Source organism: Oncorhynchus keta, chromosome 13 (genome assembly GCF_023373465.1).
Source record: "Oncorhynchus keta strain PuntledgeMale-10-30-2019 chromosome 13, Oket_V2, whole genome shotgun sequence".
Classification (NCBI taxonomy): domain Eukaryota; kingdom Metazoa; phylum Chordata; class Actinopteri; order Salmoniformes; family Salmonidae; genus Oncorhynchus; species Oncorhynchus keta.
Genome location: NC_068433.1, coordinates 31,528,721 through 31,591,504, shown reverse-complemented (window position 1 = coordinate 31,591,504; position 62,784 = coordinate 31,528,721). Strand labels below are relative to the sequence as shown.

Below are 62,784 nucleotides of genomic sequence, written 5' to 3'. Positions count from 1 at the left end.
TTTGCCATAAAGTTGAAAGCACAGAATCGTCTAGAATGTAATTGTATGCTGTAAGCATTAAGATTTACCTTCACTGGAACTAAGGGGCTAGCCCGAACCTTGAAAAACAACCCCAGACCATTATTCCTCCTCCACCAAACTTTGGCACTCTGCATTGGGACAGGTAGCTTTCTCCTGGTATCCGCCAAACCCAGATTTATCTGTCGGACTGCCAGATGGTGAAGCGTGATTCATCACTCCAGAGAATGTGTTTTCACAGCTCCAAAGTTCAATGGCGGCAAGCTTTACACCACTCCAGCCAACACATGGTGATCTTAGGCTTGTGTGGCTGCTCGGCCATGACAAACTGACTTGTTGGAAAGGTGGCCTCATATGGCGCTGCCACACACGCACACGCACACGCACACACGCACGCACACACACACACGCACGCACACACACACACACACACACACACACACACACACACACACACACACACACACACACACACACACACACACACACACACACACACACACACACACACACACACACACACACACACAGACGCCTTTCGTTCCAGTTCTCTGCTGCCTGTGACTGGAACGAATTGCAAAAATCGCTGAAGTTGGAGACTTTTATCTCCCTCACCAACTTCAAACATCTGCTATCTGAGCAGCTAACTGATCGCTGCAGCTGTACATAGTCTATCGGTAAATAGCCCACCCAAATTACCTACCTCATCCCCATACTGTTTATATTTATTTACTTTTCTGCTCTTTTGCACACCAGTATCTCTACCTGTACATGACCATCTGATCATTTATCACTCCAGTGTTAATCTGCAAAATTGTAATTATTCGCCTACCTCCTCATGCCTTTTGCACACAATGTATATAGACTCTTTTTTTTCTTTTTTTTCTACTGTGTTATTGACTTGTTAATTGTTTACTCCATGTGTAACTCTGTGTTGTTGTCTGTTCACACTGCTATGCGTTATCTTGCCCTGGTCACAGTTGTAAATGAGAACTTGTTCTCAACTAGCCTACCTGGTTAAATAAAGGTGAAATAAATAAAATAAAATAAAAACACACACACACACACAGCCACAAACATGCACATATTGGTTTGATGACCTGAGGGGCACTTTGGTTACAAAGGTTCACTCTGTACTACTTTGGTTAGATAGGCCTAACTGCTCATCCCAAATGACCCTGACAACCTATTGGGTAGCCTGCAGATATAGGATTTCAATTTTAGACAGTTTACTACAGCAGGAAAATAATCCTGTAGCAACACAACATTTATTATTATGTGGATTATAATTCATGGACATTTTTGTAGGGGTTTATATAGAGAGAGGAAACATCGAAGTGGAAATGACAAACTTCAAATACACTGCACGTTTTATATTTCCTGCATTGCAGGAAAGTTCTCCTGCAACAGGGTGATCAAATTAAGATCCTAGTGTAGGCTATGGGTGGACAGGGTATTCATTTAATCTGTTTGATCACTTCATAGTCCAGTGGTCACCAACTCTTGCCCAGGACTAAAGGTTGTAGGCTTTAGTTCCAGACAGATTGGAATAGAACACATTCGACTTGTTCTATTAATGCTGGCATGGATTAAATGCCTGAATTGCCTTGACCAGGATCGGGGTTGGTAAGTCGGCTACTGCTATATCCCACTCCACTGATAAAAGCATAAATCTGTATCTATCACATATGGTGTCATGAGAGACAAAATATGGGACAATATTCAGTTACTTATACTGTGACTGTGAACGACCAAGACTGACCCCCTTTCCCATTCCCCATTTCAATCAAAACCTCACTTTAATCTTGTCTAACTAGAACAAGCTGTATTTTAGGGACAGCGGAAACGAGATGACTTCCCCAAAGCTCAGAAGATAAAAGAGATTTCTGGCCCTGTGCATCCCAAATGGCACCCTACTACCTATATACTGCACTACTTCTGACTAGAGCTCTATGAGTCCTGGTCAAATGTAGTGCACATTTGGAGCTCTACCTGGGACAACTGCTGCAGTCTGCTTTCTTATCACTGTGACAGCTGTTATCCCCACTACTTCCAAGATGAGTCGCTCTTATCCGCCCTGTAACGATGGTTAATGTAATAACACCGGTTAATGTGATAACTTTTCTAAACGTATTAACCTTTAGATTTTTTTATGTAATAAAGCCGGTTAATGTAATAACTTTGCAGATAAAGCAATAAAATGTTGAAAGGGTAACATAATCATTTTTTCCACTTAAAGGGATAGTTCACCCAAATTACAAAATACATATTGTTTTCCTTACACTGTAAGTAATCTATGGACAAGGTATGACAGCAATCGATGCTTTGGTTTAGTTTCCCTGGCATGGTTTCCACATGCATATTTTTTAGCGTTTGTGGCACAAATCCCATACTAGTCATGGGACCGATTTTAGCATTTTACTCACATGTTCAAAACATCTATAAGTGACTCTGTTGAGCTTCACAATCTATTTGAGATACTTTCTGATGATTTGGACATGATGTGGACTTACACTCTTAGTTGTTAGTCTGTTTCTCATTCTGAGCATTTGAATACATTAACACATTTTTTTATTGGTTTTCAGTTTGCCGTAGATTACATTCAGTCTCTCTCTGTAGGAGAGCAACAGTAGCTTCCATGTTCCTCAGTTCTTCTACCTACCTGTCAGTCTGGCTTCTGCGGCTCCTAGTTCCATCAGAAGGTTACACATGTCTGGCTGGCAGCTACTGTTTGTCTTGGCTAGGGTAGGACTCTCTTGTACTTGGTTCTATCGTGACATGACTTCATTAATATCGAATAAACGAACCAACTGTTAACTGTTACTCGATTAAATTAAGCATTTAACAATTATCTCATTATGATTTGGGGCACCACGGAAGAAGTTGTTTAACGAGTGACCATCTCCTGAATTAAACGCAAGATGATATATACATAAGATATATCGATAACAGTAATTTATTAATCATTACCTCATATCAGTCTCATTCTGAATTTTTTTACATTTTTTTATTTTTATTTATCCGTTATTTTACCAGGTAAGTTGACTGAGAACACATTCTCATTTACAGCAACAACCTGGGGAATAGTTACAGGGGAGGGGGGGGGGGTGAATGAGCCAATTGTAAACATAGCAGACCTCTTGAATCTGCAAGATCCTGCACAAATTGATTGAATTATGTGTTTAATAACTAACTAAATAATAACAAAGAATACACATACGCACTTACATGAGACAAAGGTCCCTAGTGAACTGACAAGATATGACGGCTTATTACGCAGAGATGGAGAAGGGGGTGGGAAAAATAGAGAGATAGGGAAAAAGGGACATTTATCATATATTTGGAAACTACGCTCACAGTAACCATATATCTTGCACATGAGCTGCCGCCCGTTTGTGTAAGAAACACAATGGATTTACATGTAGATGTCTTTGTTCGTCGTCTCTCTGTTGAAACCAATCAATCCTTCTATGGGGAATGGCTCGATGGGTGTAAGGTTCTGGTTGTCTACTTGAGGTCACAATGTCCTTCTTCTTAGTTGTCCTGTCTCCAATGACTGTTTCCTCGCAGCAGCTACTTAGCTGTACAAGTAACTGTCTGAAGTGAGCTTCTCGCCTCTATTCTTCCTCGGGTAGAGAGTCAAAGTCCCAAATCACTTTACACATGCAGCTGCAGACTGGCGTTGTTTCTGGTCTGGTAGGTTTATCTTCTTCACCTCATGTAGAGATTGAGAGTTTCCAACCATTTCAACATGTGGACCACGGTCACACGTCTTCTGGCATAAAGGAATTATTCAGGGTTCAGCTCCCGACCATTTTACACACCAGCAGCAACCCAGCAATGTCTGCTGCACAGCAGAGTCCACTTGGGGGCTTAGAGTACTTATTTTATACACATGAGTGTCACACTTGCTCCGTTCGGCATCACACTTATCTGTCATGGTTTGCAGGTAGAGACGTCTTGGAGTGCGGAGCGAGAGATTCAGTGATGAGATTTCCTCCGCTTGCTTAGAAATCAATATTTCCATCTTCATCATCTGATTTCTCTCATCATTCATTTGGTCAGCGACTTCAATGAGTTCCACTGATTTGTCATCCAACTTGGCCACTGTGTTCATTAACTGATCGTCTCTGGCCTGCAGCATTTGTACTAGAACATTATTGCTTTGAGTAACGTTCATCAAAACTGCATGCATGTTATCAAGTTGCGCGCTCCTGTTTGTAGATAACTCATCAGATTTATCTAGTTTGGTGAGGGCCTCGTCGTATTTAGTTTTAGCTAAATTGAGTTGTTCCTGTGGAAAAGGATTTTGTTGAAGAGTTTGTGCTCGTTCATCGTCATACGTTTTTCCATGACTTTTAATTGTTCCGTTTTCAAACGCAGTTCCTCGGCTAGCAGAATGTTTTCCTCTTCCGCTTTTGTCATTCGTTTCCTGGTTCTCTCCAACTTTCCTTTTATATCAGCAGTTTCTTGCATGTGCTTCTGCTGTACACTGTGGTACTGGACTGATGCCAATCTCTGATGGTGACACATCAGGGCTAAACTGGAGAGAACCTATACAAGTCCTGTGCCCAATGGTTTAATTTGGAGGGCGATTGTCGCAATATCTGCTGGTTTTCCGCTCATGGCATAGTTAGGTTTGATATCGCTGCTGAGGTCAGCGATCAATCCTTTTATGAGTGAGGGTTCACTAATTAGCAGGGGAATGGGGACCACTCAATTGACAGGTGTGCCTTGTTAAAAGTACATTTGTAGAATTTCTTTCCTTCTTAATGCGTTTGAGCCAATCAGTTGTGTTGTGACAAGTTAGGGGTGGTATACAGAAGATAGCCCTATTTGGTAAAAGACCAAGTCCCTATTATGGCAAGAACAGCTCAAATAAGCAAAGAGAAACGAAAGTACATCGTTACTTTAAGACATGAAGGTCAGTCAATCATGAAAATGTCAAGAACTTTTAACATTTCTTCAAGTGTAGTCGCATAAACCATCAAGCGCTATGATGAAACTGGCTCTCATGATGACCGCCAGAGGAAAGGAAGACCCAGAGTTACCTCTGCTGCGGAGGATAAGTTCATTAGAGTTAACTGCACCTCAGATTGCATCCCAATTAAATGCTTCACAGAGGCAAGTAACTGACACATCTCAACATCAACTGTTCAGAGGAATCAGGCCTTCATGATCAAATTGCTGCAAAGAAACCTCTACTAAAGGACACCAATACGATGAAGATACTTGCTTGGGCCAAGAAACACAAACAATGGACATTAGACCAGTGGAAAGCTATCCTTTGGTCTGATGAGTCCAAATTTGAGATGTTTGGTTCCAACCGCCGTGTCTTTGTGAGACACAGAGTAGGTGAACGGATGATCCTCTGCATGAGTGGTTCCCACCGTGAAGCATTATGGAGGAGGTGTGATGGTGTGAGGGTGCTTTGCTGGTGACACTGTCAGGGATTTATTTAGAATTCAAGGCACACTTAACCAGCATGGCTACGACAGCATTGTGCAGCAATACGCCATCCCATCTGGTTTGCGCTTGGTGGGACTATAATTTGTTTTTAAACAGGACAATGACCCAACACACCTCCAGGCTGTGTAAGGACTATTTGACCAAGAAGTAGAGGGATTGAGTGCTGCATCAGATGACCTGGCGTCCACAATCACCCAACCTCAATCCAATTGAGATGGTTTGGGATGAGTTGGACTGCAGAGTGAAGGAAAAGCAGCCAACAAGTGCTCAGCATATGTGGGAACTCCTTCAAGACTGTTGGAAAAGCATTCCAGGTGAAGCTGGTTGAGAGAATGAGGAACATGGAATGCCAGAGTGTGCAAAGCTGTCATCAAGGCAAAGAGTGGCTACTTTGAAGAATCTCAAATATAAAAGATATTTTGATTTCTTTAACACTTTTTTAGTTACTACCTGATTCCATGTGTTATTTTGTCACATTATTTATTTTGTGTATGGTGTCCTAGAAACAAGGGGTGGCACAACTAACCCTTTGGCACAATTTACCCCACTTTCTTCTACTCTGAAATATATATGGTTTTAGTTTTAGTTGAATAGTAATTTAGTTAAATAGTAATACATTTTAAATTATTTATTTGTATTGTAATATTGTAGATTAAATGTGATGTGTTTTTATTCATACTTGTAGTAGGACCAATAGATATGATTGGGACTAGGAAAAATGAAGTATTTTTCCCAACTTGGTAATAAAGGATTCCTCACTTCATTTCAAATTTTGTTTTGTTTCCTGTCAGACCAGAATATTGGGTGCTTATTTTGAGTTGTGATCCTTCGCAAAGAATATGAACGCTGCAATGTGTTCAGTTGAATTTGTAGAGGATAAAAGGATGTGTTATCATTTAAAACCTCTAGAGGGACAGTTGTAGTTTGAGTCAAAGTAATCTGAGCAGCAAGGAACGTACCAACTAACCTACAGTATGCAGACGATATGTTTCTCTCTGTCACAGGAAGAGGGCGGTGTTTCTTTACAGGTATGTGGTTTGATTGAGAGTGATTGATGAAAATGTCAGACTTAGATGTTGCAGATTCAAGATGACATCTACATCGATTTAAAACTAATGTATACACAGAGTCTACAATACACTTGTGCTTTCCATGACATAGACTGTATGGGTGGTCCCAGGAATCAAACCCACTACCCATATCCTTGAGCTAACAAGGACAACAACCCTGGAGCAATTATAGTTCAGCGCCTTGCTAAATGACACATGAACAGATGTTTCACCTCAGGGATTCGAATAACGACCTTTTGACTACCGGCCCAACACCCTAACCACTAGGCTACCGTCCGCGGTTGCTAATTGTCGCAAAGACTGATAGCAAAAACAGTCAATTGGTTGTACATCTCTGCTGTGTGTTGGATTGTAAACTATTGTGTGAAAAGGAATCTTGTAGTAGCGGGAGGTAGATTTGTGTCGTAATGTTGTTCTTCCCTGCCAATGTGGCCAACAATACACACATATACATACCAACAAAGGGATTACACATTAAAGGAGTTGCTCCATGCATTTTTGGAATGAAAACGTAAGGATGTACCCATTGATTCTTGAAAAATATAACTTAGAAAATGCCTTGTGTACTTAGTTCAACTGTCATACCTCACCAGAACTCAAAGTATAAGCTTGTTTGACTCCAGTATTTGTAAACAAACACTATTATAGCCTCAAAACATGGTTAAAACTATAATTTTGATATCATGGATGGTCAGTCCTTGCATCCATAACAATAAAAGTAATAATAGATACACAATGAGTAACGATAACTTGGCTATACATACAAGGCGTACCAGTACAGAGTCAATGTGCAGGGGTACGAGGTCATTGAAGTAGCTATATACTGTACATACAGTATAACTAGGATTAAAGTGACAGATAGTAAACAGTAGCAGCAGCGTATGTGATTAGTCTAAAGGTTTGTGCAAAAAGGATTCCTCCCAAGTGGTGCAGCAGTCTAAGGCACTGCATCGCAGTACTATCTGCGTCACTACAGATCCTGGTTTGATCCCAGGCTGTGTCGCAGCTGACCAGGAGCCCCATTGGCCCAGCTTCGTCCTAGCAAATCCTGTGACGGGCCGGGTGCAATGCACACTGACGCTGTTGCCAGGTATATGGTGTTTCCTCCGACACATTGGTGTGGCTGGCTTCTGGGTTAAGCGAGCATTGTGGCAAGAAGCAGTGTGGCCTGGCTTTGGAGGATGCATGGCTCTTGACCTTCACCTCTCCCCAGTCTGTACAGGAGTTGCAGCAATGGGACAAGACTGTAACTACCAATTGGATATCATGAAAAAGGGCAAAAAAAAAAACTCAGGGTAGCTGTTTGAACTGTTTAGCAGTCATATGGCTTGGGGGTAGAAGCTGTTCAGGGTCCTGTTGGTTCTAGACTTCGTGCATTGGTGCTGCTTGCTATGTGTTAGCAGAGAGAACAGTCTATGACCTGGGTGGCTTTTTAGGGCCTTCCTCTGACAGGGCATGGTAAAGAGTTTCTGGATGGCATGGAGTTCAGCCCCAGTGATATACTGGGCCGTACGCACTACCCTCTGTAGTGGGCTGCGTTTAGATGCTCTCGAACCGCTCCTCTACAGCCCTGACGATGTGAACGGGAGTCTGTTCGGCCCCATTCAGCTCCTTTGTTTTGCTGATGTTGAGGAAGAGTTTTTTATCCTGGCACCACACTGCCAGGTCTCCCTATAGGCTGTCTCATTGTCGTTGGTGATCAGGGCTACCAAATTTGCGTCGTCAGCAAACGTAATGATGGTGGTGAAGTCGTGCAGTAGTGGGGAGAACAGGGAGTACAGGATGGGACTAAGCACGCACCCCTAAAGGAGCCCCCGTGTTGAGGGTCAGAGTGGCGGATGTGTTGTTGCCTACCCTCACCACCTGGGGGCGTCCCGTCACGAAGTCCAGGATCCAGTTGCAGAGGGAGGTGTTTAGTCCCAGGGTCCTTAGCTTAGTGATGAGCTTGGAGGGCACTATGGTGTTAAACACTGGGCTGTAGTCAATTCTCACGTAGGGGTTCCTTTTTTCCAAGTGGGAAAGGGCAGTGTGGAATGCAATAGAGATTGCGTAATATGTGGATCAGTTGGGGCAGTGTGCGAATTGCAAAACCGAGTCCCGGAATATATTGCAGTCTGCGCTCGCGAAACAGTCCTGTAGATTAGCATCCGCTTCATCGGCCCTCTTCCATATTGAGCACGTCACTGGTACTTCCTGTTTGAGTTTTCTGTTTGTCAGCAGGAATCAGAGGGATAGAGTTATAGTCAGATTTGATAAATGGAGGGCGAGGGAGAGCTTTGTATGCATCTCTGTGTGTTGAGTAAAGGTGAGCTAGAGTTTTCTCGACTCTATTTGCACCGGTGACATGCTGGTAGAAATGAGGTACGATTAGGTATGACAGATTTCAGTTTTCCAGAATTAAAATCACTGGCCACTAGGAGCGCCACCTCTAGATGAGAATTTTCTTGTATGCTTATGAACCTATACAGCTCATTGAGTGCTGTCTTAGTGCCAGCATCAGTTTGAGGTGGTAAATAGACAGCTACGAAAAATATAAATGTAAACTCTTGTAAATATTATGGTCTACAGCTTGTCATGAGGTATTCTAACTCGGGCAAGCAGAATTTTGAGACTTCCTTAAAGGAAACCTCTACCCAAAAACTATATTTTGGTATTTGTTTCATTAGTCCATTGTTGATATAGTCCCCAAAATGTTTGCTTGTCAGCAATCAAGTTTTCAAGATATGTACATTTCAAAATACAAAATGATTTCTGTGTTTAGAAAGGCACATATCTTGAAAACATGATTGCTGAAAAGCTAAAAAAAGTTTTGGACTATGTCAACAATGGACTAATTAAACAAATACCAAAAGATAGTTTTGGGGAGAGCCTGCTCTGCGGTTGCCCCATCGGGCTGGTGATCTTTTTATGAAAACAACCATCTGCAAAGAATTTGAGAACACTGACCTTTCTGGTTCCTACCATTGTTTAAGTGAAAGTTTCAAGTTTGTGGAAAGGGTTCTACAAAGGGTTCTCCCTTGGGGTCAGCCAAAGAACCCTTTTAGGGTTTAGGGTTAGGGTTGAGGCTATAGGGTTCGGGTTGAACTGGGATGTGGAGATGAAGCTAGGGTAAGGGCAATGGCTAGGGTTAGGGTTATGGATAATAAGCAAGGTTAGGGTTAGGTTTAGGGACTGAGTAATAGACGGGTTAGCTGACATCACTGAAACGATGAGCGCGATTCAACGGGGCAGAATTCTGTGAGTTATTGTGATTCTGAATGGCCAAACAGCTAGCAGCTTTGGCAAAAAGCTGCCGGGGGAATTGTAGGTGGATAATTTCAACTAGTTTTATCTTGTTCTTGATACCATGTCTTGTGTTGAGATGTTTTGACTGATGTCAACTCTGTCTGTTTTGTCCCAAAGTTGTGCACGTGTCTACAACCAACCCATCTATAAACCTCAGAATACATTTTATATAGAATCAGAACACATAGAATGGCAGTAAATGTAAAAAAGAAAGAAAGCTTGGTGCACAGGCATGCCCACGCATAGCTCTCCGGTATAGGCTAATACGTATGCTATATGGAAGTCAGACAGACAGACATACATAGGAATTAAATGGTTGTAGGACTACATGGAATGATCCGAAAGACACAAACAAACACAAACGGTCCCCTAGTCAACAAAGCGTACAGTCAACAGAATCTCAGACTGATTACGTGCCAATGACACGTTTGAGGCAAAACGTTTTGCTTTTACAAACCCAAACCCCTTTCAGGTCGGTATTTGAACTAGTGTTGGGGTTCCTATTGTATGGACTGGTTTTGTGCAGTGGTTCCCTCCCTATTTGGCCTTACCTTCCCATCTAGATCTCCTTAGCACATAGACATTACATCACAGCTCTGTCATACTATCACACACAGTCATACCGTCACATCTGATAACATACTTAGTCAGAGCATGCCATGGTATGGAAGTGGAACTGGGCATGCGACGGTGTTGGTGTTTGCCAGCATATACTCTGAGTGTACAACACATTAGGGTCACCTTCTTAATATTGAGTTGCACCCCCCTTTTCCCTTCAGAACAGTCTGGATTCTTCAAGGCATGAACTCCACAAGGTGTCAGAAGTCTTTCCACATGTTGCAGGTAGCCTAGTGGGGTGGCAGGTAGCCTAGTGGGGTGGCAGGTAGCCTAGTGGGGTGGCAGGTAGCCTAGTGGGGTGGCAGGTAGCCTAGTGGGGTGGCAGGTAGCCTAGTGCTTAGAGTAACCGAAAGATTGCAAGATCAAATACTTGAGCTGACAAGGTAAAAATCTGTTGTTCTGCCCCTGAACAAGGCAGTTAACCCACTGTTCCTAGGTTGTCATTGAAAATAAGAATTTGTTCTTAACTGACTTGCCTAGTTAAATAAAGGTTTTAAAAAAAACTAAATCTACACTGATTGAAGTGGATTTAACAAGCGTCATCAATAAGGAATCATAGCTTTAGTCTGGATTGCTATGTCATGGAAAGAGCAGGTGTTCATAATGTTTGTACACTCAGTCTATGTGCGTGCGTGGTCTCTGTTAAGTGTGTGTACACTATGATAATGTGTACGTACGTATCAGTGAGTTTGTGCGCCTGTACACACAACACAATTTATGTTGCAATAGCAGATTAAAAGTCCACATTTTTGTGTGCACATTTGTTTGTTTGTAAGCGTGTACGTACTGTATCACATGTGAGTGTACGCGACTACTGTTCAGTATGTGGATGTCACAATAGCAGATTAAAAGTCACCACAGTACCGTATTGCCATGCTAGCTGAAATAGAAGTGGAATAGTACAGTATGGGCGTGGAAAGATTTCTTAACGCTACTTACAGTGAATTACTGACACTTGCTGTGAATGCCTCTGTTGTCTGTAACAGTGTCCTTTAGTTTTTAACAGCGTTGAAATAACTTCACTTTCTTTATATTACAACACTTGCACAACTACTCACTTTCACTGATTGTCAAGGGAGTGAATCACCTGCGTATAGGAAGTGACAAATGAGAGACACAATGCATATCTTAGGTAGGTATGTACGTTACTGATGTGACATTCCAGTTCACTTCAGATAAGATGTTGATATGATCAGGTTATTTTATAATACACACATAACTAAGTTCACAATATTGCACTTTCTTTTTCTGACTCGTTAATATATGTCATTTAGCAGACCCTTTTATCCTAAGAGTGCGTACATGTTATGTATGGGTGGTCCCATACATAAACTTCTGTCATCTTCCGACAAATTAAATGTATTCATTTGGGCCATTGAAACTAAAGCCAGCATATTTTTTTTTGCTTCACCAAAACTGGTGTCTAACCCTTTGGCCACTTGATTTACAATCAAGACTGTCCTCAAAAGACTGGCCTCCACTGTGTGAGGTTGAACGCTCAATCAAACTGAGACAGATCTGAATGACACAGTTATTTACCTGGAATCATAGAATCAGCAAAAATACAATTAAAATGTTATCTGGAGTTGGATTATATTTAGGCCTAGATTGCATCTAACTTCATGATATTATTCTTATTTCCTTTTCTTTGCAATATAGTTTCCAAGCATATTTAACACGCGTGGAAGAGAAGAAATCAGATCCGTGAAAAGGGTGCAGTGACTCGACACAATCTATTGTCTGAGTGTCAGGCGTCGGTCCAACAATTGGTTCCACTCAGTACACCCTCCCCGAAAGGCAGCACATGAGGAGAGAAGCAGGTTTTCTCCATCCATTGTCCCTCCTCCCCTCGCGAAGCTGTTTTAAGTAGCGGGTGAGTGATAAAACGTATCGGCGCTCGTCGGCCATTGGCCATAAACATTACACAACAAGTTGGAAATCGCAAATTCAACAATGAGTGGTTCGGAAGGAATCAGTGGCTAACTGCAAGCGGTGCAAATGCAATCCCTAGCCTGCTTTTCAGTGGAGTGGGTGTGTGGTCTGGGTTTAAAGGGTCTCTTTACCAAGCTGAAAAGGACAAACATTCAACATTGGCAGCGTGACCATGCTCAAAACAACTGGAAACTCGGAACTGGGAAATCTCAGACTTCAGTGAGTTTCGAGACAACTGGGAACTCTGAGGGAAACGAGCTCCGCCTGGGAAAATACGTTTTAAACTGTCATCCAACTTTGAATTGCAAGTCGGGAACTCAGGCCACTTTTTAGAGCTCCGACATGAAGATCACTGACATCACATGATTCGACCTTGTTTTCCCCCCCCGAGATTCCAGTTGTCTTGAAAGCACCATAAATCCAGAGAATGCCCGACTTTGATGACAAAGCTTGAAGACAAAATTTTCCCACACAGGACCGTCGTGCCACCTTCCTGTTCAAGTGAGCACAGCACCACAAGGTGAGTCCAAAAATACCTTGTATGCTGCTTCATAAGTCATGTCATATGCCAGGGCGATACGAATGCTGTAGCTAAGAAAGTAATACTAAGTGTATGTTGTGTAGTAAGCTGTTAGTAGCCCATGTGCCTCATCCTAATAATTTGGTCCCTTTTCCCCCTCATCATTTTGCCTACTGTTCTGACTTGGTGGTGCACATGTAGCCTATATAGCCTGTTTTAGAGAAATGTAATCACCGGATATTGTAAGAGCTTTCATTGCCTGCTAATATGCCCCCTTAATTAATCCCATAGTTCTGACTTGGCATACAGGGAGAATACTGTAAAAACGGCCCATGTTCTGAATTCTGTCGCTGTATATTTAAAAAGGGCTGAACAAATAGTTATATTGACTACGTCCGTCCAAGCTCGCTTATTAATGTCTTAATCGTAATTACGGATCGCCTCTTATCGACTCGTCGTCCCCTTATATCATAGTTTGTACATCTCAATTGTCAGTAGAAACCACCTTTGTTTAACCCTCCTGTTGTGTTCGTTTCATTTTAATTAATTTTGTGTTCCCGGTCCAAAATGACCACCCTATAACTGATTATAAATCCATAATAATACATATATTATCACCTAATGTTGTGTTAGATCTTTTTATCAACTTAAATTCTTGTGAACATTACAAGTTTTGAACTTCTATTTGCTATTTATGGCCTGTAGGCCTCATTGACCTGAGCTCATACAACTTGTTTTTGAGTTTAAAAAAAGCATAATGTATGGATTATTTTGACTATAACAAATACTCAGATGGAACATATTGTGCTACTGATCACAGACTACTTTGTGTCAAAGTTTAGCAAAGACTCTCTCCTCCTCACCAGTGTCATGATCAAAGATATGACCAAGAGCCTCACATATAGTATATCGTTTGGTCATTGCGCTGCCACAGAATGAATTGTGAGCAAGGTCTCAAAAAAGATGTATATACCAGAGCTGCGAGAAAAGTTCTATATATTATTGAAACAATAATTGTTTCTGAGAATGCCAACAGGTGTGGTTCCTGTGGGGGAAAGATTCTATTGGGGAAAGGGTCCCGTGGGGGTTGCCATGGAAGCCAAGAAGGGGAGTGAGGTGTGTGTGTGTGTGCTCAAACACACGTGCATGTGGGGGTCTGGGAGAGAAAGTGTGCCTGAAATTCATTGTAGTCTCACCCATTCATTCATTTTTGACGGGGAACACCACAGGTGTACAAAAGATAAATAAAACACCCAAATGTAATGAAAATCATCTAAATGTATTTTGTGCGTTCAGATGCCCTGTGTGGACAAAGTCATGGAAGCTTATTAACTACATTTTTCAGAGAGAAAACTTGTAAATCGGTCCAATTTGAATGGAACACGGCAAGATTTTTTTTAAAGACCGTAAATGAGGCTGAATGAACTGTTTCGCTGCCAGACAAGGCTCCGCTGATAGCCAAGTGTAGCAGTGGTAAGGTGTTAGGAACTGCTGTTGAGACTCTGCTGTTGGGACAGCTTGTGGGCACTGTTTGTCACCGTTATAATGCCATTAATGTATTGTTTACTGTAGTGTTGTGTTGTGGCTTTGCTGGCATGTATCTAAAAAAAATACATGTTTTTACCCCCCCAGATTTACATGGGAAACTCGCCACTGCACAGAACCATAAATCATTTGAAAACAAATCCAATTTTGATTAACTCCCATATCTATTTTGTGAAACACAACAGTATACCATCACAGCAGCCAGATTTGTGACATGTTGCCTTTCATACTTCAACTATTTGCATATTGTTATAACACTGTACACAGCCTGTAATATAACATTTGAAATGTCTCTATTCTTTTGAAACTTTTGTGAGTGTAATAGGCTATTTACTTTTAATTATTCCACTTGGTTTGGCAATGTAAACTTGTTTCCCATGCCAATAAAGAGAGAGAGAGAGAGAGAGAGAGGGAGAGAGAGAGAGAGAGAGAGAGAGAGAGAGAGAGAGAGAGATTGATGGGCGTCTGGGTGGGGGATATTTCGGTGATGATGGTAGGCAGGGGTTAGGATAGCCTAGCCTACTACGAAGAGAGAGAGCCGAGCATGCAGGGTTTGTAGGAGGGGCCAAAACGGTAATCTCTTATATTGAAAACTCGAGCCGGTGGCTGGGAGAATTTGTATTTTATCCTGAATTTGAACAGTAGCTGCTGTAACCATCCATCCACCTCTTGCACCTGGCAATACACCTGCCGTTACCGACAACACTTGCACGAGACCTCCGGGCTTCACTAACGGTAAGAGGGAATGAATACATTTCACCGGCAGTGGCAGACATTTGGAGCACATTGGTGAGCATAGTCAAGATGATCGATCACTCACGATAACGGTATCCATCCATGATCGATCATTATGATTTTGTGATATTTGTTGTCATATTTGAAATCATATTTTATTTCCAGGCCAAATTATATTTTCAAAGAAGGCTACGTGTGATCTGGTATTCTGCATTGCCTTTCTATCATGTCTCTGTAGCCTACCTAAACCTTTTCTCATATTCCCGACCCGATTATTCCACTATCCCCATCCTATTCTTATCGGCCATTTTGTGTGGCCAAATTTAAGGAATTTGCCCGAGAGACTTAGTTACAGCGGAGGAGATGGTAATGATAAAGCAATTAAACGATGTATAAGACTACCCCGAAACTAGTCCATAGGCTACAATGCAGTTTTTATAGTCTACTGTGGGCATATAGCATTATTGGACGGTGTGTCTGTCTGTATGTACTATAGTTTAGGCAATGCGGATGAATGATGCCGATAGCCGATCTAATCGAATATGGACATGATCAAAAGATTCACCCAATCACCGTTGAGGATGCAATCCTGGCGCTGTCACCACCATCACCCTCAGCCGAATATAATACATGAATATAGTCATACGAAACAATAAAGATAACAAACATGTTTCTCAGATATCACCTTTCGGCATCACTTTTGCGATATATTTATTTGTTAGGCTCTATCCAAAGATAAGCTATGCAGTTGCAGTCAGCATTCCATGCTGAAAGCCCTTGGAAAAGGAGTCGCATACATCTAGGCATAAAGGACAGATAGATGATGTGTGTGGGCGGGTGGAAGCGGGAGATTTAGGGGGCAGGAGATGGCAAGCTACGATGAATAATTCCTTTATTCACAACATAGGCTATGTTGCATAAATCCGCATCTGCGGCCGCAATGCTATGGCACCAGTGAGGGAGCTGCTGAGCGGTGCGCGCGCCTCCGGTATGTGTATGTACAGCACGTGCTTGGATAGAGTCGTGACAGCTAGAATTCTTAGGTTCTCTATACGTTGGTGCACGTGTGGCGCAATTTAGGTTATAGGCTATTTCTCAGAATTTAGCTACAACAGCAATTCCTGTAATTCTACGTATAGGTTTAACTTAACATGTAAAGGAAATACATTATGTATAAGCACACATGCTATGCATGCATTCTAGGCTATGGTTATTTCCCAGCCTGGGACAGTTCCACCGTAGATCAAAGCCTGATCTATTTCTCCACATTCAGTCTGGGTTGGGAAACTCGCTCACATTCGGCATGAGGAGCTGTGGGAGATGGAGTGAGACTTCTAACCAACCTGCTCTTCGAACCAACGTGCCCATACAGTGCGCGTGCCGTGCGCCAAGGAGCGCGTGTGCGTGCACTCGCGTTTTTGCTCCTCTCTTCGGGAATGACGAGGGAATGCATGCATACTTTGTGATCTGATTCCACTTGGCAGTTTGGAATTCGGGAATGAAAGAGGAGAGACATGACTGTGTCCTCATGATTAGATGTATCCAGAGACAGTTGACGAGGGAGAAAGATGGGAAAGCACAACATTGAGTAGAACAGATTCAGGGCATCAAGGCCTGCAAACTGTCCAACCTTTTATAGATATACAGACAGTTCTCTCTTTCTCATCCTATTTGATTTCTGGTCTGTCTGTCTCTCGCTCTCATCCCTCGCTCTCGCTCTCATCTCTCGCTCTCTCTCTCTCTTTCACTGTCTCTCTGTGTCTCACTCTTCTCACTCTAGATAGATTTGGGATGGAGTGAAGTGAGTGAATGTCGCAGCATTTTCAAAGGACATGCCCGAAGGACTTGCTGTGCATCCCACATGGCACCCTGTTCCCTATGTAGTGCACTACTTTTGACTAGGGTCTGTAGGGTTCTGGTCAAAAGGAGGGAAATACATAAGGAAAAGGTTGCTATTTGGGGGGTTGAGCAGTTATATGTTTTCTCATGAAGTGCTGTCGTGGAAATTCAGTACTGAGAGAAACTTGGTCATTTTTTAATATTTAATTTAATATCAATTAATTATTGCAATAATGAGGCTGGTCGACCCCCCACTCTTAAGTGTTGGACTGAGTAACCTAACCCGTACACAAGTGCAGAGTCCTGTATATAGCTGACACTAAGAATGATTCATCGTGGTTGGTTCAACCACTTCATACAGACCAAGGAGCATCATAAGTCACTCTGGGTTCATCCTGCCGTTATCTGCACGGGGAAGTGGTCTATCTCGGTTACACCGACCACATCTTGTATATGTAATGCAGTCTTTAACTCATCTGTCAGCTCAAGCCATCTCTAGTGACCATACGCCCAGATTAGCTGCAGGGAACTAGAGTGGAGACCATAAAAACACAGACACTACTAGGACAGAAATGTCTTACTATTAGTTAAGTAAATAATTGTTACATATCCAACAAATGAGGTATGTATGCAATTTTCAGTGTGCAAATTACAGTGTGTGTGGGGGGGGGGGTCTCTTCCCTAAATACAACAGCAGTCAAACTTTGGGGTTCTCTAAATAATGCTAATTTAACCATTCTCCTTTTTGTTTGAAATGCAATTTACCTGGGCATGAAAATGAAAGCTTATTCTAAATGAAACGAAGACCCCCACCTATCTGTCATGGTTTAAACCATGTATTGGCTGTTTGGATGCTGGAATTATTTCGGAGTGGACGAATATGCACAGGTAGCCTGCTTTTTGAAGTGATTTGTTTGACAATCAGATGAAAACATAATGTCTGGTTGTGTTCATGCCACATTAAAAGGTCATTATTTTTTGCCTTTAAATTTCATGTCTTTTACTATCAGGCCCATGAAAAATGACACACTTAGGAGGTACCATGAAAGGTTAGAGGCCCCCCCCCCACGTACACCCTCCCCCTACCCCCCCACCCCTCTGCATCTGCTCTGCTTTTTATCCATTCACCCCTCATTCCTTCTACTGTATACACACACATGCACACACACGTGGCCACGGCACACACACACCCTATACGCTCTATACACACTCATTTTACCCCCCTCCCCCCCATCACATTCATCAACCCCTCCCGTCCCCAACCCTCCACCCTCCCGTCCCTCTTAACCCAAAAGCAATTCTGGTGAAGTTAATTTATTCAGACTCACTGGGGTGTCCTCTATACCCACACAGGACTGAGTACCGACCATGCAGTTTATAAAGGCTTAACAACACAACCACACACACACACGCACACACACACACACATATATATATATTGGGGTGGCAGGTAGCCTAGTGGTTAGAGTGTTGGGCCAGTAACCGAAAAGTTGCTAGATCAAATCCCTGAGCTGATAAGGTAAAAAAATATGCCGTTCTGCCCTGAACAAGGCAGTTAACCCACTGTTCCCCCGTAGGCTGTCATTGTAAATAAGAATTAGTTTTTAACTGACTTGCCTAGTCAAATTTAAAAAAAATAGTTGGTTGAAGTTCCTCATGTATTGCCTACACACTGATCTGAGATAATTCTGTGTTTTTCCACCCTAAGGTTAGGAGTGGGGGGGTTAGGATTGGGGGAGGTTAAGCTGATCCTAGATCTGTGTAGAATGGCTAACTCTCTTACTGGAGTGAGTGACAAATAGTGTTATGGGAAGGTAAGAGTGTTGATGAGTTCAGTGCAACAGCGTCATTGTCAGCTATTCAGTCATGTTAGTCTGTTGCTGCATTTGCTTGCTTGTGATGCAGACATTATTGTGATGCCGATCTAGGTCTTTTTCATTAGGAACAAAACGGAAGAAAACAGACTGAAACAGGTAGGGACCTGTACTTTTCCAATAAGAGATGTTAATTTAATTTTCATTGTGTGTCCTAATGATCATGGTGATGCATGCCAGGGCATTTGTCCTGTGTCACTCACATCAGTATAATGGACCTCAAGGGAAACAGACTCATGCCTTCGTCATTCACAGCTGGATAAGAATAGCATGTTTGTTTCATAAGTGTTTTCTAAGACATTTTCTTAACATAGAGATACGAAAAAGGGTAATGTTTTGGTCGCAACTCTAATTTTTCTACTATCCCATCCCAGCACATTGCATCAAACCGATGCCCGTTTTTGTGTAGGGTTATCAATTCAAATGTTATTTGTCACATGTTAGTGTGTTACTGTTTGCTTGGTCCAGCGCAGCTCTAGTATAATGTATGGCTATATTTCTGAAGCTCTAGAATTATGTGCGTCTACATTTCTGCAGTTCTAGTATGATGTACAGGTAACTGCCAAAATAAAGGAAACACTTGAGTAAATGAGGAATACAAGGTATGTTTAAAGTAGGTGCTTTCACACAGGTGTGGTTCCTGAGTTAATTAAGCAATTAAAACATCCCATCATGCATAGGGTCATGTAAGAAAATGCCCAGTTGCTCATTATTCTTCGTACAATGGCTAGAAGAAGAGATCGCAGTGGCTTTGAAAGAGGAGTGTCAAAGGAGCATAGAGGGTTTAAAAGGTGTGTGAATGTGTGTGTGTCTCAGTCACCAGGTCTCAACCCAATTGAACACTTATGGGAGATTCTGGAGTGGCGCCTGAGAAAACCACCAAATTATAGAATTTCTCGTGGAAGAAAGGTGTCGTATCCCTCCAAAAGAGTTCCAGACAAGGCGCATTGAAGCTGTTCTGACAGCTTGTGGTGGCTCAATTCCCTATTAAGACACTTTATGTTAGTGGTTCCTTTATTTTGGCAGTTACCTGTAGGTCCCTATTACTGCAGCTCTGCTAGTATGTTCTAATATGTCTATATCAGTGGTTCCCAACTTTTAAGCATGAAAAATATTTGCGATCACATTTAGTCCATTTTAACAGTGAATGTAACAAATGAAAGGCCTAATATTATTATAAACAATTTGTATTGTGAAAAATAATGTAAAATTGCTTACAATGCCATTAATACTCCAAAATATAATAGTTTTTTAATGTTTATTTTTATTTTTTAGATATAGAAAATATATGTAAAATAATTTGCAGACCAGCTGCAGTACTCCCGCGGACCATGTGTAGAAAACCACTGTTTTCTACACATACTGTACTACTCTAGTATGATCTAATACATATATATTTTCTGCGGGATGTAAATGTCTTTTTCTGCAGCTCTAGAATGATTTCCAATCCTAACCCAAGGATATTGTATGTAATTCTCCTTAATAAAACTTATATAACCAGAGAGATGGGAAGAGGAAATTAGCCTTTTGAAATTATGCAATGTAAAACTTCCATATATCAGGATAGTAAGTTTGCGATTTTGACAAAAACTATAGGATGAGAGACAGATAGAGAGAGAAAAGGAGAGAGAAATAGAGAGAGACACAGAGAGAGAGAGAGAGAGACACAGAGAGAGAGAGAAAGAGAGAGAGAGACACAGAGAGAGAGAGAGAGAGAGAGAGAGAGAGAGAGAGAGAGAGAGAGAGAGAGAGAGAGAGAGAGAGAGAGAGAGAGAGAAATAGAGAGAGACAGAGAGAGAGAGAGAGAGAGACACAGAGAGAGAGAGAGAGCAGGACATTAGAGAATGAGACATTTATATAAACATGGAGTTGTCCTGTAAAATGATGGGCTGATGAAGATGGGAGTAAAAAGGGGGGGAGTGGGAGATTTATACAAACGAGAGGAAGTAAGGTACTCATGCTTGATGATGATGCCCTCAGACAACTGTTAAAACAGGCCACATATGCCATTTTGATGACATGTGAACGTCATGTTCCATAACGTGTGTGACGTCCTCTAGCGCAAAAATCATCTAACTGATTAGAAGCTGACCATAGGCACATATCTAGGATCAGCTCAGGCAATCCCCAATCCTAACCCCAACCATCATAGGGGCAATGTCAAAAACCGACTTCAGATCAGCTGCTCTGGGAGGGAAATACTGTACAGGGGAAATACAGTGTATAAATACGTCATGGGATTTTACCACAGAGAGTTATGTAAACACACAAGCATAAGCACATGGACTAGATCCAGAGGGAGGGAGTCAGAGGAAAGAGACAAAAAGCAAGGGAGAGAGAGAGGATGAGGCTGCTGCCACGTGCGTTTGTTGTGTGCTTGTGCAAGCACGCTTGCGTGTATGTGTGTGTGTGTGTGTGTGTGTGTGTGTGTGTGTGTGTGTGTGTGTGTGTGTGTGTGTGTGTGTGTGTGTGTGTGTGTGTGTGTGTGTGTGTGTGTGTGTGTATGTGTTCGTGACAAAGAACGATAGAAAGAGATAGAGGCTACTACCCTCACGTTGCACTGCCTATTGTGACGTATTTACAGACAAAAGCGAACTGAAACCAGGGGGTTATCCTTTTACAATCACCTTGAAACGCTGCAGCAAAAACTTTCTCTAATGTAGCCTAATTCAGGAATCACGACGGATGTTCAGTATCTGCTTTGTGAAAATTAAACGTAATCTCCAGTTGTAGATTGTGTTGATGTGCTCTCCCTATTCAGATGAGAGGATGGAGAATTGTATCGTGCCGATGCAAAATGATCACGCACACACACACACACACACACACACACACACACACACACACACACACACACACACACACACACACACACACACACACACACACACACACACACACACACACGTCTCGTGTGCTCGATGACGATGGGACGTATCGACGTGGCATTTTACCTCACACGGATCGGCAGACACTGCTCGCTGAATAAATCATCCAAGATTAGAAGGGATGTGTGTGTGTGTGTGTGTGTGTGTGTGTGTGTGTGTGTGTGTGTGTGTGTGTGTGCGTGTGTGTGTGTGTGTGTGTGTGTGTGTGAAAGAGAGAGAGAGAGAGAAAGATAGAGAATCCTCAATCTTACCCCGTAAGGTCTTCGAGATAGAGAACAAGGAAGGTCATAGGTGAGTATTTGATCCAGAAATAGATGATGTGAAGAGTGTTATGTGTAATAGGTTAATTAAAGGTGTGATCTGTAATTCCGTCGTCACCTAAAGGTGTGATCTGTCGTTTCTTTGTCCCTTGTGTGGCCCACGGGATAAAATTGACAAAATCAAATGGAAATCTCAAACTCCCCCCACACACGCACACACACAGTCACACACACACAGTCACACGCACCTGAGTAATAGGATAGGTCATTGTGTTGATATTGGACTTACACTGCAATAGCGTGAAGTACTGAGGTCACACTTATTGCGTACCTCTCTTTGTTTTGGCTCTCTAAAACTCGTAATAACTTGGCCTGCAGGCCTATCGCTCCAATCCTCTGTGTTTAGTAAAAGAGTCAGGACAGTAGCGCACGTGTGTGTGATGGTGTGTCTGACAGTGTGTGTATGTGTGTATATGTGTGTGTGTGTGTGTGTGTTTGTGCACATGTACAAGAATGTGCTTGTCTGTGTGTGTGTGTGTGTGTGTGTGTGTGTGTGTGTGTGTGTGTGTGTGTGTGTGTGTGTGTGTGTGTGTGTGTGTGTGTGTGTGTGTGTGTGTGTGTGTGTTTGTGCACGTGTGTGTGTGTGTGTGTAGTCTAGAGTATCATCACTACAACACTGTGACAGCAGCACTGTATAGCCTAAATCCTCCTCTTCGCTGTCACCCTCTGTTGACATGTGATCCAGTTTAGTCAGTGTCTCTTCTGTTTCAAATGGATAGGAAGAAAGACAATATCCGGGCAAATGGATTTGACTTTATTCTATGCTTTCTTATTCTATTCTATTCTATCCTATTCCATCCTTTTCTATCCTATTCTATCCTATCATATTCCATCCTATTTTATCCTATCCTATTATATCCTATCATATTCCATCCTATTCTATCCTATCCTATTCTATTATATCCTATTCCATCCGTTTCTATCCTATTCTATCCTATCATATTCCATGCTATTCTAGCCTATCCTATTCTATTCTATCCTATTCCATCCTTTTCTATCCTATCATATTCCATCCTATTCCATCCTATCCTATTCTATCCTATCATATTCCATGCTATTCTAGCCTATCCTATTCTATTCTATCCTATCCCATCCTATTCTATCCTATTCTATTCCATTCCATTATATTGTTCTATTCCATCCAATTATATTATATGCTATTCTATCCTATCCTATTCCATCCTATTCTATTATATTCTATTCCATCCTATTATATCCCATTCAACCCTATTCTATTCTATCCTATCCTATTCTATTTCATCATATTTTATCCCATTCCACCCTATTCTGTCCTATTCTAGTATATCCTATTCTATCCTATCCTATTCCATCCTATTCTATTCCATCTTTTTCTATCCTATCCTATTCCATCATTTTCTATCCTATTATATCCTATTATATTCCATTCCATTCTATTGTCCTATTCCATCCTATTATATTCTATCATATTCTATCCTATCCTATTCCACCCTATTCTATTATATCCCATCCTATTCTATCCTATTCCATCCTATTCAATCCTATTATATTCTATTCCAACCTATTCTATTTCTTCATATTTTATCCTATTCCATCCTCTTCTGTCCTATTATATTCTATCCTATTCTATCCTATCCTATTCCATCCTATTCTATCCTATTCTATCCTATCCCATCCTATTCTATCATATTCCATTCCTTTCTATTGTCCTATTCCGTCCTATTATATTCTATCCTATTCTATCCTATCCTATCCTATTCCCTCCTTTTCTATTCTATTCTATTCCACCCTATTCTATCCTATTCCATCCTATTCTATTTCATCATATTTTATCCTATTCCATCCTATGATGTCCTATTCTATTATATCCTATTCTATCCTATCCTATTCTATCCTATTCTATTTCATACTATTCTATTCTACCCTATTCTATTCTATTCTATTCTATTCCATTCTATTGTCCTATTCCATCCTATTATATTCTATCCTATTATATCTTATCCTATTCCGTCCTATTCTATTCTATTCTATTCCATCCTATCCTATCCTATTCCATCCTATTCTATCCTATTCCATCCTATTCAATCCTATTCTATTCTATCCTATCCTATTCCATCCTATTCTATTTCATCATATTTTATCCTATTCCATCCTATTCTGTCCTTTCATACTATTCTATTCTACCCTATTCTATTCTATCCTATTCTATTCCATCCTATTCTATTTCATCATATTTTATCCTATTCCATCCTATTCTGTCCTTTCATACTATTCTATTCTACCCTATTCTATTCTATCCTATCCTATTCCATCCTATTCTATTTCATCATATTTTATCCTATTCCATCCTATTCTGTCCTTTCATACTATTCTATTCTATCCTATCTTATTCCATCCTATTCTATTTCATCATATTTTATCCTATTCCATCCTATTCTGTCCTATTCTATTATATCCTATTCTATCCTATCCTATTCTATTTCATACTATTTTATTCTACCCTATTCTATCCTATTCTATATTGTTGTGAAATTGTTAGATATTACTGTTAGATATTACTGCACTGTTAGAGCTAGAAACACAAGCATTTCACTATACCCACAATAACATCTGCTAAACATGTGTATGTGACAAATACAATTTGATTTGTTTTGATTTGACACACTGTTTCTAAGAGATGGGAAGAAAGAAGAAATGGATTCCAATCTATTTCATTTATGCATATAGGCTTACTGTATACATCATGTGGTTTGAACATACACTATATATACAAAAGTATATGGACACCCCTTCAAATAAGTGAATTCGATGATTTCAGCCACACCCGTTGCTGACAAGTGTATACAATTGAGCACATAGTCATGCAATCTCCATAGTCAAACATTGGCAGTAGAATGGCCTTACGGAAGAGCTCAGTGACTTTAAACGTGGCACCGTTATAGGATGCCACCTTTCCAACAAGTCAGTTCATCACATTTCTGCCCTGCTAGAGCTGCCCCGGTCAACTGTAAGTGCTGTTATTGTGAAGTGGAGCAACAACGGCTCAGCCACACCAGCTCACAGAACGGGACCGCCGAGTGCTGAAGCGTGTAAAAGTCGTCTGATTTTGGTTGCAATACTCACCACCGAGTTCCAAACTGCCTCTGGAAGCAACAGCCTAAGATCACTATACGCAATGCCAAGCGTTGGCTGGAGTGTTGTAACTTTCACCACCATTGGACTCTGGAGCAGTGGAAACACGTTCTCTGGAGTAATGAATCACGCTTCACCTGGCAGTCCAATGTACATATCTGGGTTTGGCGGATGCCAGGAGAACAATACCTGCCCCGAATGCATAGTTCCAACTGTAAAGATTGATGGAGGAGGAATAATAGTCTGAGGCTGTTTTTCATGGTCCGTGCTAGGCCTCTTAGTTCCAGTGAAGGGAAATCTTAACACTACAACATACAATTACATTCTAGGCGATTCTGTGCTTCCAACTTTGTGGCAACAGTTTGGGGAAGGCCCTTTCCTGTTTCAGCATGACAATGCCCCCGTGCACAAAGCAGAACTTGACTGGCTTGCGCAGAGCCCTGACCTCAACCCCATCAAACACCTTTGGGATGAATTGGAACGCCGGCCTCAAGCCAGGCCTAATCGCCCGACATCAGTGCCCAACCTCATTAATGCTGTTGTGGCGGAACGGAAGCATGTCCCCAAAGCAATGTTCCAACATCTAGTGGAAAGCCTCCCCAGAAGAGTGGAGGCTGTTGCAGTAGCAAAGGGGGGACCAACTCCATATTAATGCCCATGGTTCTGGAATGAGATCAACAAGCAGTTGTCCACATACTTTTGGTAATGTAGTGTGTCACTTGGTGCCTCTTTGTTAAGCATGTTTGCTTGCCTGCTAACCAAACGTCAGCAAGAACATCATGCAGAAACAACCTTCCTATGCACCTCTGATAGGCTTTTGTGTTTCTGTAATGGACAGGTGTCTGTTTACACTCATAGAAAAAAGGGTTCCGAAAGGGTTCTTCGGCTGTCCCCATAGGAGAACCGTTTTTGGTTCCAGGTTTGGTTCGGGTTCTGTGGAAAGGGTTCTATATTGAACCCAAAAGGGTTCTACCTAAAACCAAAAGGGTTCTAACCTGGAACCAAAAAGGGTTCTCCCATGGGGACAGCCGGAAGAACCCTCTTAGGTTCTAGATAGTACATTTTGTTGTAAGAGTGTATCTGTGTAGTAATTATCTTTCTCATGTGATATTTCATGTCACTGAGGAGGTTAACAGATAGAAAAACGAGTGAAGCGTTAACGCGGGTCGTAGACGGTGATGTGTGCGCGCGCGCGTGTATGTGGATGGGTCGATTGATTGGAAGGGCCCTGCTGAGGTGTGTATTGATGCCATGCTACAGTCATTGTGGCAGTGATTCATTGTGTGTGCAGGTTTGTGTGTGTGACACTGTCACTGCCCCCCCACCCCCCCTCATCCCCCAGTGTGTTTATGGCACTGTGCCTATGCATGCCAGTTGATGGAAAAGTACCAGTTAGAGACAGGGGAGTGTGTTAGGTCTGCTGGGGCCAGACAGTGTTTTCTCTGTCCCAGGCAGGCGGCCTCCCTCCCTCCCTTCCTTCCTCAGCCCAGACACATCTCCCATCGACAGATTATCGGAAATGTCTGGCCCTGCCTCACTGCTTCAGCTAGAAGCCTCATTCCCCCTGGGGCCAACTAACACTAGCTGTCCATGCATGCATGGGACAGAGAACACACACACAGATGGAGACAGAGATACACTCTTACACATAGAAATACACACAAAAAAGTCTGAAAATGTATGCACTCACTACTGTTTGCTACTCTTGATACGAGTGTCTGCTATAAATGACTAAAACGTAAATGTAAAATGTACACACATATTACACACGGACGGGGGAAACACACACATACATACGCATACGCACATGGACACACACACACACACACATACGGATGCATACGCACATGGACACACACACACATACAGATGCATACCCACATGGACACACACACACATTCGGATGCATACACACATGGACACACATACACATACGGATGCATACACACATGGACACACACACACATACGGATGCATACACACATGGACACACACACACATACGGATGCATACACACATGGACACACTTTAACCACTCAATAATCTCTGCACCTTTCCGGAATCCCTTTTCAACGACCTGAGCCCTCCTCCTCTCTCGCTCGTTTCGCCCCATGCTTTTCCCAAGCTCAGAAAAATGTGATTGTTTTCCGAGTGAGCCAGTGTTTTCCGAGGAATCCAGGGAAGCGGGTGAGGGGGAATTACCGAAGGGATTAGGGGGATAGGGGGTTGGCAGAGGGGGGCGCGCCACAGGGACGGATGCCAGTCGCCTCTCTCTGTGCCACATGCAAACTGTTGCCAAACTGGACAGGCAAACTGGGCTGGCGTCCTGGCGATGACCAGAAGTCACATTAGTGCTGTCTGTGTGGTTAGGGGTTGTGTTGTCTGTGTTTTTCCTGACCACTCTGGTCAAAACATTGGGATGCGGTAGTAAGTTAAGAGGTTATGGTTGTGTAGACTGCCTGACCAAGACCCTTTGAGGTTGACGTGTTTTGAAGCTACTTACTCTGTCTGACCAATGCCCATTGATGTTAAAGTTGACCCATTGATGTGAATTACAGGGATATGGTTGAATTGTTGTGAAGCATAAAGTATACAGGCATCTAGACAGTGTATGGGTGTAATAGGAATTGCCAGGACTGTAATGGGGAAATGTAAGGTCACTAAAGTTGCATATATTTGCATATATGCATATATTTATATGTGTCACGCCCTGACCTTAGTATTCTTTGTTTCTTTATTATTTTGATTAGGTCAGGGTGTGACATGGGTGATATGTGTGTTTTCTGTCTTATTCTAGGGTGTTTGTGCTGTCTAGGGTTTTTTGTAGATTTATGGGGTTGTTTTCATCGAGGTGTTTATGTTGGTCTATGGTTGCCTAGATTGGTTCTCAATTAGAGGCAGGTGTTTATCGTTGTCTCTGATTGGGAAGCATATTTAGGCAGCCATCTTCTTTGGGTATTTCGTGGGTTATTGTCTATGTTGCACGTTAGCACATTGTTTATATAGCGTCACGTTCGTCTTATTCGTTTTGTTATTTTTGTTTAAGTGTTCTTCGTGTTCTTCATTAAATAAAGAAGAATGTATTCTAACCACGCTGCGCTTTGGTCTACTCCATATGACGGATCGTGACAGAATAACCCACCAACAATGGACCAAGCAGCATGGTAACGGACAGAAGTAGCGATCAAAGAACTTCTGGACTTGGGAGGAGATTCTGGACGCCAAAGGACCCTGGGCACAGCCAGGGGAATATTGCCGTCCCAAAGCAGAGCTGGAGGCAGCGAAAGCAGAGAGGCGCCGGTATGAGGAGGCAGCACGGCGGCGCGGCTGGAAGCCTGAGTGGCAGCCCCAAAAATGTATTGGGGGAGGGCACACGGGGAGTGTGGCAAAGTCACCAGCCTTACGCATTGTGTTCCTGGTTCGCTGGCACAGCCCAGTGCGGGCTATTCCACCTCGCCGCACTGGCCTGCTACGGGGAGCATTCAATCAGGTAAGGTTGGGCAGGCTCGGTGCTCCAGATCTCCAGTGCGCCTTCTCGGTCCGGTGCCATCTCCACGCACCAGCCCTCCGGTGGCAGCCCCCCTAACCGGGCTTCCTGTGCGTCGCCAGAGCCCAATTCTCCCTGTTCCTCCTCCCCGCACTCGCCCTGAGGTGCGTGTCCTCGGCCCAGTACCACCAGTGCCGGCACCACGCACCAGGCCTACAGTGTGCCTCGTCTGTCCTGAGCCGCTAGAGTCTCCCATCTGTCCTGAGCCGCTAGAGTTTCCCATCTGTCCTGAGCCGCCAGAGTCTCCCGTCTGTCCGGGGCCGCCAGAGTCTCCCGTCTGTCCGGGGCCGCCAGAGTCTCCCGTCTGTCCGGGGCCGCCAGAGTCTCCCGTCTGTCCGGGGCCGCCAGAGTCTCCCGTCTGTCCGGGGCCGCCAGAGTCTCCCGTCTGTCCTGAGCCGCCAGAGTCTCCCGTCTGTCCTGAGCCGCCAGAGTCTCCTGTCTGTCCTGAGCCGCCAGAGTCTCCTGTCTGTCCTGAGCCGCCAGAGTCTCCCGTCTGTCCGGGGCCGCCAGAGTCTCCCGTCTGTCCGGGGCCGCCAGAGTCTCCCGTCTGTCCTGGGCCGCCAGAGTCTCCCGTCTGTCCGGGGCCGCCAGAGAGTCTCCGGGGCCGCCAGAGTCTCCCGTCTGTCCGGGGCCGCCAGAGTCTCCCGTCTGTCCTGAGCCGCCAGAGTCTCCTGTCTGTCCTGAGCCGCCAGAGTCTCCTGTCTGTCCTGAGCCGCCAGAGTCTCCCGTCTGTCCTGTCTGCCGGGGCCGCCAGAGTCTCCCGTCTGTCCTGAGCCGCCAGAGTCTCCCGTCTGTCCGGGGCCGCCAGAGTCTCCCGTCTGTCCTGAGCCGCCAGAGTCTCCCGTCTGTCCTGGGCCGCCAGAGCCAGAGTCTCCCGTCTGTCCTGAGCCGTCTGTCCTGAGCCGCCAGAGTCTCCTGTCTGTCCTGAGCCGCCAGAGTCTCCTGTCTGTCCTGAGCCGCCAGAGTCTCCCGTCTGTCCGGGGCCGCCAGAGTCTGTCTGTCCGGGGCCGCCAGAGTCTCCCGTCTGTCCTGAGCCGCCAGAGTCTCCCGTCTGTCCTGAGCCGCCAGAGTCTCCCCTGTCTTGAGCCGCCAGAGTCTCCCGTCTGTCCTGAAGCCAGCCCGTCTGTCCTGAGCCGCCAGAGTCTCCCGTCTGTCCCAGCCAGAGTCTCCCGTCTGTCCTGAGCCGTCAGAGCCGTCTGTCCTGAGCCGCCAGAGTCCTGAGCCGCCTCGCTCGTCTGTCCTGAGCCGCCAGACCCTCGTCTGTCCTGAGCCGCAGAGCCGCTTCAGTCCTGAGCCGCCAGAGCCACCCGTCTGTCCTGAGCTGCCAGTTGCCCGTCTGTCCAGAGTCTGCCCCTCAGTCAGCCAGCCAGGAGCCGCCCCAGCCAGCCAGGAGCTTCAGCCAGTGGGAGCTACCCTTCAGTCCTGAGCTACCCCTTCAGGGTTCAGTCCAGCTGCCCCCTCCAGAGCTTCAGTCCGGGAGCTGCCCCTCAGCTCAGTGGGGCCCTTTAGTAGGGTTGCCAGTCCTAGGAGGCCACAAAAGTGGACTAAGACTATGGTGGAGTGGGGTCCACGTCCAGCACCCGAGCCGCCGCCGTGAATGAGGCCCACCCGGACCCTTCCCTTTAGATTAGGTTTTGCGGCCGGAGTCCGCACCTTTGTGGGGGGGTACTGTCACGCCCTGACCTTAGTATTCTTGGTTTTCTTTATTATTCTGGTTAGGTCAGGGTGTGACATGGGTGATATGTGTGTTTTTGTCTTATTCTAGGGTGTTTGTACTGTCTATGGGTTTTTGTAGATTTACGGGGTTGTTTTCATCGAGGTGTTTATGTTGGTCTATGGTTGCCTAGATTGGTTCTCAATTAGAGGCAGGTGTTTATCGTTGTCTCTGATTGGGAACCATATTTAGGCAGGCACCTTCTTTGGGTATTTTGTGGGTTATTGTCTATGTTATGTTGCACGTTAGCACATTGTTTATATAGCGGTCACGTTCGTCTTATTAGTTTTGTTGTTTTTGTTTAAGTGTTCTTCATTTTCTTCATTAAATAAAGAAGAATGTATTCTAACCACGCTGCGCTTTGGTCTACTCCATACGACGATCGGGACAATATGGTATTATACAGGGCGCATAATATTTAGCTTATAGTGATTAACACAATGTTTAGCATATTTATATATGATGTACTACACATGATTTCCAGTGTTCAATTTGTGATACTCAAGGTGTGGGTTGACAGTCACTAGACTTCATACTGAATGTTATGGATTATGTTTATGTCTATTGATAGTGATTGACGCCAGACTGCGAATAGACCAGTGAATAATCAATGTCCTCGGTCCTTGTACCTTCAGTCTGGCGTCAATCACTTATCAACAGATATGAGACTAAGTCTTGTGACCATCATCCAGCACCTTGAGTGTCACAAACAGAACACTGGAAATCATGTGTCGTACATTGGGGTGACAGGTAGCCTAGTCGTTAGAGTGTTGGGCCTGTAAAACCAAAAGGTTGCTAGATCGAATCCCCCGCGCTGACAAGGTCAAATCTGTCGTTCTGCCCCTGAACAAGGCAGTTAAGTCACTGTTCCTAGGCCGTCGTTGTAAATAAGAATGTGTTTTTACTTGCCTACTTAAAGAAAGGTTCAATGGAAAATAAACATTTTTTTAGGTACACCCATCTAGTACAGGGTCAGCCTCCAGAACAGCCTGAATTCTAAAGGGAATGGAAATGTTGCTCAATTGGTATCAAAGGACCTAACGTGTGCCATTGACACTAGGCAGGATGGAGCCATAGACTTATGCTGCTTTTGCCAAATCCTGACTCTGCCATCAGCATGACACAACCCGTTGTGGTCATCTGCTGCAATAGCCCATCCGTGACAATGACAGACGAGTTGTGGGCTCCCAGATGCCATTCTGCACACCACTGTTGTACTGTGCCGTTATTTGCCTGTTCGTGGCCCCGCTGTTACTGTAGCTTGTACGATTCTTGCCGTTCTCCTTCGACCTCTCTCATCAACGAGCCGTTTTCGCCCAAAGGACTGCCGCTGACTGTTTTCTGTTTGTCTCTCCATTCTCGGTGAACCCTAGAAAGACACTGTCGTGCGTGAAAAGCCCAGGAGGCCGTCCATTTCTGAGATTCTGGAACCGGCGCGCCTGGCAACGACGAGGTCACTCGATTTTGCCCATTCTAACGTTCAATCTAACGATAACTGAATGCGCCTATGCCTGTCTGCCTGCTTTATATAGAAAGCCACGAGCACATGACTCACTGTCTGTAGGAGCGAACCATTTTCGTGAACGAGGTGTTGTACCTAATAAACTGACCACTGAGTGTATAAATATGCTAAACATTGTGCTATTCACACTAAACTACATTTCCCCATTAAATTGGGTATTTGTCATCTTTCTTTTTGAAGGATACTTTGTATACCTAGCAGCTTTGGAGAAATGCTGGATGTGAGTTCTGCAGCATAGTTCCCTTCTGTCGAACCTGCTGTTCTGTATTCCTCCTTAAAGGCCCAATGCAGCTATTTTTATAGCAATATCAAATTATTTCTGGGTAACAATTAAGTACCTTACTATAATAGTTTTCCATTAAAATTGTCAAAAAGAAACCTATGAACTAATTTATCACCTGATGATGTCATCAGGCAAGCCGAAACTCCACCCATGCAAAACCTGCGGATTACAAGGTCATGTGTAGATTGTATTTTCAACCAGCAACAATCAGGAAATAACACAGATAAAAATGTGTCACTCTTTTACAGTGTAAGTTTCATAAGCTGTTGTACAATATGATACAAAACAGAATTTTGACTGCACTGGCCCTTTAAGATGGGATGTTATTTATCTATTTATCTCTAGAGTATATACTGTAGCTTTACTTTACTGGAGTTAAATCAGATCACATTCTCAATTACAGCAACGGATGTGCTTCCTGTCCATTTGCTTTATAGGCCTGCTCCTGGTCCCTAATCAGATTTTTGCACTCTCTCGCCCTTTCTCTTTCTCCCTCTTCCTGATCTCTATTGATCTCTCTACCTCACTCCCTCCTCTCATTCTCTTTATATCAATCTATATCCCTCTAATCTCTTCTCTCTCACTCCTTCACTATTTCTACCCGATCTCTTCATTTATCTATTCCTCTCTCTCTTATTTGACCTCTTCCACCCTTCTCTCTCACTCTCCTACTCACCTCCATCTTCTTCTTCTTCTCTTCCTCTCTACTTTCTCCAATATTCTTTCCTCTCCTCCATTCCCCCTTTCTCACTCCCTTCTTCTGGCCTTCCTCCCTCTCTGTCCCATCTCTCCCCCTCCATCCCTTCTTCCTGTCTCCAGCTGTAAAGATGAAGATTGAGAACAGCCTGCCCCGCCCCCAGCTCCCCGAGACCCCTCCCCAGACGGGCCTCCAGTTCACCGTAGCGACAGAAGAGGACTTTGAAGAGATCATGGCGATGAGCCAGGACATCTATGGAGGGCTGGACTACCTGCCGACCCGCTACACCGCCTGGCTGTCCGAGTCCAACCGCACCGTCATACTGGCCCGCAAGCAGGGCAAAGTGGTGAGAAAAGGTTATAAAGTGTGTCATAAACATGTTGTAGCATGTTTACAAAGATGTGTTATTAAGGTGTTGTAAGAGTGTGAGGAACGCTACCAGGCCTGGCAACAGGAGACCAACTGTACCGTTGTACTGGAGTGCAAAGAGGGAAAAGTGGGGAGAAATAAGGGTAATATAAACATGTTATAGCTTGTTTTTAAGGGGGTTATTAAGCTGTAAAAAGGGCTGTATTAGGAACTACCAGTACCTGCCCATGCACTACACTGCCTGGCTGTTCGAGACCAACCACACTGTCATACTAATGCTTTGCAAACAAGCAGGGCAAAGTGGTGTGAGGAGTTACAAGAGTCTTCAAGGGTGATACCAGAGAAATAGAATCCATGTTAGAGTCCTAAAGGAACCCTGGAGATTAGGAGTGGCCTACTTTGGAACCATTGAGAGTTACAGTTGAAGTCAGACGTTTACATACACTTAGGTTGGAGTCATTAAAACTGGTTTTTCAACCACTCCATAAAAGTTATTTTTAACAAACTATAGTTTTGGCAAGTCAGTTAGGACATCTACTGGGTGCATGACACAAGTCATTTTTCCAACAATTGTTTACAGACAGATTATTTCACTTATAATTCACTGTATCACAATTCCAGTGGGTCAGAGGTTTACATACACTAAGTTGACTGTGCCTTTAAACAGCTTGGAAAATTCCAGAAAATTATGTAATGGCTGTAGAAGCTTCTGATAGCTAATTGACATCATTTGAGTCAATTGGAGGTGTACCTGTGGATGTATTTCAAGGCCTACCTTCAAACTTAGTGCCTCTTTTCTTGACATCATGGGAAAATCAAAAGAAATCAGCCAAGACCTCAGAAAAGAATTGTAGACCTCCACAAGTCTGGTTCATCCTTGGAAGCAATTTTCAAACGCCTGAAGGTACCACGTTCATCTGTACAAATAACAGTACGCAAGTATAAACACCCTTTGACCACGCAGCCATCATACCGCTCAGGAAGGAGACGCGTTCTGTCTCCTAGAGATGAACGTACTTTGGTGCGAAAAGTGCAAATCGATCCCAGAACAACAGCAAAGGACCTTGTGAAGATGCTGGAGGAAACAGGTACAAAAGTATTTATATCCACAGTAAAACGAGTCCTATATCGACATAATCTGAAAGGCCGCTCCGCAAGGAAGAAGCCACTGCTCCAAAATGTCGTCTGGTCTGATGAAACAAAAATAGAACTGTTTGGCCATAATGACCATCGTTATGTTTGGAGGAAAAAGGGGGAGGCTTGTAAGACGAAGAGAACCATCCCAACCGTGAAGCACGGGGGTGTCAGCATCATGTTGTGGGGGTGCTTTGCTGCAGGAGGGACCGGTGCAATTCACAAAATAGATGGCATCATGAGGTAGGAAAATTATTTGGATATATTGAAGCAACATCTCAATACATCAGTCAGGAAGTTAAAGCTTGGTCACAAATGGGTCTTCCAAATGGACAATGACCCCAAGCATACTTCCAAAGTTGTGGCAAAATGGCTTAAGGACAACAAAGTCAAGGTATTGGGAGTGGCCATCACAAAGCCCTTACCTCAATCAATGTATTTGGCTAAGGTGTATGTAAACTTCAGACTTCAAATGTATATTACCTAGAAATAACACGAGAATTACAGATAATGTTCACACAATGTGTATCTCTACAGCTGTTCATAATCTCCCTACGTCTTTCGCTACCCCTCTCCTTTCTTCCCCATCCCCTTCTCCTCCCCACCAGATTGCCCTGGAGTCCGTGTGTGTGATAGATGACGGTGACACCATGCTGGTGGAGGGGTTACGTGTGGCCCCGCAGGAGAGGGGGAAGGGCGTGGCAGGGGTGCTTCTGAGGTTCTGCTCACAGCTGGTCAAGTCCAAGTGGCCTGAGGTGAAGGTGACCAGGCTGACCCGCGACGACCAGCTGGGGCCCAAGGACTTTCAGAAGTACCGCCTCATCACCAAACAGGTAGGTATTGGTTAATTGGTTCATTTGTTGCTTGCCTGATTGGCTAATTGATTGATTCGTATTGTTAAGCCTTCCAAATTTCCTTCCAGTTATTTCTAGTCGTCCTATTTCTGACGAGAAACCATTATAACTCTAGTCCACTTGTGTCAGGAAATCATGTTCTACAGAAATGACACATTCCCCTTTCACAACAGTCTATTAACCAACCACACAACCTTCTCTTTACCCTATGTCTCTTCACCACCGCCTCTCTCCGAAAGGGCATCCTGCTAGTTCGCTTCAATGCCGAAGACCTCAAGCTCCGGCTCTCCGAACTGGGGCTGCATGTGACCCTCCCTCCCTCCTCTGAGGGTACCTCCCAGGGTTCTGACAACCCCCTGGTTCCCCCGGTCCTTCTGGACCTCAATGAGGCCCACCAGATGTTCCTCAACTCTGGCTTGATGTCCAACGTGCTCCCTAACGCTACCATCGTCCAGGACTGGCAGCCGTTCAAGCCCCTACCCAGCAACATGGCCATTCTTCTGAAGAAGGTAAAATATTATATCATAATGAGAACCTCTGTGGAAATAAGTTGATTGACTTTATCGTGTTTGGGGTTGCAAAATTCCTGTAACTTTCCCCAAATTCCCAGAAATCTCGGTTGGAAGACTCTCGGAATCAGGGGAAAATAAGCATCTGTAAAACTTGGGAAAGTTACTCTAATTTTGAAACCCAAAAGTTGTAAAAATCCTTGATTATTTTCAATGTATTGCTCTACTCCCATGGCTGAAGCAACTCTATACGTATTTCACATTTCTCAAATAAAATGAATTCATTCATTCAAGGACATCGACTGGATGGTGGACGACCGCGACGTCCCCGCCGTGGCCAGCCTCTGCACCCACCCCTTCCGGGTGCCTGGAGGTCCTTACCGAGTTGGTGACGACACGTACTACCTCAACATCGACGTGTTCGGTAAGGACATAGGCCTGGTGCTCCAGCAGTTCCTGAGTCACCTCCGGCGCCACACAGCCACCCTGAAGGGCTACGTCATGTGTCAGATGTTTCTGGATCCCCCCATGTGGAAACCCATGGTCGAATTCTGTCGCCAGACACTGAAGGTGGAGCTGGTTAAGGAATACACAGAGCAGTGCGTGGTCGAGTCGGATGTCATGTAGCTGGCAGAAGAGGAAGGAGGAAGAGGAAGAGGAGAAACAATATGAAGGAAAAAACGGGAATAGTGGACAAATTCAGAAAATGTTTCAGAGACCCAATGAATGAACAAACCACATTCTCTTTAGAAAATGAAATGGGAAAGTTCCCAAAGAAACTTCGGAACGATTAGCAACAACCTCCCTAAGCAAGTCTATAGTGAAACAACTTAGAAGCCGCATTAGATTTGCAATATATTTGATATTAACACTACCGCTAACAAAAATATTTTTGGGAAAAAAGGCAGTTATTCAAAATACATTTTGACAAATTAGTTTCAATTAATTTCTCAGTCTTTTACCATTCAGTCATCACAAAAATCTAACTCTTAACAACAGGAGTAACTTCATGCTAACGTTACTCCTTCAATAAAATAGAAAATGCAAGCTAGTTTATGGTATGTTATGCCGTTTAATCCTTTTTTTTTGTAAATATAAAGTATAAATATGTACACATTCTGAATTGCAAATAAGTCTGCACAACTCTTGAGGCACTTTATTAAACCATATGAGCTGTTGTGCTAAAGTGCGAGTGATGAAGTGAGGAAGAGAGGAGTTGGTTTACTTTTAGAGATGACTGAATTTAACTGATTTCGAACGCATCACTCCCATCCATAGTCATGGTAGAAATCCTTTTGGACTTATTCTATCTAACACCAAATCCCCAAATACTGTCGAACAAACAACAGCCCTTCAGTGAATCTTACAGAGCATTTGCACGCTTATAATTCACACTAAATGGCTGAAAATGAACAGCTAGAAACACACTTAGCTCATAACGCTGAAACCTGGCCAGTTAACTTTTAAAACAATTTAGTTGTCTTCGTAGTTTTTTTTTAACAGTCACTCAGTTTTGTTTTTTTAAGCACTTAACCATATTGCTAATTTATAGCTACTTTTCCAAGCGTACTTGAATGCGTCAGTAGTACGTAAAGAGGTAATATATTAACAGCAGAAGCTTTCTGGAGGCTGTCGTATAACAATGTGCAATCTAAGCTAACTCTATAGTAGATTGCTAACAATGTGAAAAAAAGGTAGATGTACTATACTCAAACAATTGAACTAATATAGTTGAGATTGACTTAGCATTAACAACATTGTTCGGTAGCTAGAGACATATTTCAATGGTAAACGTCGCCATCACAAATATTATCTGACAGCCTTTGTCAAGGTTCAATTCTAGTCCCTCGTGGTTGTTGAAAACATCAACATAGATACTACAGTCACGCTAAGACACTTCATATCCACTCTACGAAGCTGCGTAGCCACCCTAAGAAGCTTCATAAGCTTTGGTACACGGTAAGAGCTCAGCAAAGCAAATGGGACACAGTTTACTCTCAAAGGCCTCATAACCACTCTACAAAGCTTCATAGCCACTCTACTAAGCTTTATAAGCTTTTGGCTCTTTGCTCTTGAACGTTCCCTTTAAGAAGTGATGCTTTTGACATGACGTAGCACTGAACGAGCCTACATTGCAACCCCCAAATTGAGACTGAAGCCATCTAAAACCACTACAGAAGAGAGACTGGCCATTCTATGGACTCTCCAACCTGCCCTCGTTGTAAAAGGGACCTTGTCGTAAGGGATGAATTGGACGGAGGAAGAGAATATCTTTTTTTATTTGTTTGGTACACTGACCCTTGTCTGGACACCCCATCTGTCATCCTCCTGTCTTTCCGAGACGAAAGGTTAAACACACTCACACATGATGAACTGAAGGATTGGACTGGATCGATATCGGACGATGGATGGACAAGATGCCTGGAGAAAGTGGAATGAAGAATGAAGCAAATGTCATAGCGGATTCCATATTCGTCAAAGCAAAACAGAAACAACGAAACAATGCTTTGTCAAGGCTGATGATGATTTTCTCAGTTCTTTTGAGAAGCACTTTCTATTTTTTTTCCACCCATTGAAGAAGCAAATCTGGACTGCCCCCCCCTTTTTTGCTGCAGCTAGTCGTGAGGAAGAGGAAGATAAAGATTTTTAGCAACCCGAATCCAGTGGTGAAGAGTAGTACACAAGCAATCCCACATAGATGTATTTTTTAACAAGATTGGCATTCACATTCTAGCCCATTTACATCTACCCAATGCATACACTCCACCCCCACCCGTCTCTAAAGTCTTACCCCTACCCCACATATGAAACCCCACATGAAACCCCCCCCCAGACAAATAATTTCTGAGAAATTCTCCATGATATGGGAAGGTAGAGCTTTTCCTCACAATCAAGAACAACCCCTCTCTCATTCTCTCGTTCTTCATGAATAGATTCAAGACCAATTAAAAGCCACCGAGTTTAAACCATCATTATGTAGATTATCGTCAACTCTTGGCTGGTCAAAGGTAAGGGGCCCTGGTTGTCCTGTCATATCCATGCTGGCCATCTGGTGTATGTAAATGGTCTTGGAGAGCCTTGCTTTCCTGCTGCTAGTGTGTGAACAGAGGACCAGATGATGAGGGTTTTTACTATTCATGAAACTTAAGCAAAACGTTATTAACCTAATATAAACATTACTTGGCTTCTTGTTCATAAAACCTATTCAGAAAACCGACGAGTTACTTGTGGCTCCGTAGGATACACAAGTGAGTAATAGTTTTTAGTTGGTGTTGGACGTTCGTGAGTAGAGATCCGTGTATTTACGGGAAAGCCATTGAGATGGGAGAGGAGGAGCTAATTTGTCTCTCTGATAAGACGGAAGAGTATATCCCTGTTTGACATTTGAAAACGATCCTCTTTTCCCTCCAGTCCAGTTCCATACCCCATATCTGTCTTTTTGTCTGCCTGTCGGTCTGTCTGCACAACTGGCAAATGGGAAGCAGTTCTACTGTTCCTTCCAGGTCTCCGTAACAACGGAGCTCCCTGGTCTCCGTAACAACGGAGCTCTCCGTTCTTAAAAGCATCCGAAGTGACAGTGAGGAGTGGGATATAGCTATCTTATAGTAACACAGTGTCATGGTAGTGGGACGCCGGTGGACGTTGCGTGGTCTCAGATAGACCGTGTTGTATTGTATACCCATAATACCTTGCAAAGTCCACAGACCCACGAATCCAATGATTTTCCAAGACCATATGGCTAAATTGGATACCACAGCACGGCCCAAGGATACGACAGGGAGGATGTATTTGGTTGGAGGGTGAACACGCTTGGTAAACGTACTATATCTGATATGATACGCACGCACACACACACACACACACACACACACACACACACACATACACGCATCAAATCCACACAAAAGGAAATTGCAACCTTCCCAAAAAAACTACCCCTCATCCCCATCACGCCCATGCAATCTATTGCCCAGATGCCCACTTACCCCCGCAACAACATGCCCTAATCTATGTTGTATCTACTACCACAGAGACAAGGTTGTTGTCATACAAACTGCCTCAGTGCCCAACATACCCACCCAGGAAAGACTGTCTATACCCATGGTCTCCATCTTCACTTAGACTATACAAACGGTTGTCTGGTGAATTGGTGGTTTGTCTGTGTCGTCTAGTATATTGATATATATTTGACCTACAGATATGTGCACAGTATTTCAGAGGGATGTTGGATTCAGTAGGTATATTTTGTCTTGGGACTTATTTGATTATTTGTAAAGGTATGTTGGGTTGTGTGTTTGAGGGAAATCTGGAAGGACAAAGTTTGGTAGAGATCCAAAGAGATTGGATTGGTTCTAGACTGCGTCACAATGAATTTGTCTCCCATCAGATAATTCAGATTGATCAAAAGACTCTACAGCAGATAATCCACGCTGATCTATCCTTGTACTCAGAGATATTCTCTCGAGAAGTACAAGTCATCCACTGTTCTGAAACATTCTAAACAAACTCTCCTCCCTCCCTTGTCCCCCAGAGCACACAAACACAGCAAAGAGAATGAATGGTGGTTAACCAACAGCCTTAGGGTTTCCTAAAGCACTGTGTAGTAGTATGTGACATGCACTTTACATGTGAAAGCTACTGTATGGATATGTACTAAACTAAGAAGAGGGTACTTCATACTCTAACCATCCCTGATAGCGCTGATTTGATTCGGGTTTTTTTTTAAATACAGCGAGTTTACTGTTACTGTGCTACCATTGAGTCGGATCTCGGTCTAATGATGGTAAAGTAAGCATTTTGTTCAGCCCGATTCATTCGCCCTCTGCCGCTGTGATTCTGTTGGGGAGGGCAGCAGGGCAGCGAATGAAACGGGGGTCTGTTCAAAATGATTGATGGAGTGTTGGGAATGGAATGGAAAGATGAACGGGAACACTCGATAGTGTTCTAATGTTTTCTGTCTCGCTGTCGTCAACTGCGATGTTAATCAGCCATGGTTACAATCGCCACGGTTACGCAACTCAGAGCAAAGATAAGATCTCCGTTGTGAATGAATTCTTTCTCGTTATGAATCTGATTAGATGCTTAATTGGTTGATTAAATATAATAGTCATACATACTCATTATTGATCACATTTGATGTACAAACAGTGCTTTGATTTACAATTCTGGTGACTGTTGATGGCTGGTTATCATCTTGCTGTGGGTTTGTGTTCTCCAATTGTACAAATTGTTAATTTTGTCTGAGATTCTTTAGTTTGTAAAAATGATTTTATCTTCTACTAATTATTTCCTCTTATCTAACCAGTATTCTTCCACCATCCCATTTTTTTCCATTTTAATTCCTCACCCATGTTCACCTTGTTCTTAAAACCACTCAACATTTAATCTCTTTAAATCTAGATATGGTCATTTTGAATGCAGAGATGGTTGTTATTAAAAGCCTGAGCTGTCATGAAGTAGATAGAGCAGAGACTTGTTACAGTTGTTAGCATTTTGTCTGATAGGGAAGCATGAAAGGTGCCTTGGGATGTGTTTCAAACACAGGGAAGATGTATTGTCTCGAACCTGTATTGGTAACATTGCTTGTTCCCAGATCTGTAGGTGTTTCAGCCATCTCCTCTGTCTATGACAGTCAGAGAAAGTTGATTAAAACATACTGATCTGGGACCAGTCTAGTGGCTAGTGGTAGCTATGCTTGGTGGTGGAGAAGGAGAGAGTAAAGGGCGTTTAGGAAATGGCTTTTCACTTCTTCTTTTTTCTTGGCCTGGTCGCAAAGACAGACGAGGGAAGGAGAGATGGGGGGAGGTCATAGAGGATATGGGGTTGAGGGAAGGAGAGGTCAGGGAGAGCAGGAGGAGAAGGAGGGATGGTGTGGGGGTTGTGGAAGAGGAGATTAGAGTAGAGTAACAGGAGTCGCTCTCTCTCTCTTTATTATTGCATTACCACTTTGGTAATTAAAGGGCGTAAGAGGTTGGAAAAACCAGGGGCGGATGGTTACTGTAGGAACTGTAGACTCTACTGTACTCCAGGCACCCTGAAAACATTCCGTGAAGCTTTGTAGCCACACTAAGGTGCTTTATAACCACTCTATGAAGTTCCATACTGTGGAGTCTAAACTTTTACCCACATGTTTGTGGGTAAAAGTTCAGGCAAAAACGTGTGGGGGGGGTGAGACAGAGATAGCAACAGAGAGGAAGAGGTGAATGACAACTGAGGACGAGGCCAGTCAAACTATTTATACATACATACTACGATTGACATGTATCCACACTATGTGTCCTTGTAGACACTTCAGCAGGGCTCTCCAACCCTGTTCCTGAAGAGCTATCCTCATGTAGGTTTTCGCTCCAACCCCAGTTGTAACTAACCTGATTCGGCTTATCAGCCAGTGATTAGAATCAGGTGCGCTATTTTAGGGTTGGGAGTGAAAACCCACAGGACGGTAGCTCTCCAGGAACAGGGGTACAGCCTGTGTCTCATTGGCAGTGCTGTGAGTGATAGGTTCTCTTTTCTGGTCACCAGTTATTTCGACTGGGTTACATTTTTCACACAACCAGTGTTGTGTTCACATCTGCTATCCAGGGCAACTAGAGAACCAGGAAGTCAAGTGAAAGCGCTATGCTGTTCTGTATGCAGGGTGAGGCTGTGTCCGGAATGACACTCTATTCCCTACATAGCGCACTAGTTTTGACCAGAGCCCTTATCAAAAGTAGTGCACTATATAGGGCAAGGATGGGCAACTGGTGCCGCCCCCTTTTGATGGCCCTCGGATCAATTCAGTTGGGATCTTAACTTACTGTTGCAAGTTAGAATAGTAGAATACACAAGGTTCTCTGCTCTGCTGGTCAGTATTTATCTCCGCTCATACACAAGTAATAAAGGGCTAGTGTACTAATTTGATGGAGAAAATGTATTTTAATATATAAAAATTTAAATTTGATTTTTCATGGGGTGTTGAAGTACTCTCAGCACCCCTACTTCCCGCAGCTATGCAAACATTTCTCTCCACCCCATGGCAAAATGTGTAGAATTGCAAAAAAGTACTTCTAAAAAATTCTAAAATGTTCTCTCAGATGTCAAGAGGGGGGCTGCTAAAATAATTTGCTGCCAATGTGGTGGGGCGTACGCACATATGGATACGCAGACCCACGAGTAACTGTGGTCCCTCATGACGTGTTCCGTTTTTTTGTGTCCCCAACCCCATCAAAGTTGCCTATCCCTGATATAGGGAATAGGGTGCCGTTTCAGACACACGGTCAGGCTTTCCTTTCAAGACTAAAATACATTTAATCCCCTATGGGGAGGTAAGAACCAGCAAGGTTTGTATTTATATATATATAGACTAACTCCACATGGAGATGGAGTTGAAGGCCCATCGCCTGCTGATGGCAGGATAAATGATACAGTAAGGGGCCCTAAACACACACACACACACACTTTACATGCGTCGACGTGAACACAGGCAGGAATGTCTATTCCTCTCCTGAACTGCTTACTGCTTACCCAGCGACACTGAAGAGGCTCCGCGACAGTTAGCTAGAGTTTCAGACAGACTTTCTCCCCGTGTGCATGCCTGCGTGTGTGTGCGTAATCTGTCGATGTGTCGCAGTGTCTGGTTGCACGGGGAGAGAGACAGAGACCCTTTTCAGTCAAATAGGGCAATGGTCTCTTTACCGAACCACCTGATCCGCTACTGTCTCAGCGGGTTGTGAATGGAAAGACTCCTCCTCCGTCCTAATTGGCACCCTATTCCCTCTGTAGTACACTACTTTTGACCAGGGCCCCCATAGGGCTCTGATCAAAAGTAGTGCACTATGTAGGGAATATGGTTCCATTTAGGACAATGGCTCTGTAAAGAGAGAACAGGAGAAGGGGAATAAGAGGAGAAGGGGGAGAGGTTAGAAAGAGAGAGAGTTTTTCAGATGCTTGTCGTGGGTTTTGGAGAGAGCCAGACGGATACCTACTGTCTACTTTTATGGCTGTTGGAAGCCGCTGCTGGTGGATGTGGTTTTGGTTCCAATGCGTGAAGCTCTGGATGTTGGAATGGACTCTGTGTCGAGGGTATAATGACAGGATAATAGTCATTAATGGGTAAATTATAGCTAGGCTTGGAATGGATTCAGACAGTGCTGCCATTGATATCGAGTAGCCAGGAGTAGCGTCGTTGTACACAGACATGCACATGTAATACACACATGTAACATATGTAATACACACATGTAACATATGTAATACACACATGTAACATATGTAATACACACATGTAACATGTAATACACACATGTAACATATGTAATACACACATGTAACATATGTAATACACACATGTAACATATGTAATACACACATGTAACATATGTAATACACACATGTAACATATGTAATACGCACATGTAACATATGTAATACACACATGTAACATATGTAATACACACATGTAACATATGTAATACGCACATGTAACATATGTAATACACACATGTAACATATGTAATACACACATGTAACATATGTAATACACACATGTAACATATGTAATACACACATGTAACATATGTAATACGCACACAAGCACATACTGTAACATGTCAAATTGATCATAATCCCATTTTTCTATATTTTCTAAATGGATGAAAGCACCTGCCCATAATGTGTGTTTGATCATCGCCCTGTCCTGGGAAAGTGTTTTTTACATTTGTTTTGTTTTCCTTCGTTTTTTTTCATCCCCTTCTTCTTTACGTTTATTCCTCTTCCTCTGAACCCTGAAAGAGTCTTACATCCCCTCATTCAACTCAAGGTTCATTTAAGACAAATCTTCACCTCAGTCAAAGACAGAAATGCAGGCGTAGGTTAGTGTCAAAATGCTGTCCGCGCCTGTGAAAAGTAATTAAGACGAGAAGCACAAATGAAAGCTTAATGTTTTGCGAATGATAAATTCAACTGAAACTGTCATTCAGACAAAACACTTTCCACTGAAACCACAAGCAGAACTAAAGAGGTTTCAAGTCTTTTCCTCTTAATTTCCTTTCCGAGGGGGAGATAAAAGAAAATGATATAAAGTGACTACTTGACCATACTGCCCCATGCCAATGTCTCTTCGAACTGTGAACAACTACTGTATTGTGCTTTTGTGCATTTATATGTTATGACTGTTGATGGAAAATACTGTAAGGAACATGGGAGTGGAAGAAACCCTAGGAATAGAAACATGGCGGCCGTTACCATTGATTTGAATGGGGATGGCCATTCTAGGTATTCTATCTCTATGGGTGAAACGCAACTGGACCCTCTACCCCATTTATCTGTGACCATGCATATAGCCTCTGTGTTGTGATAACTAATCGTGCGAACCGTGCTATGTGCATGTTATCCAACCCAAAGTAGCACTGACTGTCTTGCACATGAAATACAGTATGTACCCTTGTTGCATACAATTGTAAATAGCCTAAAAATCTATCTATCAGAGAGGAAGTCTGAATATGGACTTTTAGAAGAAGACAAGACACACCATATTGTAATTTTGTATGTTTGAACAGTTTAAAAGAGGTTTTAGATGCTATATGCACTTTAAGATGAAAACAAACACGAAAACAGTTTCCGGTTGCGTATCCATACCCAAGTTCTGGAAAAAATGTTAAGTGGGATTGATTTTTCTGTAACACCAGACCGGGGTGGGGGGGGTTTCTGTGTAACACCAGACATGGTCATTCAGTGGGGTTTCATTCAAGTCACTTCAAAGGTCTCAGAGCTTCCTGATCAAATGGTCCACCACCACATTCATTCCTCAGGTAATCTTGAGTGAATACTCTTACTTACTCCCTTTCCTTCTTTCTTTCTTAATTACATCCAAAGATGTAAAGCAAAGAAACAGCATACTATGATATTATTCTCCCTATTAAGTGGAATAATCCCACCCGAATACTGGTTGTGTTCTGGGTCCAAATGTCAGTTAAAGTCAAACCAAAGTCTTCTCAGATGGTGTCCCAAGCAACAACAACACAGCCCCATCTGTCAAACTATACTATTGTTATAACGTCACAATCAGAATTGATTATCTATAATATTAAGGTTGAAACACAGCTTCTCTGTATGACCTACTGTAAAAAATCGAAAGGAAAAAACATCACCGTAAATGTACATGTACAGAAATTGAATGATGGCAATTACTGCTGTGCCTGAAAGTGACTCAACAATCTCCTTTATTAGAAATAATAAGAGATATTTGGAGATTTCAAGATTAGATGTATCTGGAGACGCCTTTAAAGTGAACAAATAGACAGCTTTGGTCAAAGACATGGCCATTGCTGTTCATGATTGTTTTTGTGCTTCAACATCAAAAAAAATTAAAAGCGGCAAAATATTCACACGTACCTTGACAAACGTTCCCTTTAGGGGGTCCATCTAAATGACCAATGTCTGAATGAACATACAAATACATATGTTATGTAGACTTGGGCTACATGGAAGTGCCAAGACCTTGACCCCTGCTCGGAACCACCAAGGTCATAAGGTCAAAGGTCATAGAGCAAAGGTTAAGGTGCTGGAGTTTTCATATAGCCCTTTTTTCCCTTGATATGGCTGCAGCTGTCGAGTTTCACCTAGAGTCTCACGATTATATACGGACGCAGAGTATAGTGTGGAATATATTGTGCGTTGAAGCCTATATGCCACTGCCTCAACAGTTATAACAGGTTATAACCTGCAATCAGGTTATACTGATCAATTCATGCTAGTATTATAGTATCCTGAGTGATAAAAGTCAGGATATACTGTACATTTATTAGTCTAATAACTTTACAGTTTAAAGTCGTTTTAGTGAGACTTCTTATTGGATTTACAGCTGTGTGTCTGCCGAGGGGTACATACAATAATCAAGCCAAGTTGGTTATTTGAAAAAAATGTATTCCTTTATTTTCTCTTTTTTTTCTCTTATTAATAGTTTTTTTTTGTACCCAAACTTTCCCTGCTTATTCTCAAGCGGTGATTTGGAGAAGAAAAAAAAACAGATTGAAAAAAAAAACGATTTAGTTTATTTATTTATTATTATTATTGATTATTATTATTCCGTTTTCAGAAGAGAAAACCATTTGTGAGACTGACAGATGCAAAACTATTTTAAATACAATAATTTAAAAAAAAAAAACAACTTTACAATCGACAAAGAGGTTTAATTGAGCGTGTTGTTTTTATCCACCTCGAATGCAAAATGTGTGAATGTTGGGGAGTGACGAGGGGTTTGGCACAGAAACGTGGCTAGGTTTACACTGAGCAAAATGACGAAGTTCAAACATACAAGATACATACTTGAGAAACCTCATAGGACAATACTTAAGATATGCATTTTGACTTTGTCTATGGCAGTATGTTTCTGTATTGACCAAGTGATTGAGTTATGCATTCTTTTAACACGTTATTCTTTACTAAGGAGGGAAGCTAGTATTATTTGGGGGGCGAGTATACGCTTAGATTATGGGACACAGAGGTAGAAGTTAAAGTTTCATGACTTTACACACACACACACACACACACACACTCACTCACAAAAGGATTTTTCGGTGTAAACCTAGCCATATACTTAAATGTAATACAATATATAATCTGTATAATCTTAAAGTGATGGCTACAAAAGGGGAAGTAGTATTGACTGGTAACATTTCTTTCCTTTTTAATTTCTTTTGCTTGCGTTTATATAATATTGTTGTAGTAGTAGTAATCTGTGAAGAAAATTGTGTATTTCAACATACCTCCCTTTCTCTCCATTGTTAGGATAGGTAGTTTAACCAAGGACGTTTTAACATCTACAAACATATAAACCTTATTACATGTATAATGCAACAGTAGATATTGTGACATTGTTAAAGACAGAACAGCAGTAAAACACAGAGACGTTGTGTAACTGTAGAAACATTGTGAAGCCATTCTAACATTGTGATGATAATAGCAAACTGAAGTCCGGGCTGCTTATGTGTGTAGTAGTATTTGAGTAATATTTGAGTAGTATTTGAGTAGTATTTGAGTAGTATATCTGTAGTGGTATTTTGTTTCTTATAGGATAAAAGCGAACAATGCAAGACTAACAGGGAACAGAACAGAAATGTTCGAAATGTTCGAGAATGAAACACAGCACTACAGACTCTGACGTTTTCAGAAGTTCTTTGTTGATTGTTTCTTTATGATTTTTTTGTTCCTTAGTCCCCCCTCAACTTTCTCTGTTTTGATATTTGCCTTTGTTGGGTGTTGTTAGGTTTTAAAAAAAAGAAAAGAAACACGAAAAGGAGAAAAAAAGAGAAAACAACAAGTGCATGCCAGAATGTTAGGCTCTTTCTATATATTAAAAGAGCTCACTTTTTTTGTGTTAGACTTATAGATATTTACAAGGACAAAAAAAAAAGAAAAGAAAAACAAGAACAATAAAGGTGGGGTGGTGAGATGTGTGTGTTTTACAGGGGCACAGACAACAAACAAACAAAACGCCACGACAATGTGAGAGTGTAACACAAGTGTTATTATGCACCACAATGTACAAACACACACAAACATAAAGAAATCAAAACAGATAGCATACCCACTGAACATAGATCACACAAAAAGACACGTGTGTAGGCTTCGGGCTACATTTACCATTTTCTTTCTTCCTTTCTTTCACACACACTCTCAGACATACAACACACACAGTAGAATGTAGTGGGGGTCCAAAAAAAAAGATCAACGTTAAGTTGACATTTTGGTGAAAACATTTGTAAGCATGGTCTGAAATGGTGATGCCGGACAAGGCTTGACGGGTTCTCAAATGTACTGTATTTATATTTCAGTGGTATAGAGAGAGAGAGAGAGAGAGAGAGAGAGAGAGAGAGAGAGAGAGAGAGAGAGAGAGAGAGAGAGAGAGAGAGAGAGAGAGAGAGAGAGAGAGAGAGAGAGAGAGAGAGAGAGAGGGAGAGAGAGAGAGAGAGAGAGAGAGAGAGAGGGAGAGAGAGAGGGAGAGAGAGAGAGAGAGAGAGAGATTGATGGGCGGCTGGGTGGGGGATATTTCGGTGATGATTGGAATGCATGGAAGACCAATCTGATTTAAATTGTCCATAAAAATGGCATCCATTAGAAGGAGTTCTGGGTCACACACACATATACACACACACACACATACACACACATACATACACACACACTTTTGGGTTATGGCCTTGGCCCCAACACTGGGTTTGATGGAGCCATTACTAAACAACACAACAAGCAGTGGCATATACACCTCAGGGACACATTCTGTTGGAACTCAATGTTTAATGCAAAATGCAAAAATAAGACTTGGTCAATACACAACAATACAATGGCATAAAGGACAAGCTGGACCTTATCTCAACGGTTATAACACGTTATAAAAGGTTACATAGAGGTTACATGATTATTCACGTCATTATGTAACGGTTATAACACGTTATAAAAGGTTATATGGAGGTTACATGATTATTCACGTCATTATGTAACGGTTATAACACGTTATAAAAGGTTATATGGAGGTTACATGATTTTTCATGTCATTATATTTTTCAATACTCAACAATATAAATGACACACTTAACATAGAGGTCAAAAGGATGGCTATATAGAGGTTATAAAAGGTTACCAGATTTTCCATGTCATTATGGTTTGAAATGACACACTAGCCCACTAAATATCAGGGTTTTATAAGTCAAGGTTGTTGTTTCTCTGTGGGTTGTAAAGTATTTGCCGGGAAAAAATTGACAGTAGCCTACTTTGGGTAGATCGTTGGAATACAACAGTAAATCAGTGTGGGAGTACGTGGCTGTGTGTGTGTGTGTTGTGCTCTCTGCGACCAAGAAAATAAACAAATAACCCCTCCACCCTCCCCCACTCAAAAAACAAAGCACAGAGATAATCTAGTTTTGTGGGTAGAAAGAGGACTGCATTTGGTCCTCTGTTTTTTTAATATTTTCAGGTGCCCAGTGTGTGGGTGTGTGTGCATGCGTGCGTGCGGGAGCTCTTACCAATGCGTCTGTGACACGACTCATGGATTTCTTTCTCTCTCTCTCTCTCTCTCTCTCTCCCATATCTATTCCTCTCTGTCTGTTTTATATTTAAAACACACCAACCCATCAAAAGCTATCTGCTGTATAATACCTTTAAATAACACAGGACCCGTTGAATAACGGGAGCACTTGAACAACTTTAACTGCAAATGGTAATAGAAATGTATAAGATTCCAATGGTGTCTATGGTCTCTCATCTGCTATGACATGGTTGTGGGTTAATTTTAGGGGGGGGACAACAACAAATGGCTGTAAATGACAACCTGCAATAGCCAGATCACACTCCCTGGAGAGGGAGATGGAGAACGAGTGAAAGAAAGGGAGGAATAGCGGCGGAGAAATTGGGTGGAAAAAAGCTAGAAACAAGAAGAGAGGGAGCCAAAATTGCTTTTAAGAAAAAACATCACACAGTAGAGTTTAGGGCTAACCACCAGATTAGGGCTTAGGGCTAGATTCAATTCGGATCTCGGAAGAGACGCGCTATGGCGTGAGACTGCATTTACTTGAAACGCTGCGTGCCGTATGTTGGCTCAATCGGAAATGACCTCATTTCAATCGCGCTAGAACGCAGATTTTCCTCGATCCGGGTTGAATCTAGCCCTATGGTTAATTTTGGGCAACAAATAGGAACAGAGAACAGGAAACAGAAAGAGAGAGGCTTTTATTACGGTTGGGGATAAACACCACTTGGGTTTATTTCTGGTAGCAACAAATGGTGTCCATGTTTGACAGGTGGGGTTAGACGGGGATGATCCACCAGTGCCAGCTGACCCCACCTGCTCCATGACCCCACATGGTGGCCCCCTCACTGGGAGAGACAGATAGACAGCACCCTCCCACAACCCTGAACCTAAACCCAACCACCTCTACCAGGGTGCGGCTAACACTCACACTGGGGACAGACAGATGGACAAATGGATCCGTTTGGTATGTGTATGGAAGGGGTGGAGGGGTTGATATTTGTTGGGTTGGGTGTGTTGTTTTCTGCCCGCAATTAGCAACGGCCATTCAGTATTCCTTTTGAGGTTTTAATTGGGCCAGACCACACAGGAGACACTGATAGGCACAAACAAACACACACACACACACACACATAGATAGACTCAGAGCTGCACTCAGACTGGGAAGAGAATCAAGGACAATTTGGGGCCCTACAGAGGGGGAACGTGGTTGACCAGGGGTGGTTAAGACAGGGAAGAGTTGTACATATTTTCCAATTGATTTAGTGGAGCGTTATTTTAGAACGCTTTAGAAAAATACTCCTTTTGAGTCTTCAAGCTACCTTGCTCTTTTATTCGTTTTTTTTTATTGATTTAGCATAGACGTGTCTTTCTTCAAGATACATAGCAACCAGTCTACCTACCGTACAGTGTTCTAACCCCTGGCCATAGCAACACCACACAGACGGTTACTCTTACAGAATTACACTCAATGAATATCTGAGGTGACGATCTCATCACTTTACAAGGTGGCAGGTCCAGTAACATGTACTGTTAACACACACACACACACGCGCAGTCTTGTATAACTAACCTTCTGGGGACACACAATTCAGTCCCATTCAAAATCCTATTTTCCCGAACCCCTAACCTTAACCCTTACCCCAAAACCTAACCTTAATCCTAACCCTATAAGGTCCTTACCCTAAACCTAATTCTAACCTTAACCCTAAACTCCCCAGAAATAGCATTTGACCCCAGTTGGTCAAAAAAGTTGGTACCGTTTATTTACTTTTCTTCTGGTCCCCACAAGTATAGTTAAACACATCCACACACGTACAGTTAACAACAACAGTTTTCACTTTGAGCTGCATTTTGTGTACGAGATATCCTATAGGCTACAGATAACGTTCATTTATGTGTAATGTACTGTAGGTACACAGTAGTCACATGCACTGTGGGTGGGACTCAACACAGACGAACACAAGTATGACCACGAATGCTCTGCAATGGGATGAGTGTTGTTCTATGCCGCTGTATATATCCATGATCAGGATATTGTCTCATATGACGTACTTCTTTCCATGCATTAAACTGTAGCGCATATAGGGTTTATAAATAGTAGCAGGATATGGTGTTTATGCACACACACACACACACACACACACACACACACACACTCTGATCATTATTATTTCAATTTTGCAGATCAATTTAGGACATAGTATGAATACCTCATAACCAGAGTCAATAACTCGTTGAAATGGTCTACCAACAATATGACATTTCATTTAGATCTAATTCATGTATCATAGACGTTGTATTTTTCCATCCAGGGCCATATTGAAGCTCTGCTCTGCACAGACAGTAACACATCATGTGTATGCAAAGACACACACACACACACACAGCCGTACACACCGAGTGAGTAATGTGTCACGTGAATTTTACAGCCCTCGAGCTGCTGCAAACACCGGATGGCATCGAACGCACAATAATCCCACCATGGCACTGACACCCCAAGGTTGAATGCCACTGTGTGTGTATATAATGCCAGTGGACCAGACAATAACCCAGTGGAATTTTCCTCTCCTCCTCTCCCTCCCCCTCTACGCCCCCGCTCCTATACACCCCCACCCAATTGCACTGTGGGGGAGGAGTGGAATTCTGATTGGACAGAGTTGGGGCAACTGTGGGAGGGGAGTTGTGTGTGTGCGCGCGTGCATGTAGTTTGTGGTGTATGTGTGTGCACGAGGCACGCTGGCACAGTTATCCCAGCTGGCAGTGTCTCTCTGAGCCCCTGGGCATCCATGCCAAGCTCATGGCTCAGCATCAGAGAAGAGGAGCGGAAAAGGAGGATGGGATGGAGGATACTGTCGGACTACAGGCTGATGTAACAAACGGCCCCGCAGCGCATCGAGCCTCCCCTCTCCTCATCCCCCGATACACACACACACATATATCTCTTTAATCATTATGAGCAGACTGTAGGCGAGGCAGATAGAACATATAGGGAGGGACAAGGGATTACACCAACCTACATAGTCTTTACTAAGTGGTGACATATCTATATAGAATATCTATGTATTAGATATTAGTGGCGAATTACTTCCTAAGACCTGCAGGTATACAATGTATATATCCCAATCTGTGTCTGTCTGGTCCTTCTTTGTAATCTTAGCGATAACTACAAAACTAAATAAACACATATATAAGTTCCTGCAACAAGATAGTTTATAATACACATGGTCATGCTGTGCCAACTGAGGTCACAGTGTAGTGTGTGTGTGTGTGCATGTGTGCCTGCATGACTATGTGCGTGTATGCATGCGTTACTAAGTGCCTGTGTGTGAGTGTATCACTGCTCCACTACTTCAATGTGAGAACCATGTGTGTTTGTACAGCACTGCAGAGGACTCTTCCCCACAGTCGTGAAGCTGAATGTGTGTGCGTGCGTGTGTCATGACGCTGAAACTGAAGTCTCTTCAAGCATAATATTCCCTCCTAGACCGGAGGATAGAACCAGGATGGACAGATGGGGGAGGGGGGAGGGGAATAGAGGGTGGGACAGAGATGGAGATACGAGAGAGATGGAAGGAAGGAGGAAGGGATGTAGACAGAGAGAAGAGGAAGTGGGAGAGGGAACCAGACAGATGGAGAGGGAGGATTAAATAGAACCTGGAACATTTTGGGTGATCATCAACACTAAGTAGTAATAATAGAAGTGAGATGAATATATGTACTCCAAGGGCAGTCACCTAGAACAGATCAAAGTGTTTAGAAGGGGAATTATTATGCAATAAGGAGAATAAGATTTAGGGCTTTACCCTTGTCTTGCGTGCTTATGTGTGTATGTGATTGATTTTATTTGATTAGGATCCCCATTGGCCAACGCCAATGGCGACAGCTAGTCTTACTGGGGTCCGACACATAACAAAGAAAGACATTACAGGAAGAAAAAAAAGTTTACAATTTACATACATTTAAAAACATGAACATGTAGTGTGTGTTTGCACCTATCAGTTACAGATCCATGTCAGTACATGCACACAACAAGTAGGTCACGTGGGGGAGAGGCATTGTGCCATTTGTTTTTGAAACCAGGTTTGCTGTTCACTTGAGCTATATGAGATAGAAAGGAGTTCCGTGCAATCTTGGCTCTGTAAAATGCTGAACATTTCCTTGAATTTTTTCTGGACTTGGGGACTGTGAAAAGACCCCTGGTGGCATGTCTGTTGGGGTAAGTGTGTGTCAGTGCTGTGTTTATGTTGACTATGCAAACCACAAGAAGTGATGCAGTCAGTCTTTCCCCAACTCTTAGCCAAGAGGGACTGGCATGCATATTATTGAACAAATAAAATACAATTCTAAATCATTTTAAGATGTTAAGCAAAATGCTTATGTTCCTGGAGAACAGTCCATTAATACCTACCAATACACAACAATACAGGAAAATCCAAAAAAGGAATTAAGAAATATAGAAATACTAGAACGAGCAATGTCAGAGTCCAGAATATAAAAAGTGTATTCAGAAAGTATTCAGACCCCTTCCCTTTTTCCACATTTTGTTACGCTACAGCCTAATTTTAAAATGGATTACATTGTTTTCCCCCCTCATCAATCTACACACAATACTCCATAATGACAAGGTAATAACAGGTTTTTAAAAAACAGAAATACCTTATTTACATAAGTATTCACAACCTTTGCTATGAGACTCGAAATAGAGCTCCGGTGCATCCTGTTTCCATTGATCATCCTTGAGATGTTTCTACAACTTGATTGGAGTCCACCTGTGGTAAATTCAATTAATTGGACATCATTTTGAAAGGCACACACCTGTCTATTGTCATGCCGTTGCCTTGTTGGCGGAGGTTTATGACCCCCATAAATACCTTTCCCCCTTTTCTCTCCACTCTACAGAATGGACTCTTGGAAAGCCCTTAGATAGAGTATGTTAACATAAAAAGGTTGGGGAAAATAATAATATTTCTGTAATCCAACCAGTTGGTACTTAAAGAATATGATATCAGATCAGTTGGTGTCTAGGACATTATATCTGATGATAGGACAACATAAATTGTTTCTTGGAAAATCTACACATTTTAGTTATCAGATTCACTTGGAATTGTGCAATTTAAATGTTTAAATATGAAACTATTTGTGAAAAGATTAAATGTAATTTTAACTTCTATATGAGAGAATTGTTTTCATAAAGTAAACTATGCTCACTCAGTGGCCACGCCCAAGTGAACAGACCTTGGTTGAGAACTATGAAACACGCCCTTCTCTCCCCCACTGCAAAAGCCTGTTGACAGGAGTCAACCCTTAGTTCCCGATGACATGAAGACTGGTTTCCATGCATTTAAAAAGGCTAATTTCAACTACAACCTAACGAAATTAACATTTAGTTCCCGTTGACGTAAGGACTGGTGTCCATATGTTTAAAAGGGCTAATTTCAACATGGAGGTGACGATCACCACGCTGGAATGGTGAATTTTGACTAGACCAGCCAGAATAAGGCACGAGCTGAGTATGGCAACTTGGTATGAACTTTGAACTTTCCTAGACGTCGAGTTATCAACAGCAGCTGTAAACGTACGTGGCCTAGGAAAGGACAAACAATCTCCTGAGAAGATAGGGTACTACAACATATCCGCCATACAACACTACGACCAGACAGATTCTACAAAGTACAAGGACGATCTCTGCTGGGCAAACCAGTCTTCCATCTTCGACCCATCTATCAAAGCGCAGCTCAGGTTAAATATATATCTTGCATTTTCCTTTTCCGAATTGGCGGTTATTAGAATGCATAAGATTCTGTATTTACATTAGCAAAGCTTTTCAAGGTCCGATAGGGTACCAATCTCCTTTGTACCTCAGTCTTCCCACTCTACCATTCAAACCCAACACCCTTTCTTTGTGTAACCAGCCGTCATATTGGTTTCGTCCGCTAGGGACTTTTTATTTTATGACTTGATTAGTAATCAATGTATGATCCATCCTGTGTATATGTAATTCTGTGTGATTAATTAGGTATTCAGGAAATACAATTTTTAGAAAATGTTGTATTGCTGATTCAACTTGCTAGCCAGGGTTCGTGAAGATAACCAAGACTTTTACGACGTTCAGATGAAACTGAATAAGGTGACAATTAATAATTGACTGCTATTGATATAACAGATCTTCAGATCTTTAAGAGTTTATTCGGAAGACAGCCGATCTATGAACACTCTTCCGTGGTGCCCCAGGTTACTAACGAGTGAATTGTTGCATGGTTTAATTCAATCATGTAATCAATCAAACGTCAGGTAATCAGTTTGATAAAATAGCTTGTCACATAATTTAATCAGTCACAGACACGACACTATATAAGGTCCCACAGATGGCAGTGCATGTCAGAGCAAAAACCAAGCTATGAGGTCGACGGAATTGTCCGTAGAGGTGTGAGACAGAATTGTGTTGAGGCACAGATCAGGGGGAAGAGTACCAAAACATTTCTGCAGCATTGAAGGTCCCAAAGGACACAGTGGCCTCCATCATTCTTAAATGGAAGACATTTGGAACAAACAAGACTCTTCCTAGAGCTGGCTGCCAGGCCAAACTGAGCAATCGGTGGAGAAGGGCCTTGGTCAGGGAGTTGACCAAGAACCTGATGGTCACTCTGACAGAGCTCCAGAGTTCCTCTGTGGAGATAGGACAACAATCTCTGCAGCACTCCACCAAGCAGGCCTTTATTGTAGAGTGCCCAGACGGAAGCCACTCCGCAGTAAAAGGCACATGACAGCCCACTTGGAGTTTGCCAAAAGGCACGTAAGGCACTCTCAGACCATGACAAACAAGATTCTCTGGTCTGATGAAACCAAGATTGAACTCTTTGGCCTGAATTCCAAGCGTTACATCTAGAGGAAACTTGGCACCATTCCTACAGTGAAGCATAGTGGTAGCAGCAGCATAATTCTGTGGGGATGTTTTTCAGCAACAGGGACTACTTAGGATTGATGGAAAGATCTACAGTTACACCTCCAATTGAATCAAATTATGTAAATTAGCCTATCAGAAGCTTCTAAAGACATGACATAATTTTCTGGAATTTTCCAAGCTGTTTAAAGGCACAGGAATTGTGATACAGTGAATTATAAGTGAAATAATCTGTTTATAAACAATTTTTTGAAAAATGACTTGTGTCATGCACAAAGTAGATGCCAAAACTATAGTTTGTTAACAAGACATTTATGGAGTGGTTTAAAAATGAGTTTTAATGACACCATCCTAAGTGTATGTAAACTTCCGACTTCAACTGTACATGGACACACAGACTTTATTTAATGCCAGTGGCAAGTCATTGACATTAGAGAAGCTTACAGCTATTAGATAGATACTTTTGTATATATAGTGTATGTGGACACACCTTCAAATTAGTGGATTTGGCTATTTCAGCCACACCCATTGCTGACAGGTATATAAAATCAAGCACACAGCCATGCAACCTCCATAGACAAAAATTGGCAGTAGAATGGCCTTGCTGAAGAGTTCAATGACTTTCCTTGTGACATCGTCATAGGATGCCTTTCCAAGTCAGTTCGTTAAATTTCCCGTTCAACTGTAAGTGATGTTATTGTGACGTGTAAACATTTAGGAGCAACAACGGCTTAGCCGTGAAGTCGTAGGTCACACAAGCTCACAGAACAGGACAGCCGGGTACTGAAGCGCATAGTGCGTGAACATCTTCTGTCCTATGTTGCAGCACTCACTACCGAGTTCCTAACTGCCTCTTGAAACAACGTCAGTGCAATAATTGTTCACCGGGAGCTTCATGAAATGGGTTTCCATGGCCGAGCAGCCACACACAAGCCTAAGATCACCATGCGCAATGCCAAGCATCGGCAGGAATAATATAAAGCTCGCCGCCATTGGACTCTGGAGCAGTGGAAACGCGTTCTCTGGCGTGATGAATCATACTTCACCATCTGGCAGTCCGGCAGATGAATCTGAGTTTGGTGGATGCCAGGAGAACGCTACCTGCCCCAATGCATAGTGCCAACTGTAAAGTTTGGTGGTGGAGGAATAATGGTCTGGGGCTGTTTTTTGTGGTTCGGACTAGGCCCCTTAGTTTCAGTGAAGGGACATTTTAATGCTACAGCATACAATGACAACTTTGTGGCAACAGTTTGGGGAAGGCACTTCCTGTTTCAGCATGACAATGCCCCTGTGCACAAAGCGAGGTCCATACAGAAATGGTTTGCCGAGATCAGTGCGGAAGAACTTGACTGGCCTGCACAGAGCCCTGACAACCCCATTGAACACCTTTGGGATGAATTGAAACGCCGACTGCGAGCCAGGCCTAATCGCCCAACATCAGTGCCTGACCTCACTAATGCTCTTCTGGCTGAATGAAAGTCCTCGCAGCAATGTTCCAATAGTGGAAGGCCTTCCCAGAAGATTGGGGGCTGTTATAGCAAAAAAAAAAGGGGTACCAACTCCATATTAATGCCCATAATTTTGGAATGAGATGTTCGATGAGCAGGTGTCCACATACTTTTAGTCATGTAGTGTAGGTGAAAGGGTTAAAAGGGGGGTAGGGCGTATACGATTAGGTTGTATATGATTAGCGTGAGTGTTTATTATGAATAGTCAGTGTGCATATGGTTCTGCTTTTAATAATCCTTCTTTATTTTCTTGTGTTTTGCGTTTCCAAAATCTCCTATAGAGTTTGGGAATACTCAGAGCAACAATAAGAGGATAAAAAAGAGAAAGTGTAAAAGCATTGGGTTTGGCTGTGTATTAGTGACCTATTTATGGGCACACATTCCTAAGGGCCTTTCAGATGCAGATCTATCAGTAGGTTGTCTAGTTGTGCAGAGACAGTTTCCCAGAGACCCGAGTCTGTACTTAAGTGTCTGGTATAAGATCAGGTCCCCCCTCTAATTCACTATGATTTAAGAGGCAAAACTGATTCTAGGACAGCAATCCTACACTCTTAGAAAAAAAGGATTCCAAAAGGTTTCAGGTAGAACCCTTTTTGGTTCCATGTAGAACCCTCAATGGAAAGGATTGCATGGAACATGGAACGCAAAATATTTCTACCTGGAACCAAAAAAGGTTCCTTAAAGTGGACAGCTGAAGAACCTTTTAGCTTCTAGATAGAACTTTGACGGCGCTCTAGAACAGGTTCCAGCACCTTTCTCACTGCAGACAGCACAGCACTCAGCTCAAAATTCCACCCCAATGTTACATAACCTTGACATGCCAGCCCTGCGATCTGATTGGCTTCTGCTTCCCGGCCCTGCGATCTGATTAGCTGCTCTGCTCCTGGAGGACAACGGTGGGCAGCGGCACACAGAAGCTCCCCTCTGTCTGTAATGGACTGATGAATCCCATGTACGCACACACACACACACACACACACACACACACACACACACACACACACACACACACACACACACACACACACACACACACACACACACACACACACACACACACACACACACACACACACACACACACAGCTCTGATCAATCTACAGAACATAAGAAGACAAAGAGTCATCAGGAGATGAAGGTCAAAGCCACTGGGGCTACGTCCCAAATGGCACCCTATGCCCTATACAGTGCACTACTTTTGACCAGGACCTACATGACCTACATGGCTTCCAGTGTGTAGGAAGGCTACATCTATATCTAGCATCTATCTGCAGTGTACTGTGCAGAACTAAAAATACTCCTCCATGTGAGTTTGTGGCGAAAAGCAGGGTTCAAATACTATTCTAAATCATTTCAAATAAATGTATCTGTGTTTGACTAAACTTGCCTGGCTTAATGGAACCAATAAAATATCCCAAAACTACAAACCCCTTCCATCTGTCACTCCAAGAAGGATAGAGCAAAAGCTAAACATATTTCAAAGATTACAAATACAATTTGGTCTCAGGTCTGGTGTGGTGAAACCATAAAGAGTGATAGAGTCCTCTAGTGGCCAAAAGGCTATATGAGCATGGGCAGCGCCATTGAGTGCTTCCACCATTTTAATGTAGTCAACTGTGTGAGACTTCCAATTTCATTGGCTGATCCCTCCTGGTGACCCTGTTGGAGTCATGTCCACCCGGGACATCACGAGGGATCAGCCAACCGTGTAGAAGAAAGTTGACTAATTCAATAGGGAGATTGTCTCAATGGCGCTGCCAATGCTGTCACAGATACATAGATGAGTCCTCTATCTATCTCTATGGAGGAGACATACTGCATGCATGCTGCTGCTGGTGGTGATGGTGCAGCTCAGTATGCTCTCTGGTGGTGAGAGCTGTGATGTTCGTGTTTGACATTTCCATGTGGTTAGTATTTAATAGAAGAGCCCGGTGGGAGAACACAAACAGGCACACACACACACACACACACCATGGTGACATCATGGTGTGTTAACGTTAAGTGGAATATGAAATATTATTCAAATCTGTTCATATACATCCCCAGGAAGAATGTTACTTTTAAAATGTATTATTGTTACATTTTCTGACAAGCAAGCACTTAGACATAAATGACTTAAATGTAAATGTAAATGTAAATTTTAAAGTTTTCACAAATTCATAGAATGTAAGGCATAGCAATATGGAGTGGGAAAGTGGCCGTGCGTTTGGTCAAGTAGTATAGACACTGCAGTAAATAAAACCTAATAAAAACATCAGTCTTGTTCAGGACCGGAGTCTACGCAGACCGGTGCGCCATAGAAAATCAGAGCTACAGCAAGCTCCTATATGCAAATAAGCGATTTGCCACACTGGCCTGCCACCATTCACTTTGAACTGGACTGTGTGTTTACAGGCAGTAGCAACAGCGCGACTTTAGATCATTACAACGCATTCGCCAAAATCCACCTGAATGGATTTCTGCTAATACGTTAATACCACGGGAGTCATCTTACATTTTGGGATTTTAGAGTCCTATTGATCAAACAACCATGATGTGCCTATGCACATCAACAACAACAAGGTCAACAACTAATGCTAGGGTAACAGTATACTTTTAAACCGTCCCCTCGCCCATACCCGGGCATGAACCAGGGACCCTCTGCACACATCAACAACAGTCATCCACGAAGCATCGTTGTTACCCATCGCTCCACAAGAGCCGCGGCCGCGGCCCTTGCAGAGCAAGGTCTCAGAGTGACGTAACCGATTGAAACGCTATTTAGCGCACACCACTAACTAAGCTAGCCGTTTCACATCCGTTACACTCACCCCCCTTTTGACCTTCCTCCGCAGCAACCAGTAATCCGGGTCAACAGCATCAATGTAACAGTATACTTTTAAACCGTCCCCTCGCCCATACCCGGGCGCGAACCAGGGACCCTCTGCACACATCAACAACAGTCATCCACGAATCATCGTTGTTACCCATCGCTCCACAAGAGCCGCGGCCCTCGCAGAGCAAGGGGAACTAGTACTTCAAGGTCTCAGAGCAAGTGACGTAACCGGTTGAAATGCTATTTAGCGCACACCGCTAACTAAGCTAGCCGTTTCACATCCGTTACACTAGCCAGAGTGAGATGAGCTCAAATCTAACGAGGGAACATTAGATAAACCCTCTGAAACTTTTCCAGCTAGTTGGACATTGAAATTGCACTGATAAACAATGGGGGATGGTAGCCTGCGTGTCCTTCTTGCAGCTTGCCTGCGAATGCATGCTTTTCCCAACCCACGTTTTGACAACTGAAGGGGGACTAGCTAACTAGCAAAGTGATTCACATTTCTTGCTAGCTAACCAAATGCCACCTGCACCTCTAGCTGAAGCCACCAAAAAAACGATATGAGGGCAAAATAAGTCTGTCCTCCACTCCTCCAATGACATGACATCCTCCCAGCAGCTAGCTAATGCTAGGCTCCGTGTTTTTAGCTTGCTAAATAAATAGGTAGCTACAAGGGTGTCAAACTAAATCAGGGCATAGACCATATTGAACAAAAACACAATGAATTCGATGGGCCAGACACAGCCTACTAGTTTAAAAAACAATAACTTGCGACTGCGACCCAATCTGGCCATTGTTTTATCAGAAAAAAAGATGGCCCTCCATAATGTACACGTATGTACATAGGATGCCGTATATAGCATGTTAACACATTAAAACAAAATAAGAGATAAATAATGTGTCCAGCCTTTGCTGCTCGCAGATGTGCATTATATGCTGCAGCCCTAATCAAAAAGTATTTAATAACTCCAAATAACAAAGACGAAGCCGTGTGTTGTTGTAACACTTAACCTCTTAAACTTTCAACGTGTTTTTTGTTGTTGTTGCGCTGCATGGATCACCGATGCAGGTGAACGCAGTATTGATGTATGTTGCACTCAAAATGCATTGTAGTTGAGTAGCCCAGCCTAGGCCACTGCTCAAATATGACTTTAATATAGCCCTACATGTTTCTCCGTTCGATGGTGTTTTGACGCAGGTTTATTTTTGGGGTTATTCATTGACAAGCTTTAAAAATCAAAGCCAGACTGCAACATTTCAGTAGCCTAGCTAGGACTGTGGCATGTGTCTGTACACTTTCCCTCCACTGCTGCGGGACACACGGAAGCAGTGCAATTGAAGTTGAATTCACAGATGCCAGCGCATCAGGCTGTAATTTCATGAAGTAGACGACTCAACTGTTGACTCATTTATACTCACTGGTGTGTCCTGTAATAGACCACTAAGAAAGAGAGTTCCAAACCTCTCTGCCAATAACAGCTCATTTAAACTTTTCCCCCCAGACCATTCTAAGACAGTCCTAGCAGAATTGTTGCTTGAGAAATGGCTCTTTGCCAAGACGCTATTTTTGTTTATTTTTTTGTCATTTTAATTGAAAACAATCACATAAGGTACTTAATTGTTTACCCAGGAATGATTTGATATTGAGATAAAAAAAAACGAGGCGGAGAGAAAATGTTGCAATTTTATAAAAACATTT

At 42.8% G+C, this 62,784-nt stretch overlaps 1 protein-coding gene across 2 annotated transcripts; it reads left to right on the top strand.

Annotated features, from left to right (window-relative positions):
• The first annotated feature begins 12,346 nt into the window (after positions 1-12,346).
• Positions 12,347-42,016, top strand: nat16 (N-acetyltransferase 16). Of its 2 annotated transcripts, none has more exons than XM_035783918.2 (5): positions 12,347-12,912; positions 33,110-33,333; positions 35,099-35,323; positions 35,584-35,853; positions 36,148-42,016. In XM_035783918.2, exons 2-5 carry the CDS (start codon positions 33,118-33,120, stop codon positions 36,478-36,480), a joined length of 1,044 nt encoding a protein of 347 aa, XP_035639811.1. In that variant the 5' UTR covers positions 12,347-12,912; positions 33,110-33,117; the 3' UTR covers positions 36,481-42,016. The 2 variants fall into 2 exon arrangements, with proteins under 2 accessions (XP_035639811.1, XP_035639810.1); XM_035783917.2 differs by lacking the exon at positions 12,347-12,912 and adding an exon at positions 14,969-15,192.
• The last annotated feature ends 20,768 nt before the right edge of the window (positions 42,017-62,784 follow it).

What these genes read in the sequence shown, in the direction of transcription:
- nat16 (XM_035783918.2), top strand. Translation starts at nt 33,118, where the DNA reads ATGAAGATTGAGAACAGCCTGCCCCGCCCCCAGCTCCCCGAGACCCCT. An exon ending in CCCGCAAGCAGGGCAAAGTG is followed by an intron (nt 33,334 to 35,098) that starts GTGAGAAAAGGT and finishes CCTCCCCACCAG; the next exon opens with ATTGCCCTGGAGTCCGTGTG. An exon ending in TGGCCATTCTTCTGAAGAAG is followed by an intron (nt 35,854 to 36,147) that starts GTAAAATATTAT and finishes CATTCATTCAAG; the next exon opens with GACATCGACTGGATGGTGGA.